Source organism: Phyllostomus hastatus, unplaced genomic scaffold (assembly GCF_019186645.2).
Source record: "Phyllostomus hastatus isolate PE091 unplaced genomic scaffold, TTU_PhHast_1.1 phas_contig_29, whole genome shotgun sequence".
In the NCBI taxonomy this organism is placed as follows: domain Eukaryota; kingdom Metazoa; phylum Chordata; class Mammalia; order Chiroptera; family Phyllostomidae; genus Phyllostomus; species Phyllostomus hastatus.
Window position 1 is genome coordinate 14,784,206 of NW_025333835.1, and position 72,089 is coordinate 14,856,294.

Sequence of the window (72,089 nt, forward strand, 5' to 3'; positions counted from 1 at the left end):
AATCAGGAACACACGACAAAGGGAAGAAAAAGGCAGAATACATTGGGCTAAAAGATAGACTTGACAAAAAGGCTACAGGGATTTAAGGAGTGGCTCATGTTCCATAAAGGCACCGTAGGCCTGCTCGTTGTACTGGGCAGCAAGGACAAAGCAGTGGTAGAATGTTCTGACTCTTAGAGGTCTCTGGCATTGGCTAGCTGTCCTGGTATCCCAAGAGCTTAAATATATGGGTTGATTGCTAAAATCTTACTTGACTTGTACAATCTGAAAATTTCTGGGACAAATGAAAGAAATTTGGCTTGAATCACCTTAATAAAGAATTTCAGCCCCTCAAACAATTACAGACTTTAACTAGTTCACAGCCCAAGAGCACCTTGAATGAAGAAAATGATGACACCACTTGAGGAAGGATCCTGCTATGTAGCTAAAAGCTTTTTATTGTATATCTTCTCCCTAGCCTTCTACAAAGGAAAATTTGATCACTTGCTAGGGTGACTATGAATTGGAGAAAGGGAAATAATCAGATATTTTTGGCATTGCTGGATATATTGCTTTGAAATGACAATTACTGGTGACTCCAGACACTACTGTGGCCTTCAGTTTATAGTAAGGACTTAGGGAGGTTACATTATGAATGGAGTTTTGGCTTAAACTCTTCTCACAGTGGACCCAGTAGAACGTGAGTCCTCTCTGTGATTATATCCCCAGTGCAGAATGCCTAACAAGGATAGACATATTTAGTAACTTGCAAAATGCCCATGTGTATTGCCAAATCTATGAAGAGAAATATGATGCTAGAGCAAAGCAGAACTTCTTAACTACAGAAATATTAAAAGAAAACATATACCACATTACTGGAGGGATTGCAGAGATTAGTGCCATCATTAAAACTTTGAGAATGCTCAAATAACACTAATATGATCTGTGCAGAAGGCAGATGAATTTTAGATATTAACAGATTTTTCTAAATTTAATTGGGTCTTTTTTCTAATTACAGTTGCTATTTCAGATGTGATTTTATTGCTGGAGAAAATTAACATATCTACTAGGACCTGGTAAGTGACTATTAATCTGTCAGTTTTTTATCTTTGTATTTGTTAAAGTTCATCAGAAGCCACTTTCTTCCAGCTGTTATGGCCAGCGATACAACTTCTCTGTCCTCCCTCAGGGCTGTCTCAACTCTCCAACCTTGATTGCTTCTCTGTTCTGTAGGGCGCCGTGCTCCTCCATTACATTGATTATAACATGTACTTTCCATGTAGTAGCAGAAAGTATAAAATATTCTAGAACCCTTTATAAAATACAGGTATGCCAGAGAGTGGGAAATAAATACCATTAAATCTTAGTGGTCTGTCACTCAGGAGAAATCTCTTGGAGTCCAGTTGTTCAAGGCACGGTGATATATTTCTTCAATATGAAAGGACGTATTTCAGAATCTGACACCTCCTACTTCTGGTAAGAGACACAGTACTGAGTGGGCCTTTCTGAATATTGGAGGCAACATATGTAATACCTTATTTAGCGATGAGGATTAAGTGCTGGCAGACGCATGGTGATTGTAAGAGAAAGGATCTGAGTTTTGTGAGCTGATGTAGGGGATGTAAAAATTCTCGTTCAGAGCTGTTAGCCAATGCTCTTGCCCAAGAGGTGAGTGAGACTGAATGGCAGTAAGAGTCCTCTAGTTCTCTGCCTGTTGGTAAATGTTGGAAGAATGAATAATGAGAGGTAGGGTTGAAAAAAATTCTGCCCAAGTGGTGCTTTGACTGTTGCTTACTCTCCTTTCGGTAGGAGGAAGGTTGGTTATCATGACAACAGGGAGGCTTCTAGTCAAGGACAATGTGGCTCTGGTTATTGAGTCAAACAGCTGTATTTCATGCAAAATTAAAATATATGGTTTTAGGAATGAGAACACAGAGTATTGGGGATGTGGAAAACAGTAGAGGTTTGTCTAGCTAAGCTGTATGGACAGCTTCTCACAACAGAAATAAAATGCAGTTCTTGCTTATTGTCATGACGTGGTTCTTTTATTCCATACCCCCAATCCCTTCAAACCACACTTCCCTGATATCTGCTATCTCAAAGAGAAAGGTGTTTAGGGGTGAGGCTGAGGTTCACAGTTAGAATGTTTTTCAGTTACACTAGCTATAATAATGTCATGTTACGTGGAATCAGCTTTCACTTTTGTCTTCATTTGGAAGTTATGTATGGATAGATGCCAAGTTAGACTTGTTTTGTGTCAATATGGGTTAACTGGAACTGTTTCCCAGAATTTCGTTTCTTATATATGTTTATTTAGGATTGTGCAAATTGAAAAGTATGCACAGTATTTGGAAGCTGAAAATGAAACATCTGCCTTTTTTATTCTTGGGAGTAAGAATAGGGTTAGACACTGCAGCTCACAAACATTGGCATCAGTCACCTGGCTCATATTGTTGGTACGTGGTAGCAGGTCTTCCAGCTTTCTCTAGATCAGGATTTTCTGCTTCTATGCATACCGAGCCCATTGAAATGGCACCATAATCTCCCGAAGGTCATTCAGATCACTGAAGCTGGAAGCTTAGATATGGTGAGAGTCTAGGTTGGGTTTTAATTTCCTTTTGTGAGTTCCAGCCTGTCTTCATGGATTCTAGTTTTTCCCCAGTCTTCTCTGCCTCCTCTCCATCTTCTTCCCCAGATGCCTACACTGCTGATGGAACGTGCCCTGTGCTGCACCAGACTCAACTCCAACTAAGCAGAATTACATAAGCTGTTTATCTAATTACCAAAGTTATGTAAGGCCAAATTCATGTAACAGTCCTCTTATTTGAGACCAGTTTTTGTGGTCAGCTTCTCTAGTCAAATCCTGATGGATACAAAGGATGGGAAGAAAGTGATGCTCTTGGTAGATACATTTTATCATTGGATGTATATATGAAAACCATCTTAGTAAAATAGGAATGGTAAAGGGCTGACTTAACTTGTTAAAGAGTATTTCTAAAAGATCTCCAGTTAGCATCACGCTTGACAATGCAAGACTGAAACTGTTGATGTTGAGGTCAGGAATAAAGTAGGTGCACTTAGTATTCCCACTTTTATTTATCATCTTACCAGAAATCCTAGCTTCTGTAATGATGCAACAAAATGTAAATTATAAGAATTGGGAAAGAAAAAATGAAATACTACTTATTTGAAGATGATATAATATATATGTAGATAATTCAAGGTAATCTAGAAATAAGCTTTTATTACTAAAAAAATAAATTTTCCAAAGAACTGTATAGAAGGTGATGAAAATTACATAGTAAAATTTAAGGACATAGTGAAATTTATTGACAACACTTTAGTACTTGTAGAAAACTTCAGTTACCTAGGAATAAGACTAATGAAAATATGTAACACCTCTATATTTATAATGAATGTAAGAATTTTGTTATATTTACATATGGGAGTTTATTCATTTGCTTGGGTTTTCATAATAAAATATCATAGACTGGGTGGCTTAAATAACAATTTATTTTCTCACAGTTCTGGAGACTGGAGTACAAGATCAAGTTGCCAGGGTTGGTTTCTGGTTAAGCCTCTCTTCTTGATGGATGGATGGCCACCTATTTGCTGTGTCCTCATATGGCCTTTTCTCTGTGTTTATACAGAGGAAGAGGAAAGAGATCTCCCGTGCCCTTCTCTTCTTATAGAAAAACCAGCCCCATGAGTTATGATTTCATTTTACCTCAGCTGTTTTACTAAAGGCCCTATCTCTAAATATAGTCACATGTGAAGTTAGGGATTCAACAGATGAGTTTTGAAGTGGGGTAGAATTCAGTCTGTAAGAGAGACTATTCATCCCCATGCTGTTTATAGCAGCAAAAGCAGGAGACAGTTTAAATAACTACCAGCAGTAAAATGGATAATTGTATTGTAGGCTTTTCTTAGTGTAGATTAGGGAATACTATACAGCAATAAATGAAAAAGAAACTTTGCTACACGTAGCATATTTTAATGTTACTGTTCAGTTAAAGAAGCCAGAGACTAAGTAGAATGTACTATATGGTTCCATTTATATAATGTTCCGAAACAGACAAAAATAGTCTATGATGACAGAAGTCAGGATACCAGTTACCCTTCCAGGGGACATAGTAACTGAAGGGGGATGATGAGAGCACTGGGTTTTGAAAATGTTCTGGTTTTTTCTTTTGTGTTGGTGTGTATGTGCTGTGATTACATGGTGTGTTGACATGGTGACTGTTTCATTCAGCTGTACGCTCATGATTTTTGAACCTGAAATGAATTACAATAAAGTTATTTTAGGATGAACACTAAAAATTAAGGAAATGCCACTCTTTTGGGAGCAATTATTTCTACTGTCACTGACATTCTGGTTTTGAGCAGGCCAAGTTTATAGTAAAGTAACATCTCTCTGTGAAGGACTAGGTATTAAAAGTATATCAATTACAAACAAATAAAACCAATCAACTTTAGTTTTGATGCTTCCTGATATCTGTCCCTTATGTTTATATTTTCTTGCCGTGTTTACAGCACTATTACAAATTATGTTCGCTGGCTCCAAACTGTCCAGCAATATTCTGTGTCTCAGATGATGCTTCCCTTTCCAACTGTATGTGTTTTTTAAATATTATTGAAAGTGTCCTTTCTCTCCATCTGTGTTTTTACAAAGTGTACCTAGTTTTCAAAACAGGTATGTGGTTTTGTTCTCTTTGAAGCCTCTTAACACCCTATTGGCCAGAAGACAATATTCATAGCTCTCCGTGACACTCACTGGACTTTGTTTGATAGCATAGGTGGTTTAAATGTGTCAAATATATTTAATCATAAGCTATATAAAACAAAATACCATGGGCGCATATTAGTATTTGGAAAAGAGGAAATGGCAGTAGGAGTTGTTAAAATAAATGAGGTAAATTTTGAATAAAAATTAACTTAGTTAGAATTGGGATATAAAATCCCTCAAGGAATGAAACAAACAGAAGATATATATTAATTGAGAGTTTCTATGTAGTGATAGTTTTTTTTAAGTATTTCACTTAAGTATAGTTGACATAAAGTCTTACATTGGTTATCTTAGTGTGAACTGTACAATGTAGTGATTCAACATTTTTATAGCCTATTGTGATCAATCCATGAATTCTAGGAGTCACCTGTCACTGTGTAAACTTATCACAATATTGTTGACTGTGTTTTCCTTCCACTTTAATGATCCCTTTGGTGAGAATGTGGAGAACAGGGAACCTTGGTGCACTGTTGGCAAGACTGCAAACTGGTGCAGCCCCTGTGGAAAACAGTATAGGGATTCGTCAAAACACTAAAAATAGGTCTACTATACTACCCAGAAATTTCACCTCTGGGTATTTAATCCAAAGAAAATGAGGACACTAATTTGAAAAGACATATTCACCCCTATGTTCATTACAGCATTATCCACAATAGCCAAGATATGGAAGCACCCTGGGTGTCCATCAATAGATGAGTGGTAAAGACAATGTGGTATGTATATGCAGTAATCCAAAAGAATAAAATCTTGTCATTTGTGACAACATGGATGGATATAGAGGGTATTATGCTAAGTGAAGTCAGTCAGAGACAGACAAACACTGATAACTTCACTTATATGTGGAATCTTAAGACAACAAAACAAACAACAAAGAGACTCATAGAAACAGAAACCAAGGGGATGGTTGATAGTATTTAAATGTGTGACAGCCTCTTCTGAGTGGTCTAGTAAATCCTAGATCTCTATGAGGAGGTTTCTTTAAAGGATAAAAGCATAAAATACTCAGTATAACTTAGTCAGATAGATACATACTTATTTCTGGAACTTTCTCTGTTTCTTCCTGATGTTGAAATTTAGTAGTTCTTATTTTCTGTTCTCTGTATATGACCAAAATGATTAAGTTAATTTGCTTCTTTAGTCTTTTATAACATGTCAAATTTATTTTATTAGAATTATCCACAAAATATAGATTCAGTGAGATGTATATAATGCTACCTTAATACAGAAACTTGTCTAGTTCTATAGATTGGTTATGTTAATATATATTAAAATTAGTTTTTCAAATAGCATACCTATAGTAAATTAGCAAAGAGAATATTTGTGTGTTCTTCCTTATTAAGGAAAAATAAGATATTTTCTAATTTTCAAATGTATGTGAATCCAATAATTCTTAAAAAAGTTTCAGAAATTGGAGAAAAAGCCTAATGTACTAAATAAATACTCTCAACTAATAAGAAAAATTTCAAAAACTCTCTAGTACTTTATGTCCTAGGGTCCTCATTGTTGCAAATCTTGAGTGTTCTTGAAAGTAGTACACAGTAATAGTGTATCTAAATGAGGCTTTCAAATGATTTTAAGAATCTCATTAATCAAACTAATACTTCTAGGGACATGTTCTCACAAAAGAAGTGTTCACTACTTTTCAAAATTATTTGGAGCAAAAGAAAACCTTGTCCTTTTTTCTAAGTTGTGATTCTTATAAACTATAACATTTGAAAAGCCCTTGTACTTAATGTAATGTGCAGAACTGCCTGTGAACTCAGTGTTCCTCTGGGCTGTCCATAACAGTACTCACGTAACACATAAAAAGACGTGCATTTTTGGTTTAGATTCTTTATAACTGAGGGAACAGTTTTCTGTCAATTGCATCATTTTTTTTTACCTGTGCTTGTTTCATGCATCTTGTTTAATAATGTTACTCCTTTGCATACAGCATCATACTAAAAAAACCCAAAAACTCCTATAATTTCATCCAAGTTATGCAGACTTACAGACACCAAATCTTTAATGCTAGAGAAGGCTTCTGAGAGAAATGGCAGAAGGAGTGTGTACCTACCTATCAAAGAGAACTTCACTTGAACTCCAACTAGAGAATGACCTAATCATCATTTAACAAGCTCTGTACAATATTTGCAAAATAAAGTATAGTTTGAACAAAAGAAATAAAGAAAGGCAAGACATTCTCCATGGATTTTACTTTTGCATACTTTTAAGCTTTGGTAAGTGGAAGACATGTTACAAGGCTCCCCGGACTGCACCTTGAAGGGCTGCGCACAAGGATCACCAGCTGTGGAGAAGCTGCAGGAGGAATTGTGGTGGAAAGGGGCTTTTTATTTTCCCCCTCTGATGCAGCTTCTTAATTAAGAGAGATGAGTCCTGGAGGCGAGCCTGTTCGGCAGCTGCAGAGCAGAGGTGAGTATCTGCAGGAAAAAACACACTGACCTAGAAACTAAAAGAAAAAATAAAAGGGTCTATGAGTTGAGGGATTTATTTTACTGTGACTTTTAATCAAAGTGATTTACCCAGGAGCAGGGAACAAACTAATGTTTACATAGCAGACTTGGCATAAGGTAGAGAAATAAATTCACACACACAAAAATATTCCCAGGTTATAACTGTTCACACTGCCATTTTCCTCTGTAATGTACTCTGGGAGTTCAATTGTAAAACTAAAATAAATACTATCAAAGCCCTATGCTTCAAACAAATAATAAGGGATATATTCAATTAAAGCCTGTACAAAAAACAAAGGACCAAACAGATTCTACCCACATGGATAGAAGTTCAGAGTAGACCCAGAATTACCTGTAATATAAGTTAGATTCAATGAGATTTATATAATATATGTTAGCATAGAAAATTGTCTAGCTCTACAGATTGGTTATATTAATACATTAAGTAAATCAGCTTTTTAAATATCATATCTGTATTAAATGCATAAAGAAAATACTTAATGATCTGGTACAGAAGGATCACTTATGGGTCCTATTAAAAGCACAGATATATTACACTCCCATTGGCAATCTAATTAAAATGTCAGAGTTTTAAAAATTTATACATCCAGTAAATTTTTTTACTTTATAAATTTAAAATATTTTTAAGTATTAAAATAATTTTTAAACTACTCCAGGTAATTCTGACACACAGCCTGGTAGTGCAAACTGAATTCTCTTTTTCCTTTATAAATTCATGATAACTCTTACAACTGAAAAGGAAAACCCTTGTGAAGGAGTTAAACTGAATGTGGTAATTGCACTGATTCACTGTAATGCTGATCCCATACCTTCAATTCCACAGATGGACCACAGTAGTTTAGATCACCTGTTGTCTTGGTGGAAAGCAAGTATTATATTATGTGCCATATAATTACTACTATTCTACTCTCTTCCACCTCTTTTCCTATATAATCATCCTTGCTTTTCATCCACCTTCTCCCCACCCCCTCTTTTTCTCTACCTTTCTACTCTGTGTCCTTTAGTAAGTAGAAATTTTCTTCACAATTTCCCAAAGAAATATGAAATTAGAAATTTAGTATTAGAAGTTTGAATGTCAAATAATGCTAGGTGATTCTTTATGAGAAACAAACAAACAAAAACTAAACAAAAATTACTAGAGCTGCTGTTTATAGACCTGATGAAAACTTGAAGAAGGCAATTATTTCATAACAAGCCAGTAACACCACTCCCAGTTTCCTAAATTTTTGGCCATCTATTATAAATTCTATCATAAAATATATGCCCCATTTTTATCCTTAAAAAGTGTTACTTTTTAATCAGTATAACCATTATAAAAACACGGTAGCATGTTTATTTTTATCCTGTGTAATATATCACTATGATAATTCTGCACAGATCCTCTAGTTTCTGTGAAAATAAAAAAATAGATTTTTTGAGGGATTTTCTGTAATTCTTTGTGCAGGATGATAATATAGGGACAGAAGAAATGAAAAATAATCTTTAAGACACTGATTAATATTTTAAAAGATTAAGTAACAGGTGTTAAAATTGTTTCTAGTTGAAAACAACAGATATGGAATCTAGAAGTCAAGTTCAGATACAAAGAACAGATTGGTGGTTATCAGAGGTGGGGGTTGAGAGGTGGCAAAATGGGTGAAGGTGGCCCAAAGGTGCAAGCTTCCAGTAATCAGATACGTAAGTTCTGGGGTAGTAATATACAGCATGGTGAGTACTGGTAACAACATACTATAGTATATTTGGTGCTGAGGGAGGAGCTCTTAAAAATTCTTATTACAAGAAAAAAAATGTAACTAGGTGAGGTGATAGACATCAGGTAAACTTAGTAAGATAATCATTTTGAAATACATACATATGTCGAATCATTATGTTGTGCACCTAAAACTAATACCATGTTATATGTTAATTCTATCTCAATAAAAATACATAAATAAAATTAATTTTTAAAAAGTAACTGATAGGACTTCTGTTTAGGTGATTATATCCAACATAGGGATAAAATATAAGCATTAAAAAATAACTGTTCCCAAGACCATGTATAAAATAAAAGGTCTAAGTTGGATCAAAGACTTTTTTATAACTTAACAAAGTCCAACTTTTCATTATATCTAAAATGTATGATTTTTAAATATATGCCATCCAGGGATTCTTTATGAAATATTTTTCTCTAGAGTAAGTTCATATTTCTAGCTGTGAAGTTGTAAAAAATTATTCAAATAACTTTATGAATGGAAAAATTGGAAATTTGCAAACACCCTGTGGTGATGGCCAGAGGGAAGGGGGGTGGGGATAGAGTAGAAATAAACAAAAGGGAGAAACAGAGACATCTTTTATAGTGTCAACAATAAAAATAAAATTAAAATTAAAATTAAAAAATAAAATTTGAAAACAAAACATAAATAGAATACAAACCTGATTAAGGAATTTTAAATTTTGGTGAACATTGTGACAAAAGTACCTAGAAAATATTTTTCTTTTATTTTTTTTAAAGAAAAGATTTTTTTTTCCTGTACATAATGATATTTAGGTATGAAAAAATTTTTCTCATAAGATGTTATTTGATAATTTTTATGTTATTTTTTTCTGCTTGTCCTGATTGGTAAGTTGATGATTAATATATAGGTCCTAATTAGTTTCCTGTCTACTGAACAATAGCGAATAGGTTCAAAGTTCAATGATATCTTAACTTCAAATGTAAAAATATATTACAATTTCCTTTGAAAGGTTTCTTATGCTATATATATTTACATAGGCTGTTAAAACATGTATAAATATAAAATTATATGATGCAACAACCACACTTATGAAAAACTAAATGAAACAACAGTGGGCAACTTCAATATTAAATTTAAATGTTAAATAATCAATATTTATTGCGAACATTTCAAATTTTAATGAAGTTATTAAATTCTAAACATATTAAAGGCATAGTGTGTGAGTGTAGATGTTTTCCTAATTACATGATTGCTAAAATTTCTCAGATTGCAGTGTCACATATGTTCACCACAGTTCTACATTTCATATTAGCTCAACTTTTAGCTGCATTGCAGTTTGAGAAATACAGCTACCTTGTAACTAATGGAATTTAAACAATGAAATGAAATCCCTGACTCTAATGCTGCTTGGCTTGACATCTTTCTCTCTGAGATGATGGCTAAGTGCACCAGCTCACTAGGTGCTATTTTTACTTCTCTGATTCCATGGTAACAAATTATCTTCATCTTAACCAGGGCTTCTTACACAAAGTTCCCCAAAGTAAAGTTGATCTATAGGTAATAAAATGGAACTAAATACAATGATTTATTTTGGGAAGTGAATTAAAGGTAAACAACATGCACTTTGCCCAGAACCCAGGTAGAAAAAAATACAACTAAGAGATATGATCTAATAATAAATTAGTTAGGCTCATCTGAATAAACCTAAATCAAAAATTTCAACCTTTTATTTTATATGAATAACTATTGTCTATAGTGAGTAAACATATTTATGTTTGCTAAATATATCTGAGTAACATAGGAAAATTATTTTTATAAGGGCTATATATAAAAATAGATGTAAATCTAACATGATTTTGTACATGCCAAAATTTCTTCATAAAGTATAAGAAAATGTTTCATATGTGGACATAACATGGAAATTCTTCAAGCTGAGTTCAAAATTAATTCAAAATTGTATAATAGTAGCCAGGCTCTGTCTGAGAATTTGATTTTATGTAAAGACAAAGTAATAGCAAATTGTCTTTTATTTATATATCATTTAATATTGCTTTATGATTTTTTGTAATTTTAGAGAATTGAAGTAGAATTTATTTGTTTTTCATGTCAGAAATATCAGAAAAAGTTTAATCTATATTATGTTATTTTAATGTTTGTATATTACTTATTATACATCTATACATAATTTAGTAAACCATTACTCAGTATTTTTCACTTACCAGCAAGATTGTGGTAGCTATCTTTTTGAATGCAGCTTATAATTATTAGTTTTCTATTACTACTTTGGTATTCCAAAATGTGGGGTATCAGGGTTAACTTATTTGACTATTTAACTTGTTTTTCCAAATGATATTGAAACCTTCATTTTCACTTTCATAGAGTTTAAGATGGCTCATAAGTTACCTGAACAAACAAGTTCATAGCAAGGTTTTTGTTCAATGTGCTGAAGTACAACTGCTTTGTGTAGCTGGATGCTGACCATGTAATAAAACATGAAATAAGTTAGACTTCCAGCTAAGATGGAGGCATAGGTAGACACACTATGCTCCTTTGCACAGCCAAGATAGAGACAACAATAATTTAGAAACAGAATAACAACCAGAACTGACAGAAAATTGATCTGAATGGAAGTTGGGCAACCAAGAAGTTAAAATAGATATGTTCATCCAGACAGGTAGTGGGGGCAGAGTCCAGCAGCTGGGCGAGGGTCACGGTGCAGAGAGCAGAGAGCATTGGGACCGGGCACATAAGGCATCTGGGGCATGCAAGACCAAAGCGGATGGACCCTGAGCGTGTAAGCAGCAGCTGGCAGACCCCGGCCAAGGGGTGGCAACTGGCAGACCCAGCGAGGTGGTGATTGTGAAGCAAGGCACGGTGTACAACCCAGGATCACAGCACTGGGAAATAGAGCCTTGGGGCACTGATTGAAAACACGGGGGGTGGGGGGTGCTGAGGCACTGGGAGAGACTCCCAGCCTCATAGGAGAGGTCCTTGGAAAGTCCCACAGCATGCACAAGCCCCAGCACCAGCGGAGCCCAGTTTGCTCGGGGGGAAGCAGCAGACGTGACTGAGGTCCCATGGAGAGTGGAGCAAGCGCCATTGTTCCCTCTCAGACCCTGCCCCCACATACAACATCACAATCCAGTGACTGGGGTGCCCCACCCTGGTGAACACCTAAGGCTCCGCCCCTCATACATAACAGGGATGACCAGACCAAAGGCGGGGAGGGGGGGCGGGGAAGATGGCTCAAACAGAATTGAAAGTCCCACAATCAGTTTTTTTAAGTGACTGAGAGATAGCCAGCCTATCAGATGCACAGTTCAAAGCACTGGTGATCAGGATGCTCACAGAATTGGTTGATTTTTGCCACAACAATCAGATGAAAAAATTAGATGAAAAAATGAAGGCTGCAATAAGTGAAACGAAGAAAAATGCACAGGGAACCAATAGTGATGGAATGAAAGCTGGGTCTCACATCAATGGAGTGGACCAGAAGGAAGAAAAAAACATACAACTAGAAAAGAATGAAGAAATAAGAATTCAAAAAGATGAGAAGATGCTTAGGAACCTCCAGGACATCTTTAAATGATCCAACATCTGAATTATAGGGGTACCAGAGGAGAAGAGGAAGAGCAACCAGTGGAAAACTTATTTGAACAAATAATAAAGGAGAACTTCCCCAATCTAGCAAAGGAAATAGACTTTCAGGAAGTCCAGGTGTGACAGGTCATAGCTGCGCAGTAGCTATTCTTAGGTAGGAGCTGACCAGCAGCCGTTCCCAGACAACAGCCATTCCCAGATAAGCCGTTATCTCAAGGTCGTACACTAACCCCCGTTTTAGCAGCTGCACTCCTTCCCCTCCTCCTTCTGCCTGTGTAACAAGCATATAAGGGAAACTCCAGATTTGAGCTCATTGCCCAGAATTTGGATTTTTTATCTCCTCTGGGTCCACATGCGTGAATAAATCCCACTTCACAAACTCTGAGACCATCTGAGTTGTCTTTTCTGTAACACAGGGAGCTCAGAGAGTCCCAAAGAAGTTGGATCCAAGAAGAAACACACCAAGGCACATCATAATTACATTAGCCAAGGTAAAAATGAAGGAGAGAATCCTAGAAGCAGCAAGAGATAAGGAGACAGCAACCTACAAAGGAGTTCCCATCAGACTGTCAGTTGATTTCTCAAAAGAGACCTTACAGGCAAGAAGGGGCTGAAAAGAAGTATTCCAAGTCATGAAAGGCAAGGACCTCCATCCCAGATTGCTCTATCCAGCAAAGCTCTCATTTAGAATGGAAGGGCAGATAAAGTGTTTTTCAGATAAGGTCAAGTTAAAGGAGTTCATCATCACCAAACCCTTATTTTATGAAATGTTCAAGGGACTTATCTAAGAAAAAGAAGATAAAAAAAAACATGTATAATAAAATGACAGCAAAGTCACAATTATTAACAACCACACCTAAAACAAATACAAAAAGAAACTAAGCAAAGAACTAGAACAGGAACAGAACCACAGAAATGGAGATCACATGGAGGGTTAGCAACAGGGGAGTGGGAGGAGGAGAGAGGGGGAAAAGGTACAGAGAATAAGTAGCATAGATTGTAGGTAGAAAATAGACAGAGGGAGGGCAAGAATAGTATGGGAAATGTAAAAGCTAAAGAACTTATGACACATGGACATGAACTAATGGGGGGGATGTGGGTGGGAGATGGTGTGCAGGGTGGAGGGGAATGAAGGGGGAAATGGGACAAGTGTAATAGCATAATCAATAAAATATATTAAAAAAAATGAAATAAGTTAGATGAATCAGGCCATCCACAGGGTTTCTCCTTCAGTGTTAGGTTACATACATGAATAACTGGTCACAGTTCTGAATAGTGAGTGGCCTTCAGCTGGTATAAAGGTAAACTGGGTAAACAACTTTATTAATTTTTAAAAATAATTTTTGTTTTCCAATGTCAATTGATATACAATATTATATTAGTTTCAGGTGTACAGCATAGTGATTAGACATTTCTGTAACTTACGAAGTGAACACCTGATAAATCGAGTATCCATTTGACACTATAAAAATTATTGCAATATTATCGACTATATTCCCAATGCTCTGCTTTACATCCCAATGACTATTTTGTAACTACTGATTTGTGTTTCTTAATTCCTTCACCTTTTTCATCTACCTCCCAATCCCCCTTTCATTTTGCAACCATTAAAATGTCCTCTGTATATATGAGATTTTTTCTGTTTTGTTTATTTTTTAGAATCCACATGTAAGTGAAATCACAAGGCCTTTGTCTTTCTCTGACCTATTTCTCTTATCACAATACACTATGTTTATTCATGTTATTGCAGATGGCAAGGTTTTAATTTTATTTATTTATTTATTTTTAGAGACTAGAAGGGAGGGAGAAAGAGAGAAAGAGAAACATCAATGTGTGGTTGCCTCTCATGTGGCTCCGACTGGGGACCTGGCCCACAACCCAGGCATGTGTCCTGACTGGGAATTGAACCTATGATGCTTTGGTTCGCAGGCCGCGCTCAATCCACTGAGCTACGCCAGCCAGGGCAGATTTTTATTGTTTTTTATGGCTGAGTTATATTCCATTGTATAGATATCCCACATCGTTTTCCTTTTATCTACTGATGGACATTTAGGTGGCTTCCATATCTTGGCTATTGTAAATAATGCTGCAACAAACATATATATGCATATATATTTTTTAACTATTGTTCTGGGTTTCTTTGAGTAAATATCCAGGAGTAGAATCACTGGGACCTTCTTTTTCTCTTGTGATAGCCTTTGTTTTAAAGTCTGTTTGGTCTGATGTAAGTATTGCTACCCCAAATGTTGTTTGTTTGTTTGTTTGTTTCCATTTAAATGAAATACCTTTTCCAATCCCTTCATTTTCAGTCCGAGTGTCTTCTATCTGAAGTATGTTTCTTGTATATAGCTTATGTAAGGGTTTTGTTTTCTTACGCATTCAGCCACCCTTTGTCTTTTGATTAGAGCATTTAATCCATTTACATTTAAAGTAACTGTTGATAACTATGTATTATATGAATATTATTATTGCCATTATAATATTTATGATTTATCTTATTTTTGTTACTCTTCTTAAATAAGTCCTTTTAACATTTCTTGTAATACTGATGTGGTGGTGATGAACTATTAGTTTTTTTTCCTAGTCTGGGAGGCTCTTTTATTCTAAATAATAGCTTTTCTGGGTACAGTAATCTTGGTTGTAGGTCCTTATTTTCATCCCTTTGAATATTTCATGCCAATACTTTCTGGCCTGTTGAGAAATCAACTGACAGTATTATGGAAGCTCTCTTGTAGATAACTAACTGCTTTTTTCTTGCTGCTTTTAAGATTCTCTCTTTGTCTTTGATCTTAAGCATTTTAAGTATGATGTATCTTGGTGTGAGTTTCTTTGGGTTCATTTTGTTTGGGTCTCTCTGTGTTTCCTGGGCTTGTATGTCTTTTTCCTTCACTAGGTTCAGGAAGTTTTTTATTACTATTTTTTTAAAAGGTTTTCAATTCTCTTCTCTTTCTGGTACTCCTTTCATGCAAATGTTGATATGCATGATGTTGTCCCAGTTGCCCCTTAGACTACCTAACTTTTTGGATTCTTTTTTTCTTTTTGTTCTTCTCATTGGGTGTTTTCTGCTACCTTATCTTCCAAATTGAGGACTGTCTCTTCTTCATATGTTCCACTCTTGATTCCCAATAATGTATTCTTTGTTTCAGTTATTGTATTCTTCATTTCTTCTCAATTCTTTTTGATGTTTCCTACTTCTTCACTGAAGTTCTTGCTGATATCATTGCATGTCTTTATAACCAGTGTTTTGAGCTCTGTGTATGGTAGACTGCTTGTCCACACTCTTGTTTAGTTCTTCTGGAGTTTTGTTCTGTTCTTTCATTTGCAGCATGTTTCTTTTTCTCCTCATTTTGGTGCCTCCTTGTATTTATTTCTATGTATTAGGTAGAGAGCTACATCTCCCCGTGACCTTATGTAGTAGGTGTCCTGTGGGGCCCAGTGGTGCAATCTCCCTGGTCACCTTAGTTGAGTCCTCCAGGTATATCCCTTGTGTGGGTTTTGTGTGCTCTTCTATTGAAATTGAGCCTTGATTGCAGTTGGCACATCAGTAGGAGGGATTGAATCTCAGGTTTATTGTGAAAACTGGCCTTCACTACAATGGAGGAGCTGTTGTGCAAAAGTCAGTCCTGTGGAGTAGGGTTCGCTTTTGCAGGGATTTGGTGCCTGTTGAGTCTGCCCCTTGAGTGTGTTGTTTGTGGGGGTGGACGGGTGGTTCTTTGATGCCGGCCCTGGATGTGTTGCTTCTGGGACCTCTTGAGGGGTACAAACCAAGGTCAGCTGCTGCCTGTGGACTACTTGGGGCCACTTGGTATGAGTTACAAAGTAGATAGTTGCCACTTGGGCTGGGCTTAGAGATGCCTAAATTTTGAACTGAGGCTAGCTGCCACTGGTACCTGGCTTGGGGCTTCTTATCAAGGGGTACAGCGCATGCTGAGGCAAGATACTGCTTGTTTGAGGTTTGTGATCCTTTGAGAGATTTTTAGGAAAGTCTGAAGCATGCACCAGGACAGGTTTTTTTTTGTGGAAATTCCACTGGAAGTGGTTTGGGTAGGCCTGCAAGGGTAGGGTGGTGCAGGGTCAATAGTATGAGCCAGGTTGATGGAGACTTAGATATGGTACCTGCCTGTGCCTGCAGGGGAAGGGCTAATCAGAGGAAAAATGGCTTCTGCCAACACTTATGTCTGGGAGAAAGCTCTTGCTCCAGCTTTCACCCTGAAGCCAGACAATTCAGTGCCTCACTGTATGTCCCTGGTGTCTTTCAAGTCGCTGCCCCAGTGCTGGAGTTAAGAACAAGTAGTCTGTTCACAAGCAAGTCAATGTTGTGTGGACTCTTTAAGAGGAATGCTTGGAACTCTAGAGATTCTCTGTCTCACTCAGCCACATGCTGGTTTTCACATCCAGAAATCATGGGGACTGCTCTTGCCAGCACTGGAACCCTGGGCTGGGAAGTCTGGTGTGGGACTGGGACTCTTGAGACATAGGAGTCCCCACTCCCCCAGCCAAGATATTTCTCCCAATCTATTTTTAGCCACCACAGGTGGGTATGAGGTCAGCCCATTCTGAGTCTCCATACCTCCTATCAGTCTTGATATGTCTTCTGTATATCTGTAGTAATGAGACTTCTGTTCAGCTAGACTTCAGGCATTTCTTTATGATGGTTATTCTGTAGTTTAGTGGTAATTTTGATGTGTCATGGAAGGAGTCGAGTACAGTGTTTACCTACTCTGACATTTTGACCAAAAGCCCTGGGTAAAACAATTTTAGAAAAATTAAGTCATCACTATAATAAAGCTAGAACTTTTATGACTATTTCTAATTTTACTCATGGCTAACCAGAAATTTGTTTGAGGGACCATGGTTTTTCATTTTCTCCAGTAAGCATTATTAGCATGGGGAAATGACATAAACAATGGTATTCTGAGACAATAGCATGCATGACGTGAACTGGAGTTTGGTTTCTTACAAGTAATTGCCAGTTTTAGCCTCTTAGGGGAAAAATTATATTTAAAACATCTAAGGAGCTATATATATAAAATACTTCTGCAGCGGAAAAACCTTGTTTTAAACAGGGGTATCCAACTTGTGGCCTATGGGCCTCATGAGGCCCAGGATGGCTATGAATGTGACCCAAAACAGAATCATAAATTTACTTAAAACATTATGAGGGTTTTTTGTTTTTGTTATTGTTTTTGTATTTAATGTGTGGTCCAAGACAACTCTTTTTTTCCAGTGTGGCCCAGAGAGTCAAATGTTTGGACACCTGTTTTAAGCTTTTTTGATTTTGAAATACTTTTGTATTTTCAAGTGGTGCATTGATAGTACAGGGAGGTCTCATATATCCTGCATATAGCATTGTGTAATGCTAGCACCTACATAACCATGGCCCATTTATTGAAACTAAGATACTAACATTGGTATAAAACTATTAAGGAAATTGTAGACTTATCTCAGAATTTACCGATTTTTCCAGTTGAGTCCTTTTTCTATTCTAGTATCCAGTACCTGATACCTCATTGCATTTAGTCATCATGATCTAGTCTTCTATGATTTGTGACCATTTTCCAGTTTTTTTTCTTGTGCTTCATGACTTTAACACTTTTTGAAGAGCAAACAGTGTCAGATACTTTTCATCTGTCTATCAACTTGGGTTTGTGTGATGTTTTCTCAGCATTAGTCTGGGGTTATATATCTTGGACATAAACACCACTAAGCTGACATGCCTTCTCAGTGCATCTTAGGAAATACATGCTATTGACATGCCTTATGTTGACCAGGATAATGTACAACCCTTGCTTAAGGGACCCTTCTTTTTAAAGATAATTTTGTTCTAATGGAAACATTTCACATTTTGATAGTGGTAGCATACAGTTCAATGATATGAAGAACATTTTGACTAAAATCACAAAAATGTCAGATGATAGTTCTCTACTGTCAGTGTACTGTTACACTATAAACAATGAAAAAATTCAGTGTTGTGTTTATTAAGGGCTGACATGTTTATATAACTACTTATGGTATGTTTTCCTGCCTTTTATGTTTATAAGGTTTAAATGTCTCCATAGTCCATTGAATAAAATATCTTCTGAGGGGAACAGAAGTTTGTTAATGGACCTGTCATTAACTGAATTCCTCTATCAACTGTTATTCACAGTGTGTGAACTCCTGATTCCCAGAGCCTGATGTGCATGCACATGGGCTGGTGATGATGCTCTGCTCTGCCCTACACTTCTTGTTCTACTTGTTGTCTTGAAAGTTTGACAAGGGTCTATCTTGTTTGTTCCTAAATGAGTTCATGTAACAGAATTTGTTATGGTGTTATATAACATAATTATATGTTATGTACACCTAAGATTTACAAGGAAGGCGATGATTGGAATAAAAGCAAGCCACCAAAGATAATTTCATATTCAATGTGGATGCAATAACTGCAAATGAGAAAGTACATTGCAAGCTTTTGAATAATTCTGTTATAAGAATGCTAAGGAAATGTATTCAAATTATAGATCTATCTTAAAAGAAAATGAGAACATAAGTGAAGTAAAAAATAATATGGAATGCAAATAGTTATCATTAAAATGGTATCATTTTGATACCTCTATAACAAAAGATTGGCAAGTAGAAATACATTTAAGTACAGTTATATGGCACTTTAAGATGGGGACATGTTCTGGAAAATGCTAGGTTACCTTTGTTGTCCGAACAACATACTGTGCTCATATAAACCTGGATGGTATTGCCTACTACACACTTAGGCTATATGGTATAACCTATTGCTACTAGGCTGTAAGCCTGGACAGCATGTTACTGTACCAAAGAAACCCCACAGGATGAAAAAGTATAAGAGAAAATAATGTAACCAAGAGACACAGTAAACAGGAGTTATATGAAGCTGCTGCTGGTATAACATGGCGTGCTGTGTACAACGTTAGAAAAAACTGCATTAGTAATCTAACATTCCATGAAATACATAGTCTAATTTATAAGATATTAAATGATATAAAAAACTCAAAATTAGGATTTTATAAAAATAATATAGCCAACAAGGGAGAAAATAAATGGATGATGAAGTTTACATTGTGGGGTCAAAATGGTCTTTCATAAGAATGATTATTATATTTGAAACTAAAGAGGCCTAAGATTTAGATAATAAAATAATGAAGGAAAGAGACTAAAAAATAACAGAAGGAAAGGCCCTGAGTGAGGAGAAAATTCGGGTCATTTGTGGACATGGAAGAGAGGCTTATGTACAGACTAGTGCTGAGATGCAGGTTGAAGAACTATTACAAAGGAACGCTGCCTGTGAAGAAGAAGAGAGGAGCACTACAGGGGAAGCACTGCCTGCTGTAGGGAATGCAAGAACAATATGGACAAAGCGCTGGACTAGGAGAAAAAGAAAAAACCACTAGGAATGGAGCAGAGTCTGTGGTGAAGATCAAGAAACACTATGAAAGATAATGAATGGAAGAGCAGTAAGGTGAAGCCCTGACCATGGTGGAAAATGAAACAGCAATACAGATAGAGCTGTGCCCATGGTGAAGAATGGTGAGATGCTGTGGAAAGAGCAGGACCTGTGGTGAGCTATGGGTGACCATTACAGATGGAGCTTGTGGTAATGAGCACAAGAGGGCTGCGGAAGAGGAGGTGGCTGTGGAAATAAATGAAAAGGCACTGTAGATGGATTGCTGCCTGTGATGAAGAATATAACAGTGATATGGATGGAGCAGGTCCTGGGGTGAAAATAGAGGAGTGCTAAGTTTGATGCTTTGCTTTTGATGAGCATGATGGGAAAAGCTTTGATTATGGTAAGAAATGGAGGAACACTATGGAAAGTAAATGAAGTCTCAAGAAAAAACAATACATTCCATTATTCAAAGCTTAAGATCTTTCATAAAAATATACTTAAGGAATAAAACAATGAACCAGAAATTTAAAGTAAATATTTTCAATTTTTTTCAAAAAGGGAGCATCAGGATTGAGCACCATCCTGCAAACCAAAGGGTCTTGGGTTGGATTCCCTGTAAGGGCACATGCCTGTGCTGTTCCCCCAGTAGGGGGCCCGCAAGAGGTAACCACACATTGATGTTTCTCTCCCTCCCTTTCTCCTTCCCTTCTCCTCTCTCTAAAAATAAATAAAATATTTTTAAAGAATTTAACATCAATATTAAAGTATTAGTAATTCACAGAATGTTAGAAAAATTCTCATATTGCTAATAAAACCACAAATAAAACAACAGGCATATGGGCAAAAAATTATACACTTTACCATGTAGTAAATATGCATGGCCAGGAAATGCATGAGAAAACGTTCAGTTTCATTAATAATTAGGAAATGAAACCTCAATGATATAGACAAAAATTACAAGTGACTTATAATGCTAAATTATGACAAGGATAAGGGTTCATCCTGAACTCCCTTGAACACTGCTATTGAAAATGTATTTTGTACATAAAGCCAAAGAGGGACAGGATTGAGGGTGGGAGGTGGGGATGGCTGGGATTGGGGCAGAAATAGAGACAACTGTACCTGAACAACAATAAAAAGTATTTTAAAAAGAAGAAAAGCAATAAATAAATATCTTTTAAAAAAGAAAGTGTATTTTGAAAACAGTTTGTCATTAGGTAATAGTATTTGGTTACTCTCACACTATATAATCCAGCTATTGCAATTGTATGCATATAACTAGGAGAAAATCTTATAATTGTGCATGAAAGGATGTTTATACTAATCCTCACCCCAGCATTTATTGTATTACAGAAGCCCAGTATTATATCAGCATTATATCAGTAAAGAAGAATTGTCGTACAGTCATAAAATGGAGTAAGATAAGGCAATAACAATTAGTGAACAACACATTCCACATTCATCGGTATAGGCAGATGCAATCGCCGTTGAGGATAGGGAGAAAGTCATAAAAGGAACCTAGCTGATAGAGTTTCCTGAATGGCATTGTCGACTATCTCTCTAGAAAAACAACCATAACTGATAAAAATTAAACAAGTGAAAATTGTCTGAAGTTTCCAGAAATAATCCTAATGGACCTACAGCAAATGTAGAACCATTTCTTCAAGAACATCTACTAAATTTGAGAAAGGATAACATGTTTGTGGCACTTGTCGCTATCACTCCCACCCCAACTGGTACCTCCCCAGCTTAGCTCTGGGAGCTCCACTCTGAATGGCTATGGCAAAAATACAGGGCTTTCTCTTTCCCATCTCTCAGCCAATGACGATGCTGTCTCCTCAGGAGAGGCAGACTGTCAGTATTTCCTATTCACCCCTCCCCCACCCCAAGATTAAGGGTTTTCCTTTACCCTTCTGGTCCACTGGTGTATGCTAGAAGTTCTACCCCAGGTGTAGGAGACTGGAGATACTGAAATTCCAACCACCCTTGCCCTCATGTCTTTGTATAGCAGAGTGTCCACATCAGAATAGGTCAGCTGAGAAGACTAGACTGCCATCTCTTCATACACCTGGCTCCTTAAAGAGGGCTGTCACTACAAGAGAAGCCAGTGACAATCCACTTCTGCAGTGCTGGAGCAGTGGTGGAGAAATTCAGCTCAGGGGGAGAGGCTGGCTATAAGAACAAAGAGCTCTGAAGCCCTCCCCCAAAGAACTGACTATTTATTATGCAATTATTAATAACAGGAAGCTGGTAGCTACATGAGAACAAGCTAAATTCTAGGCCAGTACTAGAAAGAATCAGAAAGATACAGGTAAGAGGAGCCCTCCTGTGGTCAGAACAAATTTTAAAGATTTGCCTCAAAACTATCCCTGAAAAGAGATTTTAATTTAATCAGATCAAAATGTGCACAATTTGTGCCCCAGGACGTTGTCAGAAACAATAGAGCAATTAGCCAGCCAGCAATTAGTGGAACCGAACTGCTAATGTGATACTAAGTAAGGCCTACAGCTTAGCTGAGAGATCAGGGAAAGAGGTGCCAAAGGTAGTTTTGCTGAAGTCACTGTCATGTTGGGTGACTCATGCCCAAGGGTACACTTTCTGGGGAGTGAGATGAGAGAAAAGGATTTTAAAAAGAAAATATAGTGACTGAATATTTCCTAAAAACCTATTCTACACATCAAAGAATTTCAACAAATTCTAAGCAGAATAAAAGAAATAAATCTACACTCAGATGTATCATAGTAAAACTTACAAAAGAAAAAGATTTTATAAGAACAACTTGAAAGCAGCATGTTCTTGTAGTCATCATATACAGGGAACTTCAATAAAATTAAATGTCAGAAACAGCAGAGGCCAGAATGCCCTGTGACGATTTATTCAAAATGCTGTAAACAGACAGAAAAAGTCAGAATTCATATTCAACAAAATTATCTTTCAAAAATGAATATGAAATAAAGACATTCACAGATAAACAAAAGTAGAGATTTCATATCTAGTAGGTGATGTTTATAAGAAATACAAAAAAATTCTTTATTTAAAATGAAATTACTCAGACAGTAATTCAAACCTATGCCAGAAATTAAGAGCACTGGTGAGGCTCTAATTTAAAAAAATTAACAGTCAATAAAGATGCATATTTCTTCTAATATATCTCATCTAATTTAAAAAACAGTTGTATGAAACAGTAGGTACATTAATTACATGGTGGGGTCTCTAACATTTAGATAACCTAGTTAATATGAAATAATTCCTGGAAAGCACCAATTATGGAAATTGCCCCTAGAAGTAATAGAAAATGAATAGACCTCCATCAAGAGGCTGCATTAGCAAATTTTAAAATGTCCATTAAATAAAGCTCGTGCTGACAGGGCTTCAATAATAGACTCTCAAAGCTAAAGCCAGAGTTCCTATATGACCGATCTTTTCTGCTTTGATCATAGGTATGTAGCTAGGAGAAATAAAAATATATGTCCACTAAAATGACAAAAATTCTGCACATGAATGTTCATAGAAGCATTATTTATAATAGCCAAAACGTGAAAATAGCTCCAATGTCTATCATCTGGTGAATGGAAGAATCACTGTTTATAGCATTCGCTTATATTTTTACTGCTGTCAAATTAATATCGTGTCCTTTTCATGTCTGATTTTACTGATTTGAACCTCTCTCCTTCTCTTGGTTAGTCTGGCACAACTCAATGGATATACTAAAAATCACTGAATTGTAGACTTTAAAAGGGTGAATTTTACGAAGTGGAAGTTATATCTCAATAAAGGTGTTATAAAAAAACAAAACAACAAAAGAAAGTATATAAAATTTTCCATTCTGATAAAGCTGAAGTATAGAAAATGGCTCATACATAGGGGATAAAAGTGAAGAGAGCAAGGACACATTTACTGAGAAATCAGGATAATGGCTATTTTCCAGAAGGAGGGAAGGGTGGGTGATCAGGGAAGGGCACAGAGGACACTTCTGCAGCACTTGTTTCCAATACCTACTTCCCTAAACACCTGCATGGTCGGCAGGGCACACTGCTGTGGTTCGAATGAGAAATAATTTAGGTTGTAAAAGCAGTAAGATCACACAATTGCTGAGAGCCATAAGTGACACATCCGTTTGTTGAGTTTTTTTCTCCTTGTGTGGACCTCTTGTTGATTTATTTTAATAAGTCAGACATTTCAGAGGGCAACCTATTGGCTCTTCTCTTCCTCACCTGCCCCGCAGCAACCATCCTGCCCTCCAACTCATTTACTCCAGTGTGTGCCCTGAGGGACTTTTTCTTTATGGAGTGCCTTCCCCAGTCTCCTTGCACACTGTTTCCAGTGGGGTTCGACCAGTTTGAGTTACACACAAAGGATCAGAGTGTGAGAGGAAAGAGTACTGGGATTAATCCTTTTGTTCCTTGTTTTCTTCCTCGCAGTTTGTAGAAATTCTATTTGGGCTACAGCTTCTGTCTGGCAGTGCTTTTCCCAAGGTTCCTGCTCTTACCAAAATTCTAGTAACACAGTTTCTTGTACCTGCCCATGGGACCTACATGCCAGATTGTCTTCCTGCTGTTGTGATGACTTGGTATTGCCTGTTGGTTCCTTCAATCCTGCTACCACTTCTGCAAATAGTCTCTTTATTAAAAAGTCTTTAAAAACTCTCAGCTGAATGTATTATCTGGTCTCTGCTTGGTCCTTAATTGCAGCAAAATTAATCAGAACTTCCAAACTTCCATTCAGTTGTTTCTATGCAGTCTGTCAATGCAGAAGGTTGAGAAATAATCCATGTATTCATTTAGTAAAATCACACATTGTGAATAACTCACATCTTCAAAATGAAGTATTAGTATTCTTTTTTCTCCATGTTAATGACATAACTGTGCAAATCTTTGCAGTCCTTTAGTTATGAAGAAATTTTATACTTAAATGATAGCCATTTCTTATTAGGGATACATGCATGGTTATATAAATGTTTTAGTAATTTTTTCATGTGTAATTTTTAAGAACATATTACAACATCTTTTATTATAGTTTTCAGTGCATTCGTTTTCATGTAAGAAATAAAAAAGAATGGTTAAACATTTAAATAGCATGCATTGGTCTTTCTCAAAACTGAACTGTGCTCACATGCATTTCTTACAGTATTCTTGCACAGTATCTGAAGCATGACCAAGGTCCTGATGTTCTGTAATAGTTATTGTCCCGAATGAGCTTCTGGATAATGCTAATTATAGTTTAAATAAAATTACTTGTCAGTCACAGCTTTAACAAGCTCTAGTGTTTCTTCCTGGAAGTTGCTATATTTGAGATAACAGAAATACATCTACAGCACAATAGTGTAACACACTATAAGCAGTTAAACTGGCAAGTCAGGAAATTGTGTGTGGTACTCAGATATAAGAACCAAACAAATGGTCCACAAAACATGTTGTCCTGGAAAATGAAATACAAATTGTAAATGTATGTATTATGGAAAATCTCTTGGACTTCCAGGGGAATGTTTACAAATCCCCATGGACCCAAGGGTCACACTAGGAGGAATCAGCACAGCAGCAGGAATAACGTGAGTGCAGCTAACCAGGTTTATGAATTTTGTACTGTTATTTTAATGCTGTGTAATTGGGTCATATACAGTATATAACAATGGTACTATATTATTATTTCAATGTGATGATAATGAAGTGACATAGTATTAAACAGCACAGACTTCATATTCAATGCATATAATCCAATTCCAAAATACTTAAAATAAGGGACAATTAAACAGATTCAGACCAAATTATAAGAAGGGTGACATGCTCTGTCTGGAATTTAGTATGTACTATCTTAGTAGGCAAACACATAAAGGATATTTTTCTGACATTTCTGGAAACCCACCTGCTTTTAGTAAATCCTTCAATTAATCTGTCCTTGAAATGTTAGGAAAGAGTTAGCTAAGAAATAATTTACAAGCATGCCATCTAAAACTTTCAGATAATTGTTTTTTTAATTATACATGTTCTGATGCCTTAAACATTCCACCTACCTATAGATGTAGAGACCTTAAGAATTTAAGTATGGACCTATTAAAGTAATAAATTTATTTTGTTATTATTTTTATAATTTTTAAATTTTGAATGTATTTTTCCATTACCATTTAAATTCCTCATACCTCCCTCTCCCCTACAACCTACACACTGGTGTCCATGTGTTCTTTTCCCTTTTTGCTTGATTCTCCCACCCCCAACTCTCCCTGTAACTGCCATCTGCTCTCCATCTATGAGTCTGTCTCTATTGGGCTTGTTAGTTCAGTTTGTTCATTAGATTCCACATATAAGTGAAATCATATGGTATTTGTTTTTTTCTAACTGGCTTATTTCACTTAGCATAATGTTCTCCAGGTCCATCCATGCTGTTGCAACAGGCAAAATTTTCTTTTTTTTTATGTCTAAGTAGTATTCCATTGTGTAAATGCCCCATAGTTGTTTTATCCACTTATCTACTGATGGACACTTAAGCTGCTTTCACATCTTCATGATTGTAAATAATGCTGCAATGAACATGGGAGTGCTTATGTGCTTTTGAATAGTGCTTTGGATTTCTTCTAATATTCCCAAAAGTGGGAGTGCTGGGTCAAAAGGCAGATCCATTTTTAATTTTTTGAGGCATTTCCATATTGCTTTCCACAGTGGCTGCACCAGTCTACATTCCTTCCAACAGTGCAAAAGTGTCCCCCTTTCTCTGTACCTTTGCCAGAACTTACTGTTTTTTTATTTATTGATGGTGGCCATTCTGACAGGTATGAGATGATATCTCATTGTGATTTGTATTTGCATTTTTCTGATGAGTAGTGACTTTGAGCATCTTTTCGTATGTCTATTGTCCATCTGTATGCCCTCTTTGGAGAAGTGCCTATTTAGGTCCTTTGCCTATTTTTTAATTGGGCTGTTTGGATTTTTTTTGGTGTTGAGATTTGTAAATTCTTTATAAATTTTGGATATTAACCCCTTATCAGTTATATTGGTAAATATGTTCTCTCATTCCATGGGTTGTCTTCTTATTTTGTTGATTTTCTTTGCTGTGTAAAAATTTTTAGTTTGATGTGGTACCATTTGTTTATGTTTTCTTTTGTCTCTTGCCTAGGGAGATATATCAGATAAAATACTGCTATAAGCAATGTTCATAATTTTACTACCTATGTTTTCTTCTAGGGTTTGTATGGTTTTGGGTCTAATATTTAAGTCTTTAAACCATTTTGAATTTATTCCTGTGTGTGGTATAAGAAGGTGGTCTAGTTTCATTTTTCTGCATGTTTCTGTCCAATTTTCTCAACACCTTTTTATTGAATAAACTATCTTTGGCCCATGGTATGTGCTTGTTCATCTGTTAAATGTTAATTGACTACAGAGGTGTGTGTTTATTTCTGGGCTGTCTATTCTGTTCCATTGGTCCATATGTCTTATTCCAGAACCATGTTGTTTTGATTTCTATGGCCTTATAGTGTAGTTTGATATTAGAGAGAGTGATTCCTCCAACTTTGTTCTTCTTTCTCAGGATCGCCATTGCTATGCAGGTTCTTTTGTGGTTCCTATAAATTTTTGAAATATTTGTTCTAGTTCTGTGAAATATGTCATTGGAATCTTGATGGGAATTGTGTTGAATTTATAGATTGCTTTGGGTAACATGGACATTTTACTGATGTTAATTATCCATGAACATGGTATGTGCTTCCACTTATTTATTTCTTCTTCAGTTTCTTTCTTCAGTATCTTATAATTTTTTTGAGAACAGGTCTTTTACATCCTTGATTAGATTTATTCCTAAGTATTTTTTTCTTTTTGAAGCAATTGTGAATGGAATTGTTTTCTTAATTTCCCTTTCTGTTAGTTCACTATTGGCATATAAAAATGCAGCTGATTTCTGGATGTTAACTTTGTATCCTGCTTCTTTGCTCAATTCATTTATCAGTGCTAGTAGTTTCTTGGTGGAATCTTTAGGGTTCTCTATGTATAGTATCGTGTCATCTGAAAACAAAGACAGCTTTACTTCTTCTTTCCCAGTCTGGATGCCTTTTATTTCTTCTTCTTTTCTGATTGCTATGGTGAGGACTCCCAGTACTATGTTGAATAAGAGAGGTGAGAGTAGATACCCATGTCTTTTTCCCGATCTTATAGTTTTTGCCCATTGAGTATGGTGCTGGAAGTGAGTTTGTCATATATGGCCTTTATTATGTTTAGGTATGCTCCCTCTAATCCCACTTTGCTGGAGGTTTCTATCATAAATGTATGCTGGTTTCTATCAAGTGTTTTTTCTGCATCTATTGATATGATCATGTGGTTTTTATCCTTCATTTTGTTTATGTGGTGGATCACATTTTTTGATTAGTGCCTGTTGTACCAACTTTGCATTCTCAGAATAAATCCCGCTTGATCATGGTGTGTGATCTTTTTGATGTATTGCTATATTTGGCTTGCTAATATTTTGTTGAGGATTTTATCAAAATGTTCATCAGGGATATTGGCCTGTAATTTTCTGTCTTTGTAGGTGTCTTTATCTGGTTTCAGAATTAAGATAATGCTGGCCTTGAAAAATGAGCTTGGCAGCATTCTTTCCTCTGGAATTTTTGGAAAAGTTTGCAAAAGGAGAGGCATTAGTTCATACAATCTTCCAAAACTAAATAAAAAAGAGAAAATCTGAATAGACAGATTACACTAGTGAAAAATGAAACAATGATTAAAAAGCTCCCAATAAACAAGCCCTGGATCGGATGGCTTCACAGGTGAATTTTACCAAGCATTCCAGGAAGAACTAACATCTTTCCTTGTTATTATTTTTAAATCTGTACAAAATTTCATATTGAAGCTTGGATAAAAATTCTATAATTTTGTTCTGTGCAATGGAGTGGATAATTGAAGCAAATGACTGACTAATACAAAGAACATGTTTTTACTAATTTGCAAAGTGAGTCAGATTAATCTGATAAATTTATAAATTTAGTTAATTATCTCAAGTATATATATTCCAGAGGAGACTTTATTTGTAAGTTATTTGATAACCATCAACATATTTTTAAAGTTCTATTCAATAGATCATATCTCTGTTAGTATCTGATAAGTAAATCTGTTTTAAAATTTTACTACAGTCTGAAGAAAAATGGTATCAGAGTGTTAACTAAATATATTTTTAATTACAAATGATAGTTAATATTGTAACATAATCTTTTGTTTCATAATCTTTTGTAAGTTCTGCCATTTTTTCTTTTAGTTTGTTCTTACTGCTTCCAATAAAACCTCTATGAGCATAGCCTAAAATATATTTATGAAAGAATTTTAGCAAATTTTTTGACATTGTCACATAGTTAATGAATGACATACTAGATGTACTAGAAGCATTTAGAAGAAATTTTTTTCCATTGTGTTTTTGTTAAGGCATAGATTCCATTACATATGGCTGTTATTTTATAATCTGTTGCAAAATATTCTTGAATTAGGGAAGCCAGATGATTTTAAGTTTTATGAAGGTAGCACTTAATCTCATTTATTGAATTATCTTCAGTATTGTTAATTGTGCTTGAAAATAGTTTTTCACTGAATGAATGAAAAATATTTGCAAGACTTGCTATATATCTTTTTTAAAAAGTGCATACAGTTTGTGTCTACTTATGCAAATAAAGCTGAAAAATGCAAAAGTGTCATAATAATGGATTCCATTTCATTTCTGTCTATTAGATCTCTCTCAGAGACCAGAAACAAAACTCAAAAAGATGTTTTTACCACCAGACAAATTTGCCTTCAACATTTTTTACAAATATGCAAAGTATAAAATAAATTAAGATATTGCATCTTTGTCAATTATGCTTAGGAATCGTCTGAGCAGAAACCTCTTAGAGTTAGTATCTTTTGACCTAATATATTGCACAGAGGAAGTGTAAGTCCAACTCATAGCCTTTGTATACCACATATAATACAAAATTATCTCAATTATTACACAATTAGCAGTTAGTTGTTTCAATTAGAATATTGTAAACACTCTTTTAAAAATAGTACAAGTCTTTGTCATGTGACCTTTATATTTCTGGAAAATGTGCTACTTAAGGAATAATGAGGCATTTGAGCTAAACTGGGTCTGTGGTTTATATCTTTGTATGGTTTATATCAGAATTGGGTTAATTCTGATTTGGAGATAATTTAATCAGCACAGAATGGAAAGAAACATGACAAAAGAAAGCAAACAGCTACCAATAGTGTGGTTCTTTACCTTTACATCAAACAACTGCTTGGTCCTATTCTCAGTTGTTTGCATGTGTGCTGGGTGAACCATGTATTCTGATTCAAATTCATGGATTGATGTAATGGACACCTCAGTCAAGGACATATTCATGAAGAAGCTAAAGAGGAAATTCAGCGTGGGTCATAAACACTTTCAATTCCTTTCAGCAGAATAATGTTCCATTATAGATATCAAATCAACTTTCACATGTGGTGGTCCCTGTGCCTATCTGACTGTTCTATCATCAGCTCTTTCCTCCCTCACCATTTTCTGTGTTCATTTTAGAGTTTTGCCCATGGTTCCTTAGTTAATATATGAGTAACATTTCTTTGGGAAATTAAGAAAGTACATGATTTTTAAGATGAAGGAATTATAACAAAAATTAAATCTAAGTTACTGTGTATCAATTATTATTCAGTCTCATTTGACTATTCATAGAATGAGTGAAAGAAGTATTTGGTTAAGTATTTTGGGAATTACCAGGCCAGAGAATGGATGTTAAAACACATACTCTTAATTCTTGTTTGCCCATTACTATGTGTAATTGCAGATTCTATGATAAAATTTTCTCTCAACAGAGACAACATGGCAACAAGGGAGATAAATTAATGAAGTTTTCATAAAGGTAGATTAACTCAAATTAATACTTTAATTTGAGATTATTCCTTTACTATATTTTTAATATAAAGTTTTCTTATATGAAAATGTGGTATGATTTTATATCGATGGTAGCAAAAACTTTTTAAGCTAGCTTTATATGTCTTACTGATCTATGGGAGTATGTGCAAAATTTTACTTACTTTTGAAATCCAAAAATGTCAAAAATGTCATTGTTATTGAGTTTCTTTTTTTTAGTTGTTAAGGTTTGTTTACTCATTTGCTTATTAATCCACAATTATATATTAAAGTCTTGGCATCTATAAACACAAAACCTGAGATAAATAAAAGCATAAAATAATATGGTAAATATAATCATGAAAATACAATTTCAGAGTAAAAATCTAGCCCTGGCTAGCACAGCTCAGTGGATTGAGTGCAGGCGGTGAACCAAAGCATTGCAGGTTCGATTCCCAGTCAGGGCACATGCCTGGGTTGCAGGCCACGGCCCCCAGCAACCATACATTGATGCTTCTCTCTCTCTTTCTCCCTCCCTTCCCTCTCTAAAAATAAATAAATAAAATATTTAAAAGAAGAGTAAACATTTTAAAAACTAGGAAAGTAATAATAAAAAAAACCCACCCCATGCAATTATGTTAACATCAGACAAAATAGTCTGTAATGGAAAAAATATTAAAGGCAAAGTGCATGATGATAAAAAATTTAATCTAGATTACATAAAAACTGTTTACTTATATACACTTCATAAAATAATTTCAAAAACATAGAATATAAATGTAATAGAAAATATGTACCTTTATTTGAATATTTTACTTAACCACCACCATAATTGGTAAGTCAATCAGGCCCCAGGAGATTTGAACAGCACAATCAATAAACTAAAGATAATGAAGCACTGCAACCAACAGTGAAGATTCAACAACCTCAAACATACTTGAACATTTATGAAAATGTATTTCATTCTATGCTATAAAGCAAATTACAAACAGTTTTACAAGATAAGTATCTTAATAGCAGCCTTGTCTGACAGTAGCTCTGTAAGTTAGAAATGTAGCAATAAGCAGTGTAGTTGGGAAACCTCCATGAGTTTAGAAACTTAACAATATCATTCTGAATAATTGGTAGATCAAAGAGAAAACCAAAATGGATATTACAAAACCTTGTGTCATGTGAATGAAGTGGAACTCAGTTGGGAATATATAGCCTGAGATTTTATTTGGGAAAAAAAAAGGAAAGGGCTCAACTTAATGACCTAAGCATCAACTTTAAACAACCTTTAAACAACTTTAAAGGTGAAAAAACAAAAGCTGAAGAATAAATGCAAAGAAAGTAGAGGGCAAGCCTTAATAAAGAGGTATTGCCTTCAAAGCCAAACTGACTACATGTGAATCTCTGCTTTCTCTCTTAACAGTTTTTGACCTTGAAAGTAACTTAAGCTCTCCATGTTTCCTCATCTATAATGAATGAGGGATAGTAATAGCGCCTGCCTCACAGAGTTGTGGTGAGGACTGAATGAGTAAATATATAAAAGATGCAGGGCACCAGGATATTGCTCAGCAATTTGCAGTTAGCTTTTATTATTAGAAGAGCAGACATTAATTAAGAAGACATATTAAACACAGTCAAAACTACTTCTTTTAAAAGAGTAATAAAATTGACAAACCCGTTCCAATGCTGATTAGGAAAAGAGAGAGAAGGCCACATGACAATGTTCATAAAGAACAAGTAGGAGACGAGGAAGGAATGACCACACACAACTCTTCTGACAGCTTTGCTCTGAAGGGCATGGCACAAAATAGGGCACTTTCTGGAGAAGCACACTGGAGCCAAGTGGTGTTTTAAAACTGTCCTCATTTTTCAGGATGGGCTAAGTTGAGACAAGTTTGTATGCAGGTGGCAAAGATCCAGCTGATCAAGAATGTGCTGAATCCCCTGAGAGGTCAAGGGAAGAGGCAACTCACGGAAAGGTGGACAGAGGCCAGGAAAAATAAATTATGTATGAGTGAGTCTCAGTTTAAACAAACAGTATTCTGTGCAAGTGTTCCTTTCTTAAAGAAAATGCTGCTTTTGCCAGAGAAAAGAGGTGTTAATTTGGGAGCCACTGATTATTGAGATCCAGATCTATGCCAGACCCCCTGCTAGGATGAACACATGATTAACAAGGTGGGCCTGACTGGATTCGTTTAATTATTTATGTAGACTCTTGAGAGAAGGGAAAGGAAAAGCTCAGTCAGGAATTAGAGGCAGAAACACTAATGTAAATGAAACCATACTCTTTGGATCCCTATGACCCAAGACCTTTCCATTTTCCCTTCCGCCTGGAAGAGCCAAATATCATGCCAGGGTCTGCCTGGCTCACTCAGTGCCTTCACGTAGGTTTCTTCTCAGATGTCCTCTCAGCAAAAGCTGTCCCTAACCACACTGTCTAAACAGAATTCTTTTCATCCTCTACCCTGAGACCCTCTCATTTTTCTCCTGTAGGGCTTATCACACCCTTGTGTTGCATAATTTCTCAAAACACTGTGATATTTTTATTTACTAATTGTCATTACCTCCTATTGGAATGCAACTTCCTTGATGGCAGGGATTTTATTTTGTTCACTCTTGTATTTCCATGTTCTTTTACACATGCATGTAACATGTATATAGGTAATACATACATGTGATATGTGTGTGTTTAAGCAATATACATATACATATATTTTTTGTATGTATGTCCCTCACTATCCTACCCTCTGTACCTATAATTACTCTTTCTTGTAGCTTTCTGTTGACTTCTATTACAACATTTATGTGGAACTGTGGCTATCATGCTTTTTATTATTTACATGGGTTTTTGTCTGTCTCCTTCTATAAAATATAAACTCCATTAGAGCATGGGCATAGTGGTCACTCATCATTGTATTCATAGCACTGAAATTATGTTGGATATATAATTGTTAAGAATTGTGAAGATATGGGAACATTATCCTACTTGGAAGCTTATGTCAGTCATCCATGTAGTAGATGCTGGAAGAAATCATGAGATTTCTAGGTCAGAGACAGAGGACTTTATTACACTGTATAGCAAGAAACATGCACTTCAAGTTGCCTTCATTCCTCCTGCCCTCCAAGTTCCATGGAGGTAACCTGGAGCACCTAGGTGAATTGTGCACATACAGTGGGTCTGTGTCACAGCTGAAGAAACTTTGATCTTAGGGAATCACCATCCTTTAATAGTCTTCAAGCAAACTTGCTCAACCTTTGTCCCAGAGGAAGACATTTGCTTTATTGTGCAGGACAGCAAACAAATCTATTCACTTCTCCTGGGTGAGACACTATGTCTGTGTATTAATGCTGTTTGCTTTTGAAATGCCTTAAAAATATAGTCTAAAACAAAAAATGACAATGTCTCTGTTCCTAAGACATGCATAAATCTGAAACCCAATGATAATAAAAGCTGAATAATATTTTGCATTTGACTAAAACTTTGCCTGTTTTTGTAACTATTTGGTATAAGGATGGTGGTGAAAGTTTAGATGAGCATAAAAAGGATGAGATGGGGAAGATCACCCAAACTGGGAGCATTTGTAGATGGTGTCCCTGGATGATGTCACTATGTGTGTGAAGTTCCTAAGGTGATATTCCATAGGACCAACAGGAAGGTACAGTAACAGTTTAGAAAAGTATGCCTAGTGGAAATTGCTCTGCTTGTGGTCTCTCAGACTCCTTTTTCCCTGATGCTATGTTACTCCCTAATGCACTTCTGTGTCCATGCTACTTTCTACCTATCTGGTCATTTTAGTACAGCAGGGGTAATAGCCTAACTGCATAGAATTCTCAATGTCTGATTTCTCATATTTCAATCTTTGTTGATGATTTTATATTGCTGAAGTTATTTTGCTCCCTATTTCTAGTGCTGATTGCTTGTTCAGAAACTAGATGCTAATGAGATTTTGCTTTTCTTCTACTTGGGGTCTATATATACCTGTCCTGTTGCCAAGAAAGCTGTCCTTTTTTGAAACCCTGGAAAAAATAGGTTTTATGTATCACACAGGACTGTGAAAGAACAGCAGTGGTACTTAATCCGGGCACACCCTTTTACTGTCTCTCCTGCGTCTTATGTCATTTAATCAGAAGCTCTTCTTGTCCAGTGCAGAATGGATTTTTGTATTTAAGTCATCACGCTTGTTATGTATGTTCCTGTTTCAGTCGCCAAGGAGCATTTCTTGTGTGCCTCTCTGTGACAGAAGTTCAGTCAAGCACACAGATTCAGTTCTTAATAAGATGCTGTTATTATCCAAGCAGGCTCCACAATTAGCGACAGATTTTAAAAATTGATTGCAACAGGCTTAAATATTTTTATATGAGAATTTTGGGTATAGAGATACATGACAAGGACAAAAGTAATGACAGCAGTAAGTGGAGATGGCATGGTAATGGGAATGCCCGTGCCTCAGACACTTTGAGTGTTGGATAATGAAAAAATCTCACCAGGCAGAGGGGTGGGGGTCAGTCAGAGGAGGATAAATATTACTGGTAAAAGACATGTAGTAATTAAGGAGACATTTGAGAACATGGATTCCAGAGTATGCCATACATGAGCTCTCTGACCTTACTATCTCAATTTCCTGGTTTGTAGTATGAGGCTGTTGAGAAAGCTGATCTCTAGCTCTTTTATCCCCATCTACTGAGAGGATAAAGAGCATTCTCAGCAATCAGGCTGTTGACATTCCAGAAAATGTCAGCATCACTCTGAAAGGACACTCAGTTATTGTGAAGGGCCTTAGGCGCACCCCGTGGAGGGACTTCAATCACATCAGTGTAACACTCAGTCTCTTTGGAAAGAAAAGAAACAGCTCTGGGTTGACAATTGGTGGGGAAATAGGAAGGAAGTGGCTGCCTTTCACACTCGGCCATCATGTACTGGCCGTGATCACGGGTGTCACACTGGGTTTCCCTCACAGGATGAGGTCTGTGTTTACTTACTTCCCCACCAATGTTGTAGATCAGGAGAATTGTTCTCTTATCAAAATCAGAAATTTCTTGGCTGAAAAATACATCCACAGGCTTCAGATGAGATCTGTCATTGATTATTCACTACACCAAGCCCAGAAAGATGAGTTGATTCTCAAAGGAAATGACATTAAATTTATATCAAATTCAGCTGTTTTGATTCAGCAAGCTATAACAGTTAAAAACAAAGGTATAGAAAATTTGGGGGTGGTATCTGTATCTCTGAAAAATGAACAATTCAGCAAGCCGAAGAGACCTAATTTGTCCAGCTACAGAAACAGCAAGATGCTAGATGATTCTTCAGACTTATTTGTAGTATTTTAAAGATGAAATAAGAACTGTATATTGAAAAAATACATAGGTGATCTTTAAAACCCAATTGAAGCTGTATTGCTCATATCAAGTCTAGTTATTATTGTTTTATGTCCTGAAATGGCCATGTTTTCATTGATTTATTATTATGACAGGTTAATTCTCTATAACAGTCTGGGTTACTGAGAAGATTTCTTCTTAAATATGTAAGTCATAATCAATAGGAGTGAATCTCTGACTAGAAAATACGTCTTCATGTAGAAACATTTAATGCATACTCTTTTAATTTTCATCATCTCCTTGAGATAATGCACATGGAGAAAGTTCATTGTTGTAAAGGAAGATCTAAGTTGTGGGTGAGCTGAGACCTTCAGAGACAAACTGCTCAGTCAACCTTTGTCCAGAACCTTTTTCTTACTGTGAATGTGCAATAAGAAAAATCTGTTTGCTCTCTACCTATTAGTGCATATACAGAATAGTTTAATTATCTAAATTGCTGCTACCTCAGGAGCATGTAAATTGCTCATAATGGTTATAAATGAAAATTCCTGTAGTCAGCTTTTATTGTTTTTGATATTTTTCAGCAAAACCCATTGCCATTTTATTACCAATGTAATGCAGTAATCAGTGAAGAAATAATGCAAAACATATAGTGAATGATTAGTAGGATCAGTATTAAAGACAAGATGATGTGCTTTACAGTTTATCTTTTGTTCTATGTGCTTATTTCCCTTTTTATGTCACCTTCTTTCAGAAACTTTCTTATCGAGGCAAGACCCTTTATATCTAAAGAAAATATCAAGTTTTTAAATGTTTACTTAAGATAAGACAAATAATTCTAGTAAACTCTCCTTCACCTTTCATCCTGTCTAAATTTGTGATTCTTAATTTCCTCATTCAAAAATAGATGATTAAAATCAATAAATTGCCTGAACTTTCTGATAGGAGCATCACAATCTTAAGGCACTTGCTTCACAAGTACACATTATATAGCATCTCATATTATGTGTAGATTAACAGTAACCCTACAATATTCTTATACTATATGAGGTCTGTCTGGAAAAAGTCCAGCCATTGTTAATATAATGAGAAAGGTTTTCACAACATTGATGTAACTAGTCAGTCAAGGAGAGTGAACTGGGTTGCACACACCTGAACAATAATGACCCCACTGTACTTGTCAGCGGGGGTGTTACACACTGTTGAGTGAGCGTGTGTACTGTGTGATCATCACATTCAAAATAACTGAAGTAGAGCAACAAATTTGCATCAAATTTTGTGTTAAGCTTAAACATTCAGATGATTCAGAAGGCCACAACTATGAGCGACTGGTGATTGGCAGCCTCATCACCACTACATATCCACTCATGCATCAAGTCTCATGCAGAGTATTTTGCAAAACATCAAATCACCCAGGTGACTCAGCCCCTCTACAGCCCAGATTTGGCACCCTGCAACTTCTGGCTTTTCCCTAAACTAAAATCATCTTTGAAAGGGAAGAGATTTCACACTGTCAGCGAGATTCAGGAAAATATGATGGGGCAGCTAATGGTGATTGGATGAACTGTGTGAGTCCCCAAAGTGCCTCCTTTGAAGAGGACTTGGGCATCATTGTTTGATGTACAATATTTCTTGAATTTTGTATCTTCTTCAATAAATGTCTCAATTTTTCATATTACATGGCTGGATGCCTTCTGGACAGACCTCTTATGTTATTGTCAACTTAATCGGGATAAGAAGAGTTAGTTGAGCATGAAAATTAATGTCTGAATTAAGGGGATTAAGTTCTCAGCCCCCTTTTACCTTCTACTGTCCAGCTCAGCTGCAGGGAGAATGAATGCTGCCATGGATTTATCAGATCAAAGAGCATTAGACCTGCACTTTTTCATCAACAAGGTAGTAAGCCAAAATTTAGGAGGTGTTTTCTTGGGAAGGAACAATTTTATTTATTATTGCTTTCTCCTGCTTCCTTTCTGCACAACCTCTGATGAAGCCAAGTATAGTAGGTACTACATTAGAGTCTGGGAAAAAACTAGTACAAAATAATGATCTTTCTCCTTGCCTTTCTCACTGAATAACAGGTGACATTAAAGGGAGAGAGCCACCTGGTTATCTGGGGGTCAAGTGTCCAAGTTAGACAAAGTGCAAGCACAAATGCCTTGAGTCAGAAATCTACCTGTTAAGTTTGAGGAAGTGCAAGAGGCCACCTCCCAGCAGCCCAGGAGAAGGCTGGGAGAGGGAGTAATGACAGGGGGTCACACTGGGTCACAGGCTCTCTGAGGAGCTTTGGCTTGTTCATTTATCTCCACGCTCTGACTCTAAATTCAGAATACACAGTTTACATTAGAAAAACTCTCTATCCAACCACCTTCAGTTCTTCTAACTGAGGACTTCCTTCAGCCTCCTAAAAAAGGACTCAATATTCAGTCATGTTGCCTCTTCACATGGATGGTAGCTGCTCAGATGAGCTATACTGCAGTAACTAATTCAGGTGCGGATCTTTCCTGGTCTTCACAGAGATGAGAAGAGGAACACTCAACCTTAACCACAGAAGAGAATACATCCTCAAACTTTTGGTCTGCTACATTTTGCTTTACATTATATTTATTACCTAGAAATTGTTCTTCCTGATTTATTTTGAAGTGTACAGAATGTAGTAATAAGTAAATGTTTGATATAGCCTCCCAATGCCCTCCTCTCTATACAATAAAAATAAATCAAGTCACTATTACTTGAAGAAATTAAATTAAAGTCTATTATCTTACATATGACTTAAGCTTTATTGAAAAGTTAATTCCTTAAGCTCTATTTATTAGGTAAGATTAATTTGTATAAGCACAAAAGATTCAGGAGGGAGAATATGAGTGACAGTTGAGTTGATGAAGAAATTTTCGCTTTTTGTTATGTGTTTTATATATATATATTTCTTTTTCAAAACATTTGTATTTGGGTTTACAAACTTGTTAACTGCTCTTATTTTAAAATTTGTTATTAACAGTATGATAATTTCAATTACTAGTTCATTCTAAATTATACCCCTTACTACCTTTACTTGGAATGCAAATACAAATATTAACATGGAATGTCAAGTTTGTAATAAAAACATTCAAAGACATAAACTTGAAGATTTGTCAGATAAAAAAATTAAGTGTTCAATTGGGATGCTGCTATTTACACTTCCATGCATTATTTGTTGGTTAAATAAGCCTATATTAAAACTAAAAATCGTTGTTCTTGTGTAATTATTTGTTTTTCTAGAAAAAAATGAGAAATTCAAAGTAACGTACCATTCACATGACAGTCTAAAGAGAATATATTGCTTTGACTGCTATGCTAGGTCATATCCTGTACTTGTTCAAACTTCAGTGTTTGCAAAATACTTTTCTAGAATTTGAACTTTACCTTTTATGTTAACATACATTCTAATACAGACAACTTCTTCATTTTGTAGTAACAAGATAATGTTACCCTGACATTGTTATTCAATGGAATATTGCTTTGTAGAAAAGGTCCATGATAATCAGGTTTTCTAAATTATAGTGAGAAGCCCCTTTTATCCTACTTTCTTTTAAAAACGTATGCAGCCTCTTCTCTGCTTATTGATTTGTATTCTTTCCATGAAGGCATGAAGGAAGTCAGCACTATTATATTTCACCTCTTTTAGCTGTCACGCTGGCTTCTCTTGCAACCAGAGCAATTTAGGTGACTGTGCTTGCTAAAATTAGATGAACAAATAAGCATCTTTACACTCCTAAGATTCCTCATGAAAGCTTTAAGTAGAAAACCTCATTATGTATAATACTTATAATATTTAATGGAAGGAAATATCACCAGCCATAATAGCTTACTACATAAAAAATAAAAAAGTATATATACAATCAAATTTCTAAAATCCAAGCAATTATTTTAGAAATTTAATGTAATCTTTGTGTAAACTAAGTCTTCAGAGTTGGTTGCACATTATTCAATTGCTCATAAACAAAATGGAGACATTTTTTGTCATTTCAAAGTTCCAAATGGTTTGGTGGCTATGGTCTTTCTATCCTGTGTATATTTCCCCTTTGGAGAGTGCTTTTCTCATATGCATGATCCAGAGAACTCACAGTCTAATGAGTCTACAGCATAGGAAAGGAAAGAGGTCACAGAAGGATACTTACCCTCCTTTTAAGGGCTTGACCCAGAAGTTACTCATGTTATGTCCTTTCACATTCCTTTGGCTTGACTATATCCCCATGGTTATGTGTAGCTGGAAGAAATATCCTCCTCCCCTTCCCCTTTCCTTTACCCCTCTTTCGCCTCTTCCCTTTCTCTTCTTATTCCTTTTTCTATTGTTTTATTTTGGGATATCCTTGAATAACAATTAGGGGTTTTGTTATAATAATATAGAATTGAGAATAAATATCAAGAGAAAACAAAGCAATCATTCCAATGATCTCATTTAAAAACACTATATTAGATATTCTGTTTGGAAAGCTGTGCATGTTAAATTTTAAGTTAGTTTTTAGATATCCAAAATGAATGGATACTAATGAAAAATATAAATTTAAATTGAAACATGTTAATTTTCCATTGTATATCTTTAATAGGAATCATGTGTATATTATTTTCTCTGAATTTCTATTTAGTTATTTGGATGATTTTGTCAGTTAAAGTATTAACTTTACTGGATTCTTCCCTAAGAAGTTCTTTTCTTACCTCAAAATAATAAAGATACTATTTCATTTTTTTCCTATTAGTTTTTCAGCTTTTACCTTTGATATTTAGGCCTTATATCCATCTGTAATTCATGTTAGTGTATGATATGAATTGTGTAGTTGACACTTTGTGGTCTCATATAAATATGTATATATATATATATATATATATATATATATATATATATACATATAAATATGTATATATATATATATGGTGAGTAGCTTCCCCAAAGACTTCTATTGATTTGTGGTTCAAACTTTATCAGATACCTTAATGATATTTTCTGTTTCATTCAGCAAGTAGTTAATAAGCACTGTGATGGGTGCTAAACATATGGGCCAGTGTGTAAGTCTGTGCCCCAACTGAACATATTTTTCTAGTGGAGGAGTGAAATTAATGAAATGATTAAAAAATAACTCAGATAATGAAAACCATAATAATGATATAGAAGATAAGTGTATTTGTGACTTTCATATTTTTATTAACTTATTTGTCTGTTGCATATAATTATTGCTATGTTGATGCAGGGCCAAATGCAGGACTTATAGGGGATCTGCTCCCTCTTTGGTTACCTTTTCATATTTTTCTTTGTTATTTGTTGATATTTTTCCTTTGTATGAATTTCAGTATCAGTTTCATGAAACATGACAATAAATCTTTGGACCTGAATTGCAATTGCACTGAATTTATAGTTTAGCTTGACCAAAATTAACATATATATTTTAAAGATTTTATTTATTTATTTTCAGAGAGGGGAAGGGAGAGAGAAAGAGAAAGAGAAAAACATCAATGTGTGGTTGCCTCTTGCATGCCTCCTACTGGGGACCTGGTCTGCAACTCAGGCATGTGCCCTGACTGGGAATCGGACTTGTGACCTGTTGGTTTGCAGGCCAACACTTAATCCACTGTGCCACACCAGGCAGGAGAACATATTTTTTTTTAATTTAGTTTTTCCATCTATGAACTTGACATCCACCTATTTAACCAGATTCTTTAACATTTATATTTAATAGTTTAAAAATTTTTACTAAAAAAGTGTTACGTATTTTTAGTTAAGTTCATTAGTTGCTACCTAAAATTATTCTACACTTTCTATTTATTATTGAGGATATGGCCCCTATTTTTTTCAGAGAAAATCTCATATTTGGCAGATTTTATGAATACTCTTAGAGGTTCTTGTGATTTCTTAATTCAGATGGGGTTTTCTGTCTAAGTGAGCACATGTTCTGTTTTGTTGGTTGACACTCTGGGTTGTAAGTTAAACAACATGACTTAGAGCAGGCACAATGCTTGTATACTTTATTGTGTTTCAAATGTTCCATTATAGCTATTCAGATTTTTCTAATGTTTCTTGTGTCAGTTTTGATAATTTGTGGTTTCAAATTATTTGTCTACTTCAATTAGATTGTCAAATGTACAGGCAGAAATATTAGGCTCTAGGATCTTAAGGGGTCACCTGTCTTTTTTTCCTGATTTTGCTCTTTTGCTTTTACTTCTTTTTCCATTTGATCAATCAGGCTAAAGGTAAACTTTATTGGTCTCTTTAATACAGCCACTTTGGTTTCATTTATTTTCTTTATTGATTGTATACTTTATGTTTCATTGATTTCTGTTCTTATTTTTAATGTTTCCCTTTTTATACTCAGTTTGGATATAATTTTTTTTCTCTTTATATATTTTTATGGTGAAAACTTAGGTTACTGATTTTTGACTGTACTTGTTTCCTAATATAAACATATAAAGCTGTAACTATTCCTCTAGAAATGCTTTATCTGCACCACACAAATTTTGATATACTACTGGGCTTTCATTGTAAGATAATATAAATATTGTCTAACTTATATATTATATCTCCCTTGACTATTATATATATATATATATATATATATATTTAAGTTTCTGACTATGTAAAAAATAATGTTTTTATTGATTAATATAATTCTACTGTGATCAGAAAACATAGTATGTGTAATTTAGTGTAGTTTAAATTTATTGAGTTTTGTTTCATAGCCCATTATGTTTATCTTTATTTCATGTCTTTTTGTTACTTTTTTCTCTTTTCCTGCCATCTTTTGGATCAAGTAATTCTTAGTTTCATTGTATTATATATATTTGTTTATTATTTATATCTTTCTTTTTTTTTAATCTTCCCTGGTGGACATGTTTTTCATTGCTTTCAGAGAGAAAGGAAGAGAGAGAAACATTGATTGTTTGCCTCCTATATGCACCTGGACAGGAGATGGAACCCCGCTACCCAGGTTTGTGTCCTGACCAGGAACTGAACCCTTAACCTTTCAGTTGCAGGATGATGGTTTACCCAAATGATCAATACTAGCCAGGGCTCTTTCTGTTTCCTTTTTTCAGTGGATTCTCTAAGGCAATGCTATGTATGAGAACATTCAGTGAGTATGGAAATGTTTCAGATGTATGCTGTCCAGTTCAGTAGCTACTAGCCACATGTGCAACAGGCTATTGAACACTTGTGCAACAGAGAAACTAAAAGCATATGTTAATCTAATTGATTTAAATTAAATGTATGTAGCTACATGTGGCTAGTGGCTACTATATTGAGAGTACAGCCCCAGGGTTTATAATATGCATATTTTAACTGATTATAGTCTCCCAGAAAAATACAGTATTATGCACTTTACATATCACTTAAGACTCTGAAAATAATAAAAGGGCATTTTCTCATGCCCCATTGTAGTAGTTAGGGTTTTCTAGAGAAACACACAGAGAAATGGATCTTATGAGGAATTGGCTCATACAATAATAGATGCCAAAATGCATCATAATTGGCTGTCTGCAAGCTGGTAACCCAGGGAAGCCAGCAGCATAATTCAGTCTGAGACTGAAGGTCAGAAAAGATGATGTGAAATGAGATGAGATGGGATGTTCCAGCTCTGAAGCAGAGAGGCAGGGGAAAAAAAAGGTGAATTCCTTTTTCCTCTGCCTTTTGTTCTACTCAGAATGAATTGGATATTATTCACCCATATTAGGGAGGGTTCTCTACTGTGCCTAGTCCACTGATTCAAAGGCTAATCTCATCCAGAAAGAGCCTCACAGATATATCCAAAAATAATGTTTAATCTGTGCACTTTGTGGCCAGTCAAATTGACACACAAATTTAGCATAGCACATGTCTTTTGTACTATAATTTAAACTCATTTTACTTCTAGATATTTAAAAATTTGCAATACATTGCTGTTATTTTTTCTTTGAATATTAAGTGATCTGTTATAGAAACTAGTAAAACACCTTTTATATTCACCTATAAATACCTTTTTTGATTTTGAAAATTATTTTTTATTAACTTAGAGTTCTAATTTGAGGTTTTATTTATTTATTTAATTTTGCACACTAATGCCAGTGATGTGGGTATGGTACCCGTTACAAATATAAATGATACTGAATGGTTTGATTTTAGTAGAGACTTAAAGACAGGAAAAAGTTTAACACATGATTATCTAAGGGTAAAAGGTTGCAGACAGAAGGTACATTTAGGGGAAATATAGTATTCCCTGCTAATCCACAGGAGATGTGTTCCCAGATCCATAGTGGATGCCTGAAATGAAGATTAGTACCAAAGCCCATGTACGTGATGTGTCAAAAGTATGTTTACAGTTGTAAGTGAAATACAAGTTTATTATTGTATTATTATTTATTAATTATGGTATTATTTTCCATAAGAACAACTGTAAACCTACTTTTTGCCCATTCTGTGTATATTCTACCTTATAATACATGTATTCATATGATAAAGTTTAATTTATAAATATGCACAGTAAAAGTTTAACAATAAAAAGTAATAATAAGATGGAACAATTATAATAATGTACTCTCCTTAAAACTGTGCAAATGTGGTCTCTGTCTCTCAAAATATCTTATTGTACTGTACTCACCTTTTCACTTATAGGAAGCTCTTTACAACTTCTCTCTGGTGTATCTGAATGTCCAGCATCACTACTCTTGCACTTTGTCACCATTATTAGCTACTGTAGTGGTTACTTGAACACAAGCAGTAGGATACGATGACAGTCAACCTGATCACTGCTGGTTACCTGACCATCTGGTCAGGTAACATATACAGCTTTTAGATGCTGGACAAAAGGATGAGTTATGTCCCAGGTGGGATGGAGCAGAACCATGTGAGAGTTCATTCCACCACTCAGAATGGCACACAATTGAAAACTTATAAGTTATTTATTTCTGAAATTTTTCATTTAATATCTTTGGATGGAGGTTGGCAATGGGTAACAAACATGGAAAGGGAATCCAGGATAAGGGAGACTACTGGGTAACCTAGGCAGATGGAGAACCTATGGCAAAGGTCTTCAGGCAGGAACGTACCTGCCTCACTTGGAAAATAGCAGGAATGGCAGAGTAGCTAGCACAGAATGCACTAATAATCATTGTTAGGAAGGGAAGTCAGGGCACCATAGATCTTTCAAAGCCATGCAGACTTTTAAAAGCATTCATTTTTATTCTGAGTGAATGGGGAGCTGTTTTAGACTTCTGAATTGCAGAGTGACATGAAATGACTTAAATTTTGAAAATAAGCTTTTGTGGAGAATAAATTGTTACAGTCTAAGAATAGAAGTCAGGAGACCATCGAGACAAGTGATGATGGTGGCTCAGACAAGAGTGCTAACAGTGGACACATGGGAAGTGGTTAGATTTTGGATAGACACTGGTAGATTGTGTGTGTGGTTATGAGAGAATTAAGTGGAAAGGGGGTAAAAAAATCAATAAAGTTGGGAAATATTAGAGAATAAGGAATTTGGGGTAAATCAAGTGTTGAGTTTTAGACATACTAAGTTTGAGATGTCTACTGAGATCTTAAGAAAGCTCAAGTTAGCAGTCTATATAAGTATTTGTAGTTTGGGAGGGAGTTATATTCTGATGATGTGAATTGGAGTATAGTCACCAGATAGGTCATATTTAAACTCTGAGGTCGAATGAGTTGCCATCGAAGTAAGCATAAATATTTTTTTAAAAAGAGCATCAAAGAGCTCTTTTTGAGTACCTGGGAGCACTCTAACATTAAAAAGCCTTGGAGAACAGTTGGTAGCAGCAGAGGAGTTTGAGGAGAGACCAGTGAGTTAGACATTCAGCCACGAACTGGGGCTTGGTCATATGTTGCTATTAAATCACATAAAATAAAGACTGAAGACTGGCTGTTAGATTTTCCATCAAAGGAGAGTATTGTTGAAAGGGCAAAATTGATTAGAGCAATTTCAGAGAAGTGGAAAAGGTGAACTCTGATTAAAATGGATTTAAGAGGGAATGAGAGGAAGGATGTGGACTGGAAGTTATGCTAGCTCTTTCTAGGACTTTTGCTCTGAAGTGAAAGAGAATTAGACCTGAAACTCTTATAGAATAGGTTGTTAAGATTTAATTTAAGATGGAAAAAATATTATCTTTTTGAATGTTTATGGTAATGTTCCTACTAGGAACAAAAAACGATGATGCAGGAAAGAGGAGTAATTGTTAGAGCTATGTCTTCAAGCAGGGAAGTGGGATCGTGCTCTAAGGTACAGGTGGCATACTGGTGGGAGGGTTAAGTGCCTGCACCTTAACCTCTATCTCTAATTTAGATTCAGTACATTGGTTGGGGTGCCACCTCAGAACAAAGGCCTTTGAGTGCTTCAGTCTCTTTCTGTTGGACCCCTGCCCCTGCAAAGTATTCTTTTCTTTCATGGAATTTTCTGGCATTATTGATTTACAATAGCCTTTTTATATTTTATTACTTTCTGGTTAAATCAGTTACCAGTGAGTATGTGATGAGAGGATTAAATAAGAGAATACCCAGTAGCTAGCCAATTTGACCAGATATAATTCTTCCTCTCTGACAGGAACATGTATTATGTTCACATTGTGATGTTGGGTAGTTTTTCTTCACTTTTTTTCTTTTTGACTTGTGATGGAGATAAGGATACTAATCATTTATTCAGAACAATGTAGGGAAGAGAAAATGAGCACATTAAGAAAACTGTCCCATTCTTGACCTGTTAACCAGCATTTCTCTAGAATAACTGCAAGTAAGTTGCCAGAAATTCACTGTTTTTATGCTAGTTGCTTGGATTCCTTAACCATCTTAACGCTTTTGAGGCATCTCCAAAGCTGAGTCATGGAGCAATCAGCAGTAGCCTGTGTTGTTTCATCATCTCATTTTGCACAAAACTTTTAAACACTGGCCAGGAATATTTTGTTAGTTTCTTCCCCAAGAAACTGAGACTAATTTGTTTTTACCTTATTAAGATAAAATAATTGGATTAAGTAATGTCTTATTTCATTTTTTATTTTAAATTTGTAATAAAGAAATATGGAATGCAATAATTTCATTTCATTTTTTTTCATTCAAGCTTTCAGAAATGCTGTTCAGTTTAAATAAACAGTAATAAATCTTTGGGAATTACCCAGTCACACATACAACTATGTTAACCTTTGGTGGAGTGAAAATTTTATATGAAAATGCTAGACTTTTAGATTATTGTTAATTATGTTCTGCTTCCTGTAAAAATTCCTTATGAAATTAGTAGAGCTTCTGACTTTCAAATTGTTTTCTTGGAACTTGAACTAGGCTGGATGATAAAGAATTTAAAATTATTGAATATGACTCTTCAAGCTGGGCTTTTGGATACTTTCATTTGGGTATACTATGAAACGAAACCAAACAAACTGTGAAAGAATACACCAGAATTAAAGGAAGGTAATGGAAGCATGCCTCCCTAGATCTGTACGTGCACTCACAAAGCAGCTACAAAAGCAACCATATTTTCTGCATTGCCTTTTTTTACACTACATCAGCCATTGCTGGAGGTGTTTCTTTACCATGGTAACTGTTACCATAGTGATTACCAACATCATCACTGATGGAGCCTCCATCTGCTAAATATCATTCCTTCAAGTTTGAGCCTTCACAGAAGCTCACTTGTGAAGAAGTAAAATTTGCCTGGTGATCATTGTTACTTCTTATATGGAAAATGAAGTAGAACAGAACTAGATGATTCTAGAACCTAAACTCTAGATTCATACATTTCATATTTTGCATTGGTTGTTTATGAAGATTTTTTGTTCATTTTGTTTTGCAAATACATAAGTCCAAGCTCTATACAAAACCAAGTAAATCTCAACTTTCTGGTGTTTCCATGAGTATTTATTTTATTTATAAACAACCTATATATTGTTCTGGAGTAGCTCAGAGGTGTGAGTAACTGAATAATGCCCTTGGTTCTACTTGATAACCTTCCAGGTCAGTGCTGCTTAAATTCTCTGGGGAAGTAACAGTTTTCCATTCATCACAAACCAAACTTTTTAAAAACACAGTAAAAAATATAATTACTGGAAAAAATTTGAAAGGCATAGGAAATACAAACCCCATTTTTATTGTTAATTCAATAGATATACAGTTACTCTGACAAACTGCTCTAAAGTTTCTGAACACTTACTCTCAGTTAACATATATCTCCCTTTGGACTGTTCATCAGCAGCTCAGGAATGAAAGTGGTCCCCTGGCCCCACTTTGAGAAGTCCTGTTCTAATGTATGAGTTTGCTCATCCATCAGATGGATGATATATCACTTGCCCCTTGCTATTCAGAGGGCTCAAAGACACAATAAATTAGTGAGATATGTGAAACCTTTAAGGTAAAATTAAGGATTGATCTTTGAGTTTCTTCAGTGATAAGCACAATGCCATGTGTACGGAATGAAACCAACACTTTGAAATTAGAATTAAAACATGTTCAAAGGGTATACTGGTGAATTTTGTGGGTCTGTGTAAAAAATTTTCAGTGTTTTTCCCAAACTATCACATCTCACACTGGAATTCTGCCATCAATGTGTGACACTCAGCCAGCTAGTGGTGGCTGTGACAACCCAAGATATCAACCACAAAGCAGACCTGACTAGCATAAAAATATTGATTTCACAGTATACTTTCTAAGAAAAACAAATAGAATTATCCTTAAATTTCTTTTTTATGTTATTCACAGTTTAGTGAATAGAAGGCAGGGAAAAAAGATTTTTTTAAATGATTTTTCTAATGGAAGAAAAAATACTTCTTTTTACATTAGCTAAAAATAGAGCATTTCATTATTTAGTGGAAAACTAAATAGTGAGTATTCAGGGTTTTACTGATTTTATTATCCCAGAATAAGGGGTATTCACATTATAACAAATACTTAATAATATATGAAATATGATGTATATAAAGAAATGGAGAAGAAAAGTTTGATAATGAGAGTAAGAATATATATCGAAAGGACACATGATGGAGACAAATGAGAATATCATTCATATATATAAAAAGACATAAAATGTTTTTCATCTTCTGTGTCTAGTCTACTTTTAGCAAAAATAACTCAAAGACATGTATTAAAAAGGCATTGGATATGACATAGGTAAAACAGGAAAAAGTAGAGAAATGAGTTTATATCAAACCAAAATGCTTTTGCATAGCAAAAGAAACAATCAACAAAATGAAAAGATAACCTATGAGATGGGAAAATATTAATATTTATAAAACTCATATCTGATGAAGGGTTAATATTTAAAATATATGAAGAATTTATACAACTACAAAAAATCCAAGTAACCCAATTAAAAATGGGCAATGATTTGGGTAGACATTTCTTTGAAGAATACATAAAAATGACCAATAGGTATAAGAAAAGGTGCTTGACATAATTAATCATCAGGAAAATACAAATCAAATAATGAGACAGAACCTCACATGTGCTAGGATGGTTATTAAAACAAACAAACAAACAAACAAACAATAACAATGTTGGAGAGGATGTGGAGAAATTGGAACCCTTGTGCTCTGTGAGAATATAATTTGATACAGACAACATGGAAAACAGCATTTTATTACTAGTTAAGACTTGAAAGAAATCTAAATGTTCATTGATAGACAAATAGATAAAGATGTGATATATACATACTGTGGAATATTACTCAGCTATAAAGAATGAAATCCTGTAGGAGACCGTTCTGTGTCATGTGGGCCCAGCTCCCACTGGGAAATGCACAGGACCCACATCCACAGATAGGTTCTCCCATGGGGAATCAGGCCTGCAATGTGCCTCGGCCACTTTGAGTCTTGTTCTTGCTAAAAAACTCCCTCAACCTGAACTAAGGACATTTACTGCAAAGTAACTTCCTAAAGTCCATGCTAAACCTTCCAAGGATGAGTGTAACTGGTTCAACCACTTTTGCCTTTCCATTTGCAAATATCCCTCTTCTGTGATGTGATTAGCAACATTGGCTCCTTTGTTTTCGGTTAAAGGTAACCACCTAAAGCCAACCTGTGTATAGTAATAGAAGACCATCTTGTAATGTGCCGAGAAACCCAATAAAGGCTGGTCATGGCAAGGGCCAGGGTTTTTGCTCCTCTTGAGAGAAAGGCCATGCTGCCCCTTTTCCTCCACCAGACTCGGTAGTCCATGTGAATGTCTCATTACAACCATAATGACCCGGACATTGCGGGCCAGTGTCTGCATCAAAATTCTGCCATTTACAATGACTTCAATGAATCTAGAGGAAATTATGCTAAGTGAAACAAGCCAAAAATTGAAGGAAAAATACTACACGATATTGTTTCTATGAGGAATCTAAAATAGTCAAACTTGCAGAAACAGCGAGTAGAATAGAGGTTTTTGGGAGCTGGAGGAAGAGGGAAACAGAGAGGTATTAGTCAATGGGTACAAAGTCTCAGCTATGCAAGGTGACTAGTCTTAGAGATATATTGTACAGTATAATGAGTATAGTTAGCAGCACTGTTATTTTATTCTTAAAATTTTTCTAAGAGGGTAAACCTTACATTGTGTTCTTATCACAAAATAATAATATAGTAATAATAATAAATAATAAAGAGGGGAGAAAACTTTTGGAGGTGATGGATATGTTTATGGCATAGACTGTGGAAATGGTTTTACCAATATATACTTATCTCCAAACCCATGAAGTTGTATACGTTAATACAGATAGCATTTTGCATGGCAATATGCATTTTACCTCAATAATGTGCTTTAAAGGGAATGGATGTTTGACATGAGTGTTTCTGTCCTATTATTTCCTTTAATTATATTTCAGGATAAATTAAAGTTAGCACAGAATAATTTTTACACCAATAAAATAGGATCGAAATCATACTCTCCATAAAGCTTGTCAGACCTTCTAGGGAAGGGGTGTCAGATTTATTTTCACTGGGACCTTATCAGCTTCGTGGTTGCCTTCAAAGGGCTGAATGTAATTTCAACTCCTTAACAGTTAAAGGAGTAGTTACATTTATATAGTCCTAAAATTATTTGGTCAGGCTGATGTGGCCTCCAGTGAAAATGAGTTTGCCACCCCTGTTCTAGTGGCAAAGGTTGGTTATTGTCATAGTGGATACTAAAGAGCAACAGGCTTTGTGAATTCATTCTTTTACACTCTCAAAAATTGCATGTATCTTCTACATTGGTCCCATGAATATTATGTCTGAAATGCTTTTTGAATATTGCAGAGTTTAACATTATTCTTTATACTACAGTACTTGGTATTTGTAGCTGAAAATAATTCTCTGAATTGAAATTTTAGAGATATATCTCCTGATAGAAGTATACAAACATTCTGACATTCCAAAAATTTTAAACTATACCTTGATAAAATCTCTTACAAGCAGTACATAATTTATTACTGAGTAAGCTAGTTATTAAATATAAAATATTGAAGGCAAAATTTTCATAAGCATTACTAGATATTTTAACAGGTGTGTAGTTTTCAAGCATTTCTCTCCAAAAGGATATGACAGAATTTGAAAGCATTAAAAATTGCCATAAAGTTGAAATATCTGTGTCATTATATGAGATTTCTTTTAAAGCATTAAATATTTGGTAAAATAAAAAAGAAATAAAGCTTAATGGGATAAGTTTATATAGAATACCTTCCTTCAGTGAGTAAAATAATCCCAGTTAAATTCTTCAGAGGATCCCCCAGGATCTTATTGTAACACTTGAGAAATTCCTTAATTTAGAATTGTATGAACTCAACAAAAGGATTTTTCTAAAAAAGTTAACTGAACTCTTACCATGGAATTTTATTATATATGTGTATATATATACACACACACAGAACTTACCTTAAAGTACACATATAATGTAATCTTTAGAGAATATAGAGTTTTCTGGGACTATTTTATGTCATCCATCTTCAGAGAGATATTAAAAATATAATCATGTAGTAAATTCATCAGCCATGCAAAAGCTTTTTAATTTTATGTAGTGCTATTTGTTTATTCTTTCCCTTATAGCCCTTGCCTTAGGACATATATTGTGAAGGTATTACTGGTGGGATATCTGACATTTTAGTGCTTATGTTTTCCTCTAGGACTTTTATGGTGTCACAACTTAAATATAAGTTTTGTATCCATCTTGAGTTTATTGAGTATAGAGTATGGTGTTAGTGGTCTGGTTTCTTTTCTTTTTTGGAGGGGCATGTACCTGTCTAGTTCTCCCAACACTATTTGTCAAAGAGGCTATTTTTATTCTATTTTATGCTCCTTCCCACTTTGTCAAATATTAATTGACCACAGAGGCATAGGTTTATTTCTGGGCTCTCTGTTCTGTTTCATTGATCCATGTGTCTGTTCTTATGCCAGTACCAGACTGTTTTGATTACAGTGTACTTGTAATACAGTTTGATATCAGGTATTGTGATCCCTCCTACTTTGTTCTTCTTTCTCAAAATTGCTGAGGCTATTTGGGGTCTTTTTTGATTCCAGATTAATTTTTGAAATATTTGTTCTATTTCTGTGAAATATGTCATTGTTATTTTAATAGGGAGTGTGTTTAATGTGTAGATTACTTTGGGTAGCATGGGCATTTTAATATTTATTCTTTCAATCCATGAACACAGTATATACTTCCAGTTGTTTGTGTCTTCCTTAATTTCTTTCTTCAGTGTTGTGTAGTTTTCTGAGTATAGGTCTTTAACCTCCTTGGTTAAGTTTATTCCTAGGTACTTTATTCTTCTTGTTGTTACAGTAAGTGGGATTTTTTCCTAGTTTCTGTGTAAATTAATTTAAGTGCAGTTTTATCTATTTTGAAAAAAATAAAATACATACCGGTGACAATGCAAAGTATTTTACTTAGATTAGTATATGAGGTCTGTCCAGAAGGTATCCAGCCATGTAATATGAAAAATAGAAACATTTATTGAAGAAGATACAAGAAACACTGTACACAGGACAATGATGCCTCAGTCCTCTTCTAAGTAGGCACCTTGGGACCTCACACAGTTCTCTCAATCGCCATCAGTTGCCTGTGGTATCTTCCTGAGTTTCATCGACTGTCTGAAATCTTTTTCTTTTCAAAGATGATTTTAGTTTTGAGAAAAGCCAGATGTTACAGGGCACTAAATCTGGGCTGTAGGGGCCTGAGTCACCTGGGTGATTTAATGTTTCACCAAAAAACTCTGTGCAAGACATGATGCATGAGCGGGCACATTGTGGTAATGAAGCTTCCCATCATCCATTGCCCATAGCTATGGTCCTCTGAATCATCAGAATAGTTTCCATGGAGGAATGTTCAAGCTTAACACAAAATTTGATGCAGATTTGTTGCTCTACTTGCTCAGTCATTTTGAATGTAACGGCCACACAGTACACATGCTCACTGAAGGGCGCCTACCACCCCCACTAACTAGTACATTGAAGTCATCATTATTCACACATGTACATTTCAGTTTACTCTTCTTGGTTGTCAGGTTACATCGATGTTGCATAAACCATTCTCCTTATATTAACAATGGCTAGACCTTTTCTGGACAGACCTTGTACATCCCATTTTATTTAGATTGGCATTTTAATTTCTGTATTACTGAAGGCAAAATTAAAGTTCAGGAATCTCCTGAAGAGTTTATAATGTTACAGCAGTAGTTTTCTTTTTGTAGTAACAAACTTTGTGGCTTAGAGCAACACCTATTCCTTATCTCACAGTTCTTTGCACAGAAACCAGACAGAGGACAGTTGGCTCAGTTGGGACCTTGAGTCAAGGAGTCAGTAGAGCTGTGTTCTTTTCTGAAAGCTTTGGGCCTGAATATGGTTCGAGATATGTGTATGGTGTATGCATAGATTATTGGTCAAATTTAGTTCTGTACACTTGTAAGACTGAGGTCCCACATACTTGAGGACTATAAGGGAGGAGCTTTCTGAAACTTTAGAGGACATCTGATTTTACTCATTATGAAGAAACTATTTCTTTGCCTTGAATTTTTGGAAGTGAACAGAGTAAAATGTTGCAAAAATGTTTTTGGGGGCAAAGTCTATTTATCTACCTGTTTTTATTTTTCTTGGCTTACCCTGATGATTCAAGAAAATTATTTTGAAATTGAGAAAGTACAAGAGGCCATTGAATAAATGGGGGGAGGAGGAAGATGAGGTGTAAATATAAGCAAAATTTCTCCATTTCTCATAACCTTTGAGCTAGAGTAAGAGATTATTAATTTAAGTACCTCTTCTTCCACTGAGATGGATATAGTTCACAATGGGGATAATGTTAATAACTCATCACTGTCCATTGCTTGGGTTCACAATCTTCATCATTATACTTTTTGAAGTAAAATTGGGTCTTGGATTCTATCTTTCTAGAATGGATGGAATAAAGCAGTAGTGGCAATAGGTAAATTAGTTCCAGTTATTTTATGGTTCTCTACTGTCCCCTAGAACCTGTGGGTAAGATAAGGATTGTATTTTCTTATTTAAATTATAAATCAAGGATACTTACTTCCCTTGCTCTGTGCCTTTGTCTTCCTGAGACATGGTCATAAAAGAATAGTCTAATTATCACTTTATTAAAATGAATATTGGACCCAGAAAACAAGATTAATAATTGGAACATGCTCTGTTTGAGTCTTTTAGTCAATAGCCAATTAAATTTTATATAACAAAAATGTCTACACCATTGTGTCTATTATTATTCATGTTTATCATTTATATTTTAAGTGAGAAATTATAAGCAAATGATCTGCAGAGACATATTTCAGTTTGTAGCAGAGTCACTTTTTTAATACTTAAACTTTCAACTTCGAACAAAGTTTAAAAACTAGTTCAGATACAAAATAGGGTTTTCAATGAAAGAACATTAGTACTTAATAGATGGTAATCATGATGTCAAAGAAAAACTGGGAAAGAATTTCCCTCTACTAGTGTTGGACTCAAATATTCCTTATTTCTACAGTGACTCCTTTGCTATTTATTTGTTTGTGTGTTTATTTTCTGATAATGATCTACTTTATGATTTTCTTCCAAGACCTTTATGCTTCATTGATAATCATATTATCAATGGAGCATATGGAATGTAGTTCACATTTTTATGTCTATGTGCTTATCTACAATCTTTTTCAGAATGACTCAGACTTTTTCTGCTGTCATTATTATATCCATATACTGATATTTTCAGATGTCAGCAAGTCCACTAGAAAACATTCATTCAGAAGCAGAAATCCTGAGTTGAATGTCATCAAGGTAGATCAAAATGCCAATATCACAGTAGTTTGTTTGTACCTTGTGCCTTGAATGTCACAAAATCTCAGTGACAGCAATTAATTTTGGTTATGTACTTTTTAATTCATAACAAAAACTAACAAAGCCACTGTGATAAAGAACTTTTACTTCTCTCAAAAGTTTTGGGATAGCATTTCTAATTTAAAGACTAGAAATGTAATGTTGAACTATTGCACATTTAAAAAATATGAATACTTTATGAATGTACAAATGCATTATTTTTTCATAAGGCAATATAAACTTTGTCTACTTGAAATCTTGAATTTCTTTTATTTTGGATGACTTTGACAGGTAACTGGATTCATTGGAGAAAGGAATGGTTAAGCTGACATATGAAAGAAAGATGAGTACTTATTATTTAGTGAAGGCAGGTGGGGAAGAATATTTTATAAAGAGATAGTAACTCTTTTAAACATTATAAGGTTAAAATATTTAGCAGATTCAAAAAACAAATACATCCAGCATACCACACCATGATATGCTATGAAAAGATTTCCTCACATATTAAAATGTAGTTTCAGAAGGAAAGGAGAAAGAGATAGGTCCAGGAAAAGTAAAATATTAGAAAAGAATAATGATGAATTTCTCAAATGAGAGAAAAGCATTAATTACACACCAAGAAGCTCAACCAACCCAGAAAGATAAGCACATGCAATATACATATACATATGAATGTATATCATATATAATTATTATGTAATAATACATGTATGTTTGTGTGTGTATATATGTAAATCTCAACAAAGAAACTGATGAATGCAAAATATAAAGAGAAAATCATGGAATAAGCAAAAGATGACAGATTCCTTACTGGGAAACCAAAGCATGCCAGCCAATCATCAGAAGCTAGGGAAGAGGCACAGAAGAGATTCTTTCTCACAGCCCTCAGGAGAAACCAACCTGCCAACACCTTGATCTTGGACTGTAACCTCTGAGACTGTAAAACAATGAATTTCCGTTGTTTAAGCCACCCAGTTTATAGAACTTTGTACGGCAGCTCAGGCAAACTAATACATCTCATAAATTTAAACTAACCTCAGACAAAGTAGATGTTAAGCAAAAACTGTTATAAATGAAGAGAGATAATTTATAATAATTAGAGGATCATTAAACAAGGAAGGTATAAAATTCTAAATTTGTATCATCTAATACTATAGCTTCAACTTATATAAAACAAATTCAAAAGAATTAAAAAATAATAGGCCAACTCTGTGTTCATAGTGCATAAACCTTTCAGTTAATCATAGAAAAAGCAGATAAAAGCTAAAGATATGAAAGGTTTCACACACATGATTAAAAATATTGACCTAATTGATACAGATTAATAAAACAACTTTATGTCAATAAACTTAGCAATGGTTGGAATGGAAAGTTTAAATACAAATTACCAAAAGTGACACACTGTGAAATTGAAAAACTATCTAGTACTAGATAAATTATATAAATTGTGCATATAATAAATATCTTCACACACATAACCCTCCAGGACTAAATGATTTACCAAATAGTTGCAAACATTCAAGAAAAAACTAACACAAAACTGAACAACACTTCCAGATATACAAAAAAAAAGGAATGTTGCTAACTTATTGAATGATGTCTATATAAATATTATACCAGAATGTCACCAGGTAATGTTTTAAGAAAAATAAGAATATAGCATAATATTTCATGAAATAGATGTAAAATGAGCTAAACAAATTATTATTACTCAAAACCAGTAATATATAAAAGTACAATATAATATGTCATGATCAAATTGAATTCATCTTAGAAGTGCAAGGTTAGTTTAACCTTAAAAAATAAATTAATTCAGTTCACCATATTATAAAAGAGTCATAAATTATATGAATATGTACTAGCCAAAAAGTGTTACCCATAAGGTATTCAAATAAAGTCCATGGAATCTGTGATTATTAATATGGATACATGTCTGACTAATTTTAAGATCTTGAAAACAGAATCTTATCTTGGATTATCTGAATGGACCCTTAATCCAAACACATCTATCCTTATAATTTAGAGGGAAAGAGAAATTTAGTAAAAATAAATAGAGGGGAAGGGTATGTGAGGAAGAAGGCAGACACTAGAGATATATAGCAACAAGTCAAGGGATTCTTGGAGCCACCAGGAGCTGGAGGAAGCCAGGAAGGACACTACTCCAGAGATTCTGTGCAGCCCTCAGGACACCTTAATTTGGAAGGGCTTTCAATCTCCAGAACTGTGAAAGAATCAACTTCTGTTGTTTTAACCCACCAACTTTTTATGACAATTTTGTGGGGATTTTTTTTTCATGGCCCTAGAAAATAATAGCATCTTTGTAGAAGCAAAAAAAAAGTATCTTTCAAAATTCAGTATCTATTCATGACAAAAATAAGTGTGTAGGGCACTAGGAGAAATGTCAATTTCCTGATGAGTATCTACAAAAATTCTTCAGCAAGCAATGTTTTTAATAATAAAGCATGCACATCTTTATTCCAAAATCTATATTGATTCAAATTGCCTATTAAAACAATTTTTATTCAACATTTTATCCAATATTAAAGTGGTTATCCTAGTCAGTGTAATGAAATTAAAATAAGAATTAGAATAGAAGTAATAAATTATCTGTACTTGCTGTCAAAATGATTGTATAAGTAGAAAGCCTGAAATTTTTGACAGGGTTTTCATTAAAATGGATTTGTGGATTTAGCAAGGTCAAAAAAATATCAGTTATAACTGTAGTTAGTGGCAACTATGACGGCAAGCAATTGAAAAATAATACTGATGAAATCACTTTGGAAAAAAATTTAACAGTTTTTAATACAGTTGAACACATACATATAGCCTATGGTCCTGCAATTCCACTTTGCTGTACATATGAGATACACAACAAAAAATGCACACGTTCACTTACCAAATGTACAGTAATTTTTACAGAAGCACTATTTGTGGTAGCCAATAACTGGAAATAAATGGAATATCCACATACTGTAGAAGAAATATATTGTGGTTATTTATAAACTAGACTATCTCAATGTTATCATTAAGAATTATCTGTTGCCAATTACGTGTAAGTTGAAGAAATCCCACATAGAACAATACATATTGTTTGATTTCACTTACATTAAAAAGCAGGAAAAATTAATCTTTGGTGATAAAAATCAGGGTGTGACTACTTTGGGGTTAAGGAAAGACCAGGAGGGAATATGAGGGAGCTTCTGAGTTGCTGATAATACACTTGATTTGAAAAGAGTATTTGTTCAAATGGACTTTGATGTTTTGAAAGCCCAGTATCCTGAAGGAATCAGAACACAGTGGATTATGTGATCAACAAGAACATGGATTAATTCCCCACCAACTAGAAAACATGTAACAAGAATTTAGGGAGTGAAATAGACTAAGAGAAAAGCTTTATGTCTGTTCCTGGTCCTGCTCCTTGGGCTGAGAGCTGAGAAACTGTAGTAACAAAAAAGTTGTTACAAGCACAGAGAATCCGTGTTCTCTAATATGGTTCAGGTGGTTTGCAGGACCACATAGATAGGTAGGGAAGAGAAGCAGAAGCAGCATGATGCCCTCATGCTGAAAAATCACAGGGATAAGACCAAATATCAGCTGTTACATCAATGTACCAAATATAATCAAATAATTACATTTCAGAGTTAATTGTTTAGACTTGTCTGCTATCATAATTTCCATAAGCTCCATGAAGAACCAGAGTTTGTCTTGTTAACTATTTTCATCCCAGAATCTGGCTTGGAGCCTTGCATCAAATAAAGTGCCTACCCCACTGATGCCTGCTTCATGTTTTATTAGGTCACCTGAATTTATCTGAAGCTACTGACAGCTCAGTCCTCTGATGGCTGCTGGTAATGAGGGCCCAATGCCTGTCTTCTCTGCCTAAGGACTTGCTTTAGCACCCAGGAGGCTCGCTGGCCACACACAGGTATAACCAAAGGGCAGAAAAAGATGATACTGCTGAAGCACCCCTGAACAAATGAGGGATGGAATCAGTACCTAAATAGTTCAGTCCTGTTTTCCCCATTAGGCTAATTCTAAAGCATCTTCACCCATTATCTCAGAGGGTTCCAATGAAATCAAACCCCAGTTGCCTTTATTAGAAACCTGGTAATGTCCATGGACTTTATGGTTTATCTTATTTTCCCTAATTCTTCATTTATATCTCTCAATTAAATACTTGGACTTAAGTTATTGTCTCAGGATCTACCTACCATAAGGAAAAATTCAACTAAACCAGTAGATGCAGTGGTACTCAAACAAGGAAAGTGTTCTTATCACTGTCATTCCACTTCTGATGCTAATACCGTCTTAATCCCCCTGATGCTTACAAACTAGCACTGCAGTACCAGTTAGTAAACAGGAGGTGGGGCAGAGGGGTGTGTGAAATAATATAAAAGGGGTGCTTAGCTAAGGTGGACTTCATTTCCAGTTCTTCTGCTCAGAACTGAAAAAAAAAAAAGAAATCCATAGTGATTAAAAAGGGAAGATATGACAATGAATGACAAAGAAAATTGCCCTAAATTTGTTTTTTCTAAGTGTTCATTGAGAGAATGCTAAACAATTATCAACAATTTCTCTGTTCTCTAAATTTTCTTTTGCTTTGTCTCTTTTTTCAAAGAGAAAAGAGAAAAAGTCTGTTCATATTTACAGTTTTCTAAATCAGTATATTATATTACATTTGTGGAACTCTTAGGTAATTTCATACAGAGGTTATTCCGTTTTAACTTGGATAGTTTTATTTTTAATGTTGTCATGGTAACACTAGCAAAGGTGACATATTTACTTACTCTTCATGGCTGGCATACAAATATGTGTATTTAATCTGGACATAGCTGTGATTATGTAGACTTCTAATTTCTAATAAAAATTAATAAGTTTTATATTTTCTTTAAATCTGACAGTGCTATCTGAGAAATGCTGGTAAGGTCCTTGAAAAGTGAGAGTGAGGGGACTAATTTTACTACATCGAAATTGCATTTCTTAAGAAGACAGAGTGTTAATTACTGTGCAGAGTTGCTTTATTATGTTTTTAAACAATAGGTAAAGTGTTTGGAATATTTCTTTTGAAAATCATTAACATATTTTTCTGAAGCCTGACATTTTTACTTGTTTCAAAATGTGCTGAACTTACAAGCTCTTGTTTGTCCCTCAGAGCAGAACAAAATTTTCTCTATTTTAATTATTTTTTCTTTCATTTGAAGAAAAAGAGAAAAATGATTTAATGCTTAAAATAATTCAATTATTTTAAAATTAATAAGTAAAATCTACCAAATTTATTGTATTTTAACTCAGTTCTTGATTACAATATCCTTAATTACCATAGTTCTCTTGTCCTTAGCTGAAGGGGTGAAAGGAAATGTTGAAATTTATTTTATTTTTTGACCCTCAGACTCCAGTTCAAACCTTTCATTCACATGCTGCTTAAAGAGTTTCTTAGCCAGGATATAATCCTTCTTCCCACAAGTGGTTAATAGTTGAGATATTGTTTACATAATGAAAAAATATGAATTGTAGGACATTTACCTGATTGGTCATGTGCTTAATAGATAGAAAAGTAGGAAAGGTGAGGGGAAAGTGTCTTGGAGTATGATCTTGGAGATCTTAGCCCAAATACTTTCTCTATTTCTGCCTATATCTCAAGTCACATCTCCACTTTCTTCAATAAATTCATTTTGATTTCTCTATCATTAAATGCCTTCAAAACTCACTTCATAGATTCTAGTCTTGGAATTTTAACAGCTCATTTTTCAAGTGTTATGAGAGTCTTTTAAAAAAAATTCTGAGTGTTTTCTTAAGTGGAACCTACATTTCATTAATTAAGTGTTCTGTTCATTATTGACATTAATACATTTTTATTGATTACATTTTTCCATTTCTCTGTGATATTTTCTATAATATTTCACATTTTTCTTTTCTGATCATAGCATATCTTACATATATTTCTTATAGGAAATCATGATCAGGCACTTCTTTCCTTCTGTTGCAGGAAAACCCATTAACAAACAATTATATAAAAATATGAAGAGGACAATAGAAAAAAATTATGTTTAAAGTCTCTTTATTTCTACTAAGGAAAACATTCTACCATGTACTCATAACTGGAGGGTGATTATGTTTCCATGTAATATAGGATTTACCTGGGCAATGACCATTCTCTCAGATCATTTTTTCTAAGGTTTATAAATACATTAAAACATGCATAATTTATATCTTCCAGAATGCAAGAGCATTTTGCTCAGTTTCCACAAGAAATATTGAAACATTTCAACTTTATATAAAAGTCCTTCCCATATTTTAGATGCCCAAATATTTTTAACTTGCTTTGACAGTATTTCCAGATCCAGAAGATGACAGGAACCTATTTTTTGATTTTTAATTATTTTATGACATATATTTGTATATAGAAATTTTTTACATGTAACCCCATTTTTATAAGGCTCTGATCACAAAACAAAACAAAAAAAAACAAAACATAAAAACATAAAATGAGTACATAAAAAACATAAAAGAAATCACAGAGAAATCAAATTGTGTATCGTTATTCCAGAGAAAAATAACACATTTTTATTATCATATCTTTTCTGCTCCATCATTGTGTTCATGTAATCAAATGCTAAGCTTCGTTGGAGGAGAGGATAGTGTTTTGTTAGGAATGGATAGAAAAATTAATGGTGGAAGAGATTGATGTGAAGAGTTGGGTCTTTACCTCGGCATTCATTCACGTGTTCTGTAATATGAAAGCAAAAAAACAACATGACAACAAAATCCCCAGCAACTTATGTTTCCAGGCTGCCTGATAGCTAGAATTCTGGATGCCAATTAGATTCCACAAATTGAATTCTTTCATGTGACATTTGGGCAGTGAACATGAATCAGAACCCAATTTTCTGCTGCTACAGGTGATTTTCCCCCCTGGCAGTCCGGGTTATGATGATACAGGGGTTTGCTTCAAAAATGTTTCAGTGCCTGGTCTTCAATTTTGTGGGTGGTTTAGCTCTCTGATCCCTGAGTTGCTTACTGTGACTTTGGTGATTACGGGGTTTTTAAATATTCATCTTTGTTAATTTTATTTTGAATGCACACATGAGGTATTCTGAATCAGAGTGTTTTCTTTTTTTTTTTTTTAATGGATCTCTACACAGTAAATAAGGACATTGGTTTTCTCTTTGCTCTGGTGCTTATCCGTAGTGTAATATGATGAGACCAATGGAGATTATTTTCTACACGGAGTATGCAGATATTTCTTCCCTCAGTGAAGGGCAAAGAAATACAATTTTCCCTGCTTATAGAGAGAAGTGGGCAGCTGTCCTGTTCTCCTAATAGGAAATGTAATGTGGGGCTGAGCTCTAAGTCCAACCCTTTCATATGTAAGTGTAATCTGTTTTTATGACCTAGAGTGCTCTGGGCTTCATTCCTTTTGGAATATAAATACCTGGAGAAATAGTACTTCAGCTTTGTTGGCTTCCTGTGCTAAACTAGGGACCTACCTGAGCTGTATCTATTTGAGACTCTCAGAGAAGTTTTATTATCTTTTTAGATCTAAGCCACTGATCAGACAAATAGCTACAAACCTAATTCTCATGGTATGTGAAGAATTTCAGGCTTTTGAAAGGAATACTTTCAAAATGTCTCCACAGTGGTTGATTTTATTATTTATTTACTATTTTATTTATGATACTGTGTTATTTTAACTCCAGCTTCCTTATTTCCCTTTCTGATTGTGCCAGTGTTGTTAGCTCCCTGGAATTTCATATTTGCTGTGTTCTGGAAGTTATTTCTGGAGGCATATTTGAGAGTCTTTTTCTCTTTCTATCTTACTTACAATGATTTTATGATCACGTAATCCCTATATTAAATTCAGATAAAAATACCTACAGTGGTTTTTTGTTTTTCCACTAATTTGAATACTTTAAGTGATACATTTGTTCCCTTGAGAGCTTTCCTCTTTGTTTTTAATTTTTCTGTTTCTTTCTCTGATTCTCACTCTCATTGGGAGAGGCTTCCCTTGGAAGTCACACTTAAATCCAGAGAGTTGGAGGGCCAGCATAGGTCTCAGAAGAGAACATTTAAGTCATTTGCCATCAATACATGTGGGGAGAGATCTAGACAAAAGGGACAGAGAACATGGAGGCCTGAAGATATTCTAGATCATCTCTGTTAGTGAGATTGGGAAGGGGGCAGGAACAAATGGAGAAGCCTTTGTCAGTCAAGAGTTTGGTTATTGCTTCAGCATTCTGAGTCACGAACTCATGGACCATAGCACTGCACAAAGAGACCAGGAGGGGGGGGCTCTCCCCAGCCCCAAATGCTTTCTCATACATTACCAAATGTACACTAATATTTGAGTGTTTTTAATTGTTTGCTGTTTATAAAACTGCAAATGGCTTATTAAATAATTACTCGTGCCTTATTTTTCTTTTCTCTCATTTTTCCTTATTGTTTTTTTTTAGGTTAAGTGGAAATGGGTGGCTTCTCTTTTTATTTTTTCTATATATTTTTCTAAGTATAAAAAATAAGTATAACAAACATTTAGAAAATACAAAATGTGTGAACAAAAGTTTTTTTTAAATCACCTGAAACATCACAGCTGAAAAGTCACTATTGACATTTGGTATTTGTTGTATTTCCTTTCTCTTTTAATCCCTTTTTCTCATGTACATATGCACACGTGCAGAATTTTATGTGTAAAATTTATTGTCTGTTCACTTTTTTACTTGACATTACATTATGAGCATTTTATGTAATTTTCTTCAAACATTTTTCATTATGGCTAAAAATAGTACTCAACATTTTGCAATAAACATTTTGAATTTCATAGTTCTCACAGGGAAGAATATTTAAGCCATTTTTTTCTTTAAAAAAAGACAGTACGGTGAATTTTACAGTACATAAGATTCTGATCTCTGAATGTTCCCTTAGGATAATTTTTCAAGTTGATTAACCAAATTAAAATGTACATGTTTTAAAATATTTAATTTATATTGCTAAATTCTATAGAAATGTCATAATATTTTATTTAAACTTCAACAAAAATAATAGGTTGTAAAAGAACATATATTATCAAATACTCCACAATAATTAGGACTATAATTCTTTATAAATATTAAAATTTACTGTAGAAAAATGCTCTTATGTACTTTTATTCTTTCTTATTTTCTTGATTTTTGATGCAATTAATTTTTGATGCAGTTAAATTTTATGTATTCAAATTTTTTCTCTGAGATTTGACTGTTTACATTATATACTCACTTTTATTGGTATCTTACTCTTTATTCTTTATAAACAGGTAGTGTTCATTATATAATCAGTTTATTTAAATTCAAATTTTAGTATGTATGAAAGTACTTTCCCTGACTTCCTTTTTAATTTTACTACATACAATCATTATTTAATTTGTGTCATAATCAATTTTTGAGGTTTCTAAATTTCTTTAATATTAGCATTTAAAAATTTGTTATGAGATAAACATTTGATTAACTATTCAAATAGCATACTTCAGATTTTAGTTAGCCTTTATATCCATCTGACACTTATTTTAGTGTATGTTGATAGTCAGAGATTCATTCTAAGCATGAATATTTCATCCTTTTCTCAAGGTTTTAAAACAAACTGTATAAGATGTACTGTCTCTTATATCTTCCTGTTTGCTCAGTATTCTAATGATACCCCACTGTTTTAAATGTTGTCTGCTAAATATATATTTTCAAGAATAGCAGTGGGATCTCAGTATTTGCAGTAAGGTTGAGGGGGAAAGGATATCAGTAGAAATTATAAATATGAGCCTATTAAAGTCATCCAAGTAAGAGTTTGTGCAAAGGCAACCTACAGGATGGGAGAAAATATCTGCAAATATATAAAGGGTTTATACAACTTAATAGAAAAAAAGCACAACAATTTAAAACATGGATAGAAATATTAAATAAACCCATTTCCAAGAAGATACATAAATAGCCAACAGTTATATGAATGTGTTCAGCATCATTAATCATCAGAGAAATGCAAACCAAAGCTACAATGATAGATCACTTTATATTTCATAGAATGGCTATTATTGGAAGACAAGGGTAACAAATGTTGGTGAGGATGTAGAGAAAAGGGTATTCCTGTGCAGTGTTTTTAGGAATACAAATTGGTGCAGCCACTATCGGAAAAGAGTATGGAGGGTCCTCAAAAAAGTAAATAGAAGTACCATATGATACAGCAATTCCACTTCTGGATATTTTGCCCAAAGGAAACAAAGTTATCATTTCAAAAATATATTTCTATCCTAATGTATATTTCAGCATTATTTGCAGTAGCCAAGGCATGGAAAATCCTGAGTCCATCAATGGAGGAATATACAAGTTCTGTCCAGAAAGTATCCAACCGTGTGCTATGAAAAATGGAGCTATTTATTGAAGAAGATACAAGATACAAGAAACATTGCACATAGAACAATGACACCTCAGTGCTCTTCAAAGTAGGCATCTTAGGACCTCACACAGTTCTTCCAATTTCCATCAGCTGCCCTGTTGTATTTTCCTGAAATTTCTTCCCTTTCAAAGATGATTTTAGTTTTGGGAAAAGCCAGAAGTCACAGGATGCCAAATCTGGGCTATAGGGGGACTGAGTCACTTGGGTGATTTAATGTTTTGCTAAAAAACTCTGCACAAGACATGATGCATTAGTGGGCATGTTGTGGTGATAAAGTTGCCAATCACTAGTTGCCCATAGCTGCAGCCATTTTTGTCGTATTGCATCTCTCAACCAATGATGAACATTGAGGCAGTACTCCTTATTAATTGCTTGGCCTGGAGGATCATACTTGTGATGGATAACACCTTTCTGATCAAAAAACACAGTTAACATGGTCTTGATTCTGCTATGACTTTGCTGTGCCTCCTTTGGACATGGAGAAGCAGGCAACTTCCATTGGGACAATGGGGCCCTTGTTTTTGGACCATAGCCATAGGCCCACAGTTCATCTTCAGGTATGACCTTCTTGAGGAAATCTGGCTCTTTTGTAGCATTTTGAATGAAGTCATTAGCAACAGCAGCACGATGTACCTTCTGCTCTGGTAGCAGAAACCACAGAACAAATTTTGCCATGACATGTTTTATGCCAAGATCCAGTTTCAAAATCTCAGACACAGTAGACTTTGAAATCCTCAGATCAGCTTCTAGTTCTCACACTATCAGTTGCTGATCTTTGTTGATTGCAGTCCATACATGTTCAATATTCTCAGGTGTTCTGCTTGTTGCAGGCCTTCCAGAACATGGATCACTTTCAGCAGATTCTTGACCATCTTTGAAGCATTTGTGCTACACTTTTATTTGCACTGCATTCACTGCATTGTCCCTGAAATCCTTCTGAATCATCTGAATAGTTTCCGCAGAGGAATATTCAGCCTTAATGCAAAATTGTATGTAGATTCATTGCTCTATTTGCTCAGTCATTTTTAATGTGATAGCCACACAGTACACATGCTTACTCGATGGCATCTACTGTCCCCACTGACTAGTACAGTGAAGTTGTCATTTTTCTCACATGTGTAATCCAGTCTACTCTCCTTAGTTTCCAGGTTACATAGACTTCAAGCAAACTTTTCTTGCTATATTAACAATGGATGGACTTTTTCCAGACAAACCTTGTATAAAAATGTGGTATATATACACAATGGAATATTATTCAGCTGTAAAAAAGAAGGAATGCTGCTATTTTTAACTACATGGATGGACCTCAAGGTCCATCCATGTCTTTCTCAAACAGAGAAAGACAAATAGTGTATTATCTCAGATTCCACTTACATGTGGAGTCTGAAAAAAATGAACTCCCAAACACAGAAAACATATTGGTAGTTACCAGATGTAAGGGGTATGTGTGTGTGTAGGGGGTGAAATTGGTGATGGTGGTTAAATGTATAAACTTGTAGTTATAAGATAAATAAGTTAATTCAGGCCAGATAGCTCAGTTGGTTGAAGTTTCACCCTAATGCTCCAAGGTTGCAAGTTCGATCGCTGGTCAGAGCACATACAAGAAGCAACCAATGAATGCTTAAATGAGTGGAACAACAAATTGATCTTTCTGTCTCTCTCTCCCCCTCCTTCCTCTCTTTCTCTTTCTCTAAAATTAATTTTTAAGAGAATAATGAGTTCTGGGGAGTAATGTAGAGTGTGGTGACTACAGTTAACAATATATTGTATGTTTGAAAGTTGCTAAGGAAGTAGATCTTACATGTTTCCTGATCTGTGTTTGTGGTGGTGTAGCTCATAGGACAGTTATCCACAAGTTGAATTTTACTGTTAGTTTGATTCAGACCCCAGCTCGTGGGGTCCGCCACATTGTGGATGAGACATGAGACAAATTCACATGGACTACCAATTTCTGTGGAAGAAAAGGGACAGCATGGCTTTTCTCTCAAGGGGAGCAAAAGCCATGGCCTCCACCATGACAGGCCTTTATTTCTTTTCTGGGCACATTACATGATGGTCCTCATTTACTATGCACAGGTCCACTTTAGGTGGTTACCTTTTACAGAAAACAAAGGAGATGATACCACTAATCATATCACAGAAGGATATTTGCAAATGCAAAAAGAAAAGTGGTTGAACCAGTTACACTTGTCCTTTGAAGGTTTAGCATGGATTTTAGGAACTTACTTTGCAGTAAATGTTTATTTCCTCAATTCAGGGTGAGGGAATTTTAGCAAAATCAAGTCTCAAAGAGGCCTAGGCACATTGCAGGCCTGATTCCCCATGGGAGAACCTATTTGTGGGCGTGGGTCCTGTACATCTCTGAGTGGGAGCTGGGCCTACACCATGTACAATGGTCTCCTACATTAGTTCTTCTTATTTTTTCTTCTAAGAGACAAAAACACTCATATTCTTTATAAAAAGACAAAGTATTTCTGTATAGGGAATTACAAACTCAATTTTTAAGTTTCATATTTATATAAAAAACTTCTAATGGGATCCTGACACACACACACACACAAAAGCAATCAAATTATCTTTCAACTAAAGCATATAAACTGGAAATGAAGGCTAACACCACAGGAGCTTGTTCCATGTAGCATATAAAAAAGGCATTTAAGAGAAAATTAAATTGAAGTATATTCTGTATAATATTAATTGATATAGAAAATGTCAATTCAAGTTGCTCGTAATAGTTAGAGATGAGCAAATGATTCAAAGTAATTTGGCTATGATGATATTGATCACTCAAATTTTTTTCACTTCAATTCACTTTACACTGTGTCCTTGGGAATGCAGTAAAATAATAATAATAAAAAAGTAATTTAATGCATACTTAATCAAGTTTTTATTTTAGGTGTTCTGGACTTCTTTGACCTTATTAGAATGAAAAACTAATCACCTTCGAAAAGTTTACAGAGGTACTAAGTCAATTCTGCAAAAAGTAGATAATGATTTTTACATACAAATCCACACTTAATTTTTTATTTTACTTTCCTTTGATAAAAATTATAACACATAATATAATAAATAAAGAGAAAGGCAGATATTATATAAACATTTGTTATATATTAAATCTAAATTATAGGTATCGAGGTTTGTCTTAATGCTAACATAGTCAATCAGTTTAATATGTCTTATTGAAGCCCAACGTTCTATTTAAGGTACTGACAAAAACTGACAAAACAACAGCAAAACAGAATGCTTGAAAACATAGGTCTTTTATTCAAGTTAAAGAGGAAATATTGATTAAATTGCCTTACTCTTTAGTAAAGTTGTAGCAGCTGATTCATGATGGCAGTGTGTAGAATAGATAAGTAAAAAACGTTGTTGAAACATTTGGCATAGTTCGTTACTGCAATATGGCCAGCTAATACACCCACTAAAAGTTCATGTGAAGGAAGCAGAGTTATATTTCAGGTAGAAGAATAAGAAAATATTGGAACTTGGCAATATAAGGCTATTTAATATCTGAAGAACTGTAAGCCAGTTAGGGTAGATAGAAAATAGTACAAGAGAGGTGTAGGATTATGGAGAATTTGTCTGAAGTACTTAACTATTTTATAAAGAGTTGATGTAAGGAGCATGGTAAAACGTTTTGGAGAAAATAAATAACATAGCCAGAGTCATATATTAAAATGCTAATTAGAGAATGGCCTAGAAGGAGGCAAAGCTTAATTCCAAACAGAAGACTGTTAGAATACACTGAATGAGAGATAATGGGCCTCAGACAGAAAAATAACAGTCAAAATAGAGAATAAATTATAAATTTAAGAGACTATAGCTTTTAGAAGCTATATGACTTGGTATTTGAATTGAAATGAATGAGAGAGAGAAAGAAATAATGGATGGCTTGCAGATCTGTTAGGTAAATAATGCCATCTAAAAAAAAGGAGAGAAATACAAGGCCTACATTGAGAATGGAAGAGTAATGGTGATAAATTCAGTTTTGTATGGGATGGTTGTGTACAATATGTATATCCATCGTGAGATGTTAAGTTTTATGCATGTTCAGAAACTCAAGAGGAAGGTTTAGGGTAGAAATACACAGTCAACAGTTATCATCCCATACATGGTAATGGAAGGGTATGATGCGATTTGCTAGAGAAAAGAGAGTGTGTAGCTGAGAAGAGAAGAGGGTTAAGGATTCTTATAACATTAGCACTCAAGAAAGGGGCAGAGAAAAGGTTCTGTGAAGAAAAAAACCCTGAACCTCAAGCATCAAATGAGGGAATTATAGTACTGTAGTAGCTAAGTAAATTTCAAAGCAAAGAATATATTCATATACCCAAATGCTGTTGAAAAATCAGGTATAAAAGGAGCCATGAAATGGCCATTGCTTTTTGTTATAAAGAAGTTTTATGTAAGTGCTAAAGAGAAGAATGAATGGTTGAATGAATGGAAAATGAAGATTGGGGAGCATTGATTTTATGGAATGTTTCAATGAATTTATCTCTAAAGAGAAGCTGAATGATAGGATGGTAAGGAAAATGTGATTTGGAGCAAAGGGGATGTGTTGTTTTGTTGCTGCTGTTCTGGAAATGAATTGACACTAGTGGGAAAGAGCGAGGAAGAGATGACCAAGTTAAAGACACAGTGGATAGTTAGGGAAATTTAAAAAAAAACAGTTTAGCAAGAAAATTGAGAGGATGGAATGAAAAGCATAAAGGAAGGGGCTTAAATGACATAAGGAAGGCTGGAAGAGAAATCACTTCCTTGGAAAGAAAGACAGGTCAACTTGCAGGTGTAATGGAAGGCATATGTGAAGTACATGTTATTAACTGAAAGTGAGGGGTGTGATGAAAGCCTTAAAATTCCCCTCAGTTGGACAGAACTGTAGACGTGTTATTGTTGTTGATTTTCTTCCCTTGATTGTTGGCCACCAACCTCCCTATTCTCAGAGGATTTACTTTAGAAAACTTCACATTGTAAATGATCTCTGTGCCTCCTTGAGATATAAATCTCACAGCTTCTTGCCACTTTCACAACCCAGGACTCTCTTTCATGAATTGGAGCCATACTTTGAAATGTAATCATTAAAGAAGATATCACTCCTATATCTCAGTCTCTGTGAGAATAGAAGCCTAATTTTCATTTCATACCAATGAGCAAACACAGATGCCCAATCACATTGACCAACCTCCTCCAGTGCTTTTCCACTGTTCACTCCAGTGCGCAAACACCCAACTGCTTTTTGTTTCAGTGGACTTAGGTACAATCCCTCTTCTCCACTTCAGTGATCTTGAATGAATCTTCCATGGCTGTTTAACACTCTCTGGCACAATTTTTCTTTAACAGTTTCATGAGGAAATCAAATCAGAAGATATAGACAGGAGACCATTTGAAACTGCCTTTGGAAAGTAAGAAAAAATCTTCCTAGAGAAACAAAAAGGGATAACTGGGCAATGATACAAGCAGTTGGAGTTCCACCAATATATTATACAGCTCTACAGTTTTACGGTATATCAAACATCACAACAAACAACATTAAAGTGTTTCCTAAAGTTATAAAGAAGTCAGACAGCTAAATTTACTCAAGATTAGTATGCTGTCTTATAGGGGAGAAAAAAAATGGAGGTATTGGCAAGAGAATGGTTGACATAATGGGCCCTGGAAACTCTGCTGAAGGAATGAATGAAGATAAGATGGTTAAGTTAGTGAGGGAGAGATAAGAACAACAAAATGTGTATTAAATCTTCAAACTGTAGAAATGTCTGCTATTGGAGCAATTGAGTAAGAATAATGGAAAGATAGGTTAGTCCTTCCCAAACCTAAAATTCTATGATTTTTTAATCTTAGAACTATTGATTATTTCCAAAGTTTTTTTTATGTTCCCTTAAGTATCTTTATATTGTTTAGTTGTATTTTTTTTTATAACTAGACAAGTGTTCTCTATGACAAGTATTTTTCCCCTTAACAAGTCAACTTTACTTTTTAAAGCTTCGGTTTCCCTAATCTTTTAATGGAAAGTATGATTTTGTACAAGTTTGGCAATGTTTCTTGGTACTTAGCACATTGCTAATTTTCAGTCACTATTTCCTATTTTATCTATTTACAGTTGGAAATAGTCTTGTATTTTTTATCTTTCTTGAGTTTGCCTAACTCTCTGTCTTATTTTTTCTTCCATTATGTTGTGGTACTTTTTAATGTGGACAAAATATGTGTTTTTTTGATAAGCTCAATTAATTGTGTTGATGGTGGTATTATTGTTATTGCTGTTTTTTCTTTATTTGTGGTTTAGTGGCCAGTAGAGGTGAACAGAATTTAATTCTGAAATCCAG

At 34.8% G+C, this 72,089-nt stretch overlaps 1 pseudogene; it reads left to right on the forward strand.

Moving 5' to 3' along the window:
* Window positions 1-7,134: 7,134 nt before the first annotated feature.
* Window positions 7,135-36,059, forward strand: LOC123818692 (annotated as a pseudogene).
* Window positions 36,060-72,089: the final 36,030 nt, after the last annotated feature.